Genomic DNA, 57,385 nt, shown 5'->3' on the forward strand with positions numbered 1-57,385 from the left:
AGTTTTGTCATTGAGACTTATATTATAATTTGGGAAGATGGTGAGGACAACACTTCCAACATGGAGTGATGTTAGAGCAGTCCCTATTACAATATTTTCATAATGAAGGTAGTTTGAATCTAAAAGAGCTATTTTACAAAAGACATGTTGATTTTTCCATCCATGAAGGGAGAGGATTAGCCTGACAGCTCCAAAATGTAAAGTTGTGTATCACTCAGATTTCTAGTGGTTTATGAGACCTTTATGAATCTCTAAATCCACTTTTTTTTTGTTGCTCTCAGATTACATTGGTCTAGTCGAGATGACTGAACATATTCTTTCATATGAGGGCGATTTGTAGAGATTAAGTTTCTGATAGATCGGGTGATTGATCTTTGTCTTTTGAAAATATTATAAGGACTTAAATTGGGAGGTATAGTTTTAGTTCTTTGAGCATCTTCTGGGACCACTCTCTATATTATATCCATATCATATGCACCTTATCTTCTAGTTAAAGCTCTGATACCACGATGGTCGGGAGCCTCACATATTATGACACTAGTCTTAACTATACAGTCAAGCGAGACAAACAATAACCTTTCATAGGTATAAAGTCTCAAGCACATACCAACAGCTAAAACTATCATCTCATAATAGAGAGGATCGTAGCATGGATCAATAGTCATATGTTTTCCGATACACAAGATCCTCATTTCTGAGGCGAGTGTAGAGCATAATTACATCTCTTATGGGGGATTTACGATATGAACATAATAATTAGAGTTGAAAGAAGATAAAATTTAGAGGAATATGTTTATACTTAAGCACACTGATGGTTTTATTTCAATTGCTTCTGAGTTCATATGTTATAATACATCTTCTTTTATAGCCAAGGAGTTACACAAAAGGACAAAATACAAACTATTCAAGATCGTGCCATTTTAAGCATTATTAGAATGCTTTACAATTATGGAAGACATATCGACGACACACTTTGACTATTATGCCATATTATTAGCATTCTTTTACACAAGCAGACAAAAGTAGAACTATTCATACAATAATTATACAAGACATATTCATGACTCTTTTGACTCATTAGTCTTTAAAGATAGGCTCGTGACTTGGGGACATATTCTGATCAATCATGTATTCTTATAAAAAGTAGCTAGGGGAATAATGTGACTCATACTGCCAGATATTTTCTAGCATTTATCTCAAAGTTTCTTCATTAGGATTTTCTAAAGTATCAATATCCATTGTATTTTCTTCAAAATTCATTGTTGCTGACTATTGTTCAATTTTCTTTTGAGATTTTTGTTCTGGTTGAGTAGTTTGATCAGAGCTCTCTCCAATTTCTTGTACATTCATTATCTGCCATTGGGATTTTTTAAGAACTTTATGACCTACACATGAAAATTCTTGTGGACTAACCGGCTGCCAGTAGGATGGAAGATTTCCATGACTTATGCAGGTATATCAGCTTGGGTTTTTTCTCGATTAAGGAGATTAATAAAATTGGCATAATCCATTAATTCTTTCATAACTTTTAGAGTTGGAGGATAATCATCAATGGTTTCTCACATATCAACATAATTTGCACAAATGAGGAGTTTAGTCCTGGAATTTATCTGATATGGCTTGTGTAGGATGAAAATTGGGAGCAAATGGGAGTAGTCTGGAAACTTTTTTGTTTTTTTGATAATCTTCACTATAAAATAAAAAAGATTATTTCTTGCGTATTCTTTGAGTCAGGATGGTGAGACAAAAGAATCTATTCCAGGAGGAAAATTCTTGATCGTAGAGGCATGGGGTGGTAATAGTTTGATCATGAGAATCAATGGAAAGGTGTGTGTTTTAGTGATGATCTGGATGGGTTTCATAGGTTTGGAAAGTAAATTAGGAATCAAATTTTGATTTCCTTTGATATATTTTATAGTAAAATCATATTTTGAAAACCAATCTTTGAGCCTAAGAGTTTGGGGATCTTGAGGCATTTTATTTTTAAACTCGAGGATCCTAGGAAAAGAAGAATTATCTATTTGGACTTCAAACTGATAACCCCTCAGGTGGAAATCAAATTTTTGGATACCCAATTTGACTGCAAGTGCTTCCTTGTAAGTGGTGTGCTAATGTTTCTCAGCTTCTTTGAATTGACCACTAGCATGACCGCAATAATGCTTTACTCCATTAATTTTTTCTATCAGGACTACACCCTAATAATGATCACTGGCATCAGTTTGTAGAATTTTTTTTCCATTTCCATGAATTTTCAGGGCGGGTGGAGTTTGTGTATCCCTTTTAAGGGCTTTGACGGCTTCAGTATGCTTCATTTCCCATGGTGGAGGATTTTTTCTGAGTAACTGCGATAGTGGACTTGTGTATTTTGCAAGCTTTGAAATGAAATTCCTGATATAATTGATTATACCAAGAAATTGTTGGATTTGTTTAATGGTGAGTTTTTCATCAGGAAAATTTCACAATTTTTGAGCAATATGAGGTTGAGGTTGATATTTCCCTGGAGAGATGAGCAAATTAGAATCAGATTCTTCCCCGATTGCATAGTTTGGACAAAGGTCATTGGTAGTAGCCTCCCAAATAAAGATATTGTTGTGGGTATGAATGTTTATTCAACAGCAAATAGGCTTCAAATTCTCCCTTCAGGAATCAAATTTCAACGAGAATTTAAACTTATTCAGGAATATTAAAGTTGTATTCCCTTTTTGAAGTTTCTACTGAATATGAAGAAATTAAGTCCAAAATGCTCAAAATTTGTGCAGACAGTCATGAAAAATTCTCTCATCCAAAACCTTTATGGAAAAACAAAGACTTTTTTGTCCAACTTCCTTTCAATCTCAATGAGGATATCAATCCAACCAAAGCTACTCATCCAGGAATGAGTCCATCAGATTTAGCTTTGGCCCGGGAAGAATGAAACCAGTTACACAAACAAGGTCTGATAGAAGCCATAAATTCTGAATTAGCTTGCCAAGCATTTTATGTTGAAAAGAGATATGAAAAAATAAGAGGGAAAAAGAGGTTAGTAATTGATTATAAACCTCTTAATCATTTTCTGAATGATGATAAATTTCCCATTCCGAAAACCCTCTTCATTAAATATCTTCCTCAAAGATGCTCAGATCTATTCCAAGTTTGATATGACGTCAGGATTTTGGCAATTAGGTGTTGATCCTAAGGACCGTTGCAAAACAGCGTTCTGCATTCCTAATACCCAATACCAATGGACAGTATTACCATTTGAGATCGAGGTAGCTCCCTCACTATTTCAAGAGGTCTTGACTAGAATTTTTGAGCTCATTCTTAATAGTATCCTCATCTATATCGATGATGTGTTGTTACTCTCAAAAGATGAAAATGCTCATAAACAGTTATTGGACCAATTTTCCCAAACAAAAGTCAATTAGCCCAAACATAAATCGATCTTTTAGGAATGCATTTCTCTCAAGAGAAATATGAACCTCAACCTCATATTGCTCAAGAATTGTTAAATTTTCCTGATGAAAATCTCACCATTAAACAAATCCAGCAATTTCTTGGTATAATCCATTATATCAGAAATTTCATCCCAAAGCTTGCAAAAAACACAAGTCCACTGTCACAATTACTCAGGAAAAATCATCCATCATGGGAAATGAAGCATAATGAAGTCGTTAAAGCCTTGAAAAGGGTTGCACAAACTCCACATGCCCTGAAAATTCCTGGAAATATAAAAAGAATTCTACAAACTAATGCCAATGATCTTTATTGGGGTGCAGTCCTGATAGAACAAATTAATGGAGAAAAAAATTAATGTGGTCATGCTAGGGGTCAATTCAAAGAAGCTGAGAAACATTACCATACCACTTACAAGGAAGCACTTGCAGTCAAATTGATTATCCAAAAATTTGATTTCCACCTGAGGGGTTATCAGTTTGAAGTCCAAATGGATAATTCTTCTTTTCCTAGCATCCTCGAGTTTAAAAATAAAATGCCTCCAGATCCCCAAACTCTTAGGCTCAAAGATTGGTTTTCAAGATATGATTTTACTGTAAAACATATCAAAGAAAATCAAAATTTGATTTCTGATTTACTTTCAAGACCTATGAAACCCATTTAGATCATCACTAAAACACACACATTTCCATTGATTCTCATGATCAAACTACTAATAGCCCATGCCTCTACGATCAAGAATTTTCCTCCTGAAATAGATTCATCTTTCTCACCATCCCGACTCAAAGAATACGCCAGAAATAATCTTTTTTATTTTATGGCGAAGGTTATAAAAAAGACCAAAAAAAATTCCAGATCACTCCCCTTTTCTTCTAGATATACCCTTCTATTTACCATTCATGATAGACCTAAATTTTAAGTTTACTATAAATCATTTATGGTATATTTCGTGTGCAACTAGTTTATACGTTATGCCTATCTTTGTCCCAACTGAAGCAATGTACAAACACCTAACAGATCTAAAGAATCACAACTCTTTGATTTGGACTACACTTGGATGGTACTCTCCACTGGAATGGTGGAGAAAACAACTAAAACCATTCTTAGATGAGGTCAAAGGAAGAAGATTAACACAAGAACCTATTAGCAAACTTAAGACGGGTTTCAACCTACATAGGCCATATCAGATAGATTCTAGGACTAAACTCCTCATTTGCGCAAATTATGCTAATCGATGGGAAACCAATGATGATTATCCTCCAAATCTAAAATTTATGAAATAATTAATGGATTATGTCAATTTTATTAATCTCCATAATCGAGAAAAAACCAAGTTGATACGACCTGCATAAGTCATGGAAATCTTTCATCCAAGTGGCAGCCGGTTAGTCCACAAGAATTTTCATGTGTAGGTCATAGAGTTCTTAAAAAAATCTCAATGGCAAATAATGAGAGTACAAGAAATTGGAAAGAGCTCTGATCAAACTACTCATCCAGAACAAAACTCTCAAATGAAAATTGAACAACAGTTGCAATAATGAATATTGAAGAAAATTCAATGGATATTGATACTTCAGAAAATCCTAATGAAGAAACTTTGATCAGAAAAATACTTGTCTGATCAGAATTTGTCTCCATGTCACGAGCCTATCTTTAAAGACTAATAGTCAAAAGAGTCATGAATATGTCTTGTATAATTATTGTATGAATAGTTGTACTTTTGTTTGTTTGTGTAAAAGAATGCTAATAATATGGCATAATAGTAAAAATATGTCGAAGATATATCTTCTATAATTGTAAAGCATTCTAATAATGCTTATAATGGCATGATCATGAATAGTTTGTATTTTGTCCTTTTGTTTAACTCCTTAACTATAAAAGGAGATGTATTGTAACTTATGAACTCATAAGCAATTGAAATAAAACCATCAGTGTGCTTAAGTATAAACATGTTCTTCTAAATTTTCTCTTTCTAAAAACTCTAATTATTATGTCAATATCGTAAATCCCCCATAAAAGATGCAATTGTGCTCTACAATCTCTTTCCTCACAACCATTTTCCTCATTTTATTCCTTTATATATATATATATATATACATTTTTTTTTCTTTTTCTTTTATTGTCTTTTTTTAAAATAAACCTCAAATTTAATCAATCAAGTTGAGCACCCCACACTTATTTAAGGAGAGAATCATTTATTCCAAAATTGAGTCAATTCATTGTTTTTCACTTTTAGGTTTCTAATGAGCTATATAACAAAGAATGAGATAATTAGGCTCAAAGGGGCTTAAACAAATGAATAATTGTAAGGTAAGCTTATTTGGCTAGTATCTTAACAAGAAACAAATGCCTAGATCATTTCAATATATGCATGCGGACAAGAGTCAAATCAAGTTTTAGTATAACTAGCAATCATGAGTGAGATAACACATAAGAAAAAATAAGTTGGAAAAATGTATTTCATTCATAATAAGGCTCAAAATCTAACAAAGGTTAATGACTTATCACAAATGATACACAATTTAACATTTTAATCCAAATTATTTTACCAAGAATGCAACGATACTATTCAATCATGTCAATCCAAACAAACTCACAACATTTACAACAACAAAATCTGATGAAAAACCATGCAGTGAAATGCACATTTTTAATTATTTATTTCTTTTAAATTTTAGTTTTATTTTTATTTTTATTTTTTGAAATTCCATAACAAATAAAATCCCTGTTTAAAATCCCTATTTACACATTGCCCTCAATGAAAGTAACAAGTATAAAATAAGAGTAAAGAAAAGGAGTTCCCTGTTTAAACTTCAGTGTAGGTGGGTTTTTCCAATGTGAGTTCTTCTATGGTAGCATTTTCAACCACAGAGCTCTCATGGAGTAGCTTGAGGCGTTTTCCATTTACTTTAAACATTTTGTCGGTGTTCTCACGTTTTATTTCCACTGCACCATGAGGAAGAATGTTAGTAACAACAAAAGGGTCAATCCATTTGGATTGAAGTTTCACAGTCATAATTTTCAGACGGGAGTTGAATAGTAAACTTTTGGCCAATCAAAAATTCTTCCTAGATCACATGGTTGTAGAATGATTTATTGGTGGAGTATGAGAAATCATTGTCAGCGGGTGAATCCAAATAGAGCATGTTTGCCGCTACAAGGTTATCAAAATGGATAACAATTTTAGGTATGCAAAAAAATATTACTAAAATTAAATGAAATTGATTTTTCTAATTACCTTTGTTCCATCTATAGTTGTTTTTAGACAAACATTAGTCAGTTGGTTTAAAAGTACCATGCTCTTAAAAAGCACCAAGTCATTCCGAAAAACAACCGGCCCTTCAAAACCCACAACATGTTGTTAGATACATTAAATTTTAAAGTAAATCTTTAATTGTAGTGGATGAATTCATATTATCTCCAAGTAGTCACATAACTATTGGTTTTAAATTTGACTGAACTTCTACTTTAACAAAATAATAAAATAAATTTTTTTTATGTATCTCATCAACAGTGATATAACAGTATTAGTTGAATTTGACATCCAGTTGTTGAGGTAAGTTGTTTATTCTATCACTATTAGATGAATAAGAAAAGAGAGATGAAAGAAACAAAATACATGATGAAAGTTGTGAATGAGAGTTGCGAGTGAAAGGGATATTGATGAGAGTTGTCAGTGATAGGGGGAGCGATGAGAGTTGTGAATGAGAGATGTGAGTGAGAGGAAGAGTGATCAGAGTTGTTAGTTAAAGGGAGAGTGATTAGAGTGAGAGAGATGAGAGTTGTGAGTGCGAGGGAGAGTGGTTAGAGCAGGAGTGATGAGAGTTGAGAGTGAGAGTGATAGTGAGAAGGAGAGAAAGTTGAGGGAAATAATGATTTTGGTTGGGAATGAGTGATTTTGGTTACAAAAGAATAGAATTAGAAATCCACCCACACTAAAAATTTAAATTAGAAAATTCTTTTGAAGAATAGAATTAAAGACAAAACTATATCTCATGATATGGAAGGCTCCCGGCCAGCGTGGTATTAGAGCCTTGTTCTAAAAGAGGGGGTGCATATGGTATGAATATGATAAAGAGAATGAGTAAGGAAGGAACCACTAAATCATGGAAACAACCGAGTCTAACCAACCTATCGAATATACTTATGTTCCTGATGATGTACAAATTGCTGAAATCGTACCACGTCTTTTAAGTCCATATAACATCTTTAAAAGACAAAGATCTTTCACCAGATCTATCAGAAACCTGATCACAACCAGCCGTCCTCATATGAAAGAGTACGTACAATCTTCACGACTTGACCAGTGCATCCTCAGAGCGACAAACCAAGAGTAGTATGTTAATTTAGAGATTCCGCTGAATCTTATAAATCATTGGAAAAGTGAAGGATACACAGCCTTGCACTTTGGAGCTGTTAGATTGATCATTTCTCTTCATGGAAGGAAAAATCTCCTTATTTTCTGTAAGATAGCGTTGTTAGACTCTAGCTATCTTCACTATGAAAACGCAGTCATCGGGACTGTTCTAACTTCACTACATGCAGGAAGCGTAGTCCTCACTATCTTCCCGAATTACAACGTAAGTCTTAATGACAGTACCTTGTCAACACGGCTTAAGGTCCAAGTTCAGATCACCGGAACTGATCAGATTCTAGAAGCCTTGTCTGCAACTCTTCATCACCAGATAATCTATCGACTCCAAAATCATTCGATAGATTTACCACTCACAGGATGTTCTTCAGATTCGTTATTGGTAGTCACCAATAAAGAAGAAGAAACACCCTCTATTGTCCAAATCCCTAGGAAAATATCGAGAGAAGAATTAACACAACTGATTCCTCTTGAATGGATCACTAACTATGAAAAGATGCAACAAGACAGAAGGCCGATCCAATCTCAAGAAGCAACTTTTAGGAGATCATCTGTTGACAAAACAATCAAAATGATCTTCAAAAACCCAGATGAAGGAAGTAGCTCATCCTCTCAGATCTTCCAAACTCTGATGATTCAACCAGTGCTCGAGGAAGACTGGTGTCCTATCCATGCGGTTACGACAAATGGAAAACCCGTCTATACAGATAAAATAGACAAACATTTTATTTGGGATGTAGATCCTACCAAGTGTGACCCAGACTGTGACTGTTGGATGCATGATGATGAAATGGATGAGTATATCATCCGCCCTAGAAGGAAAAATAAAGGTAGGTGTAAACCACCACCACCTCCACAAAGAAGGACTGATCCGTACAATGGTCCTTGGGTAGGAATCCGAAAAAGAGCTCATCCTCTCCAGATTTATGAAGAAGCTCTTAGGATCCTCAGAGAAGAAAACCTTATTCCACCAGATGATCCTGATCTTATTTCATGGTCTCCCTCAGACCATTATAAACCTTTAGAACCTCCAAAAAATATCAATCCAATCCCTTGCTTCATGTACACAGCTTTTACCCCAGAATATGACCAACAATTCCCTACTCTAGAAAGAAAGGTAGACCCAATCACAAACAGGTCATCCAAACCTTTCATACAACCCACTGAAGTCCAACCTGATGGAAAACTCAAACCTTTAACCCAGGAAGAAGAAGTTCTAAATTGGCAATCTGAGAACATGATTGCTCAAAATGACACTCTCCAGAATTTAAATAGAAAGGTGAATAAGATTACAGAAAAGATAGAAGAAACATATGAAGATCTCAAGTTTCTGTCACAAAAGATGCAAAAACATTACAGAACCTTGAAAGCTCAAGTTTCTAAGTTGGATCATGACTTAAGAAGGATGTTGGAAGAACGAACTTTTGGTCAAGAGTTTGATCAAAAAGAAAGAGAAATCAGAATGTTACAAGGCCAATTGAAAGAGATTGATGATTTCTTGAGAGCCTCAAAAAAGGAAGAATCTAAACACGTTGAAGATCCTTTCTTTAATCCTCCTAACTTTCCTTCTTATTTCTCACGACCAAATAGACCATCTCCTTTATATCCAACATATGCTTCTTCACCACCAGATTACGCTAAATACATACCCACAACCTATAGACCAAAATCTGCCAGAACTGAGAAAGCCTCAACCTCCAGGTCCAAAGAAAAAATCACTTGCTTAAGTGTATCATCCTCTGATTCCCAGGATGTCCCTGAAACACCTTCTCCAAAATTTCAGAAAGAAAAGATCCCTGAAAAAAGTTTCCAAGCCATGACAATCACGGAGAACGAAAAATTCCCACAAGAAAGTAATTCTCTTCCACAATCCTCAAAGGGTGAATATTCCTCTACCTTTGAAGAAAATGATTCTTCTAAAGATACGTCAACTGATAAAAGATCTGAATCCTTTTCATCAGCATCGGAACAAGAATTAGAATCTGAAAGGAATTATGCGAATATCTCCAAACTTTTTAGGGTGAATGTAAAGGAGGAAGGATCCATTTATGAAGACTCATTCGAAGAAAATCCAGTCTCGGGGAAAACAAAAATAAACAATGGACCATGGTTCACGCTTGATGATATACCACCCAGTCTTTGGAGAAAAATACTCCTTGAATTTGGCGCTTGGCTTGACACTCAAATGATGAAAACAGGTGCAGACACTTACAAGATTATTGAAGAATTTTGCTGCCGAATGACGGGTACGTTGAAAGAATGGTACCATAATCTTGGTAGCTTCAAACAAGACGAATTACACAGATTGGTGAATACTGTTGCGGTCCTTGGAATTCTCCACAATGAATTCATTGGTGATATGGAGATATTTGACAGGAAAAGCAGACAAGAGTTCTTTGAGGTGAGATGTTCCCTTAAAGTCAAAGACCTTTAAAGACATTATCAAAGAATGATCTAGAGGTATTATGTCCTCAATGGTTTCAATGATCATACTCTAAAAAATACATATATCTCATCGCTACCTCAAGAACTCCAGCCAGAAATTCATAGGATGATAGCAGCTGCTCAAAAGGGTGTTAAAACCTTGAGTCTCGGTCAGATATACCAAATAGCATTAGAAGCACTTGAAAAGCTTTGTAGATTGCACCAGCATTTCTTAGAAATTGTACAACAAAAATCTAAATTTACCAAGGCATGCAAGAAGCCTTATCTGGAAATTAAGTGCAAAGATAAAATATGCAGTTGTGCAACAGGAAAGAAACATCATCGGCAAAAATACATCAAGCCTTCTAGAATCTTCAAGAAGGTAAGGAAAAGGAAAGCTTTGAAGTTCTTCAAAAAGAAACCGTTTAGGGGAAAAAAGGAAAATCAAAGGTGTTTTGTCTGTGGAGAAAAAGGACATTTTTCTAAGAGATGTCCTAACAAAACCAACAAAGCCGCCAAGTTGATCAACTCCCTCCAACCTCTAGAAGGTGATCTAGAATCATTGTATTCAGAACAAAGCTTTGCCGATGAAGAAACAATTTTCGCTCTTCAAAATTCTTCCTCAGATAACTCTTCTTCAGACGAAACGTCGTTCTCTGAATCATAAGATGATAGATGTTTTCCTATTTACTCATTCAAGGAAATAGGAAGCACTTTACCTACTCCTCATCTCCCTTGTGTGGAGATCCATGTCCTCGCCTCAAAATTTTCTCATCACAAGAAAGTTATAGTCTATATGGATACCGGTGCACAGATCACAGTGATGAACCCAAGCATTCTCCCTACAGAAGCATGGGTGAAACATGCTACATACTTTGTAGCAGCAGATGGAAACACTTTCAGGACAAATTTGATGACAAAAGAAAGAATTGGAATCAGATTCTTCCCCGAATGCTATCCAAGTGCAGTCCAAATTAGGGAGTTGTGATTTTTTGGATATGTCAGGTGCTTATACATTGCTTTAGTTGGGACATAGATAGGCATAACATACAAACTAGTTGCCCACCAAATATACCATAAATGATTTTCAGTAAACTTAAACTTTGGGTCTATCATAAATGGTAAGTAGAACGGTGTGTCTATACGGAAAAGGGAATGATTTGGAAATCTTTTCATCTCTTTCATGATTTTCACCATAAAATAAAAAAGATTATTTTTGGCGTACTCTTTGAGTCTAGATGGTGAAAAAGACGGTTCCACTCCAGGAGGAAAATCTTTGATGGTAGAGCCATGGGCTGGTAGTGATTTGAGCATAACGATCAACGGAAAGGTGTGTTTTTTGGTGACAATCTAGATAGGCTTCATAGGTCTTGAAAGCAAATAAGGAATCAAGTTTTGATTTCCTTTGATATGTTTTACCGTAAAATCGTATCTCAAAAACCAATCTTTTAGCCTAAGAGTTTGGGGATCCGGAGGCATTTTATTCTTAAATTCAAGGATCCTAGGGAAAAAAGAATTGTCCATTTGGACCTCGAACTGATAACCCCTCAGGTGGAAGTCAAATTTTTGTATTCCCAACTTAACTACAAGTGCTTCTTTGTAGGTGGTGTGATAATGTTTTTCGGCTTCCTTGAATTGTCCACTAGCATGACCACAATAGTGTTTTACTCCATCGATCTCTTCTATCAAGACTGTGCCCCAATAATGATCACTGGCATCAGTTTGTAAAATTCTTTTCCCATTTCCAGGAATTTTTAGGGCAGGTGGAGTTTGTGCAATCCTTTTCAAAGTTTTGATAGCTTCAGTATGCTTTGGTCCCACGGCGGAGAGTTTTTCCTAAGCAACTGTGATAGTGGACTTGTATATCTAGCCAACTTTGGGATGAAATTCCGGATATAATTAATTATTCCAAGAAATTGCTGGATTTGTTTGACTGTGAGGTTTTCATCTGGAAAATTTAACAGTTCTTGGGCTATGTGAGGCTGAGGTTGATATTTCCCTTGAGAGAAATGCATTCCCAAAAAATCGATCTCCGTTTGGACTATCTGGCTCTTCTTTTCGGATAACATTATTCTATGATCTTGGGCTATTTGGGAAAATTGGCCCAATAACTGTTTATGAGCCTTTTCATCTTTTGAAAATAACAACACATCATCGATGTAAATGAGAATACTATCGATAATGGGCTAAAAAAATTTAGTCATGGCCTTTTGAAATAGTAAGGGAGCTACTTTAAGCCCAAATGGCAATACTGTCCATTGGTATTGAGCGTTAGGGATGCAGAACGCCGTTTTGTAACGATCCTTAGGATCAATACCCAATTGCCAAAATCCCAACTTCATATCAAACTTGGAATAGATCTGAGCATCTTTGAGGAAGATGCTTATGGAAGAGGTTTTAGGAATGAGAAATTTGTCATCTTTCAGAAAATGGTTAAGAGGTTTATAATCAATGACCAACCTCTTTTTTCCCATTATTTTTTCAGATCTCTTTTCCACATAAAATGCTTGGCAAGCCCATTCGGATTTTGTGGGTTATATCAGACCTTGTTGGAGTAACTTATTGCATTCTTCCCGAGCCAAAGCTAAATCTGAGGGGCTCATTCCTGGATGAGTAGCTTTGGGTGGATTGATATCTTCGTTAAGCTTGAAGGGAAGTTGGACAAAAAATTCTTTGTTTGTCCATAGAGGTTTTGGATGAGAGAATTGTCCATGATTGTCTGCACAAAGTTTGAGTAGTTTGGATTTGATTTCTTCGTATCCAGCAGGAACTTCAGAAAGGGAATACAACTTTAATATTCCTGAGTAAGGTTTAAATTCTCGCTTAAATTTGATTCCTGTAGGGAGAATTTGAAGCCTATTTGTTGTTGAATAAACATCCATTCCCACAACAATATCTTTGTTTGGGAGGCTACTACCAATGACCTTCGTCCAAACTATGCATTCGGGGAAGAATCTGATTCCAATTCTTTCTTTTGTCATCAAATCTGTCCTGAAAGTGTTTCCATCTGCTGCTACAAAGTATGTAGCATGTTTCACCCATGCTTCTGTAGGGAGAATGCTTGGGTTCATCACTGTGATCTGTGCACCGGTATCCATATAAACTATAACTTTCTTGGGATGAGAAAATTTTGAGGCGAGAACATGGATCTCCACACAAGGGAGATGAGGAGTAGGTAAAGTGCTTCCTATTTCCTTGAATGAGTAAATAGGAAAACATATATCATCTTATGATTCAGAGAACGACGTTTCGTCTGAAGAAGAGTTATCTGAGGAGGAATTTTGAAGAGCGAAAATTGTTTCTTCATCGGCAAAGCTTTGTTCTGAATACAATGATTCTAGGTCACCTTCTAGAGGTTGGAGGGAGTTGATCAACTTGGCGGCTTTGTTGGTTTTGTTAGGACATCTCTTAGAAAAATGTCCTTTTTCTCCACAGACAAAACACCTTTGATTTTCCTTTTTTCCCCTAAACGGTTTCTTTTTGAAGAACTTCAAAGCTTTCCTTTTCCTTACCTTCTTGAAGATTCTAGAAGGCTTGATGTATTTTTGCCGATGATGTTTCTTTCCTGTTGCACAACTGCATATTTTATCTTTGCACTTAATTTCCAGATAAGGCTCCTTGCATGCCTTGGTAAATTTAGATTTTTGTTGTACAATTTCTAAGAAATGCTGGTGCAATCTACAAAGCTTTTCAAGTGCTTCTAATGCTATTTGGTGTATCTGGCTGAGACTCAAGGTTTTAACACCCTTTTGAGCAGCTGATATCATCATATGAATTTCTGGCTGGAGTTCTTGAGGTAGCGATGAGATATATGTATTTTTTAGAGTATGATCATTGAAACCATTAAGGACATAATACCTCTAGGTCATTCTTTGATAATGTCTTTAAAGATCTTTGACTTTAAGGGAACATCTCATCTCAAAGAACTCTTGTCTGCTTTTCCTGTCAAATATCTCCATATCACCAATGAATTCATTGTGGAGAATTCCAAGGACCGCAACAGTATTCACCAATCTGTGTAATTCGTCTTGTTTGAAGCTACCAAGATTATGGTACCATTCTTTCAACGTACCCGTCATTCGGCAGCAAAATTCTTCAATAATCTTGTAAGTGTCTGCACCTGTTTTCATCATTTGAGTGTCAAGCCAGGCGCCAAATTCAAGGAGTATTTTTCTCCAAAGACTGGGTGGTATATCATCAAGCGTGAACCATGGTCCATTGTTTATTTTTGTTTTCCCCGAGACTGGATTTTCTTCGAATGAGTCTTCATAAATGGATCCTTCCTCCTTTACATTCACCCTGAAAAGTTTGGAGATATTCGCATAATTCCTTTCAGATTCTAATTCTTGTTCTGATGCTGATGAAAAGGATTCAGATCTTTCATCAGTTGACGTATCTTTAGAAGAATCGTTTTCTTCAAAGGTAGAGGAATATTCACCCTTTGAGGATTGTGGAAGAGAATTACTTTTCTTGTGGGAATTTTTGGTTCTCCGTGATTGTCATGGCTTGGAAACTTTTTTCAGGGATCTTTTCTTTCTGAAATTTTGGAGAAGGTGTTTCAGGGACATCCTGGGAATCAGAGGATGATACACTTAAGCAAGTGATTTTTTCTTTGGACCTGGAGGTTGAGGCTTTCTCAGTTCTGGCAGATTTTGGTCTATAGGTTGTGGGTATGTATTTAGCGTAATCTGGTGGTGAAGAAGCATATGTTGGATATAAAGGAGATGGTCTATTTGGTCGTGAGAAATAAGAAGGAAAGTTAGGAGGATTAAAGAAAGGATCTTCAACGTGTTTATATTCTTCCTTTTTTGAGGCTCTCAAGAAATCATCAATCTCTTTCAATTGGCCTTGTAACATTCTGATTTCTCTTTCTTTTTGATCAAACTCTTGACCAAAAGTTCGTTCTTCCAACATCCTTCTTAAGTCATGATCCAACTTAGAAACTTGAGCTTTCAAGGTTCTGTAATGTTTTTGCATCTTTTGTGACAGAAACTTGAGATCTTCATATGTTTCTTCTATCTTTTCTGTAATCTTATTCACCTTTCTATTTAAATTCTGGAGAGTGTCATTTTGAGCAATCATGTTCTCAGATTGCCAATTTAGAACTTCTTCTGCCTGGGTTAAAGGTTTGAGTTTTCCATCAGGTTGGACTTTAGTGGGTTGTATGAAAGGTTTGGATGACCTGTTTGTGATTGGGTCTACCTTTCTTTCTAGAGTAGGGAATTGTTGGTCATATTTTAGGGTAAAAGCTGTGTACATGACGCAAGGGATTGGATTGATATTTTTTGGAGGTTCTAAAGGTTTATAATGGTCTAAGGGAGACCATGAAATAAGGTCAGGATCATCTGGTGGAATAAGGTTTTCTTCTCTGAGGATCCTAAGTGCTTCTTCATAAATCTGGGGAAGAGGAGCTCTTTTTCGGATTCCTACCCAAGGACCATTGTCCGAATCAGTCCTTCTTTGTGGAGGTGGTGGTGGTTTACACCTACCTTTATTTTTCCTTCTAGGGCGGATGATATACTCATTCATTTCATCATCATGCATCCAACAGTCACAGTTTGGATCACACTTGGTAGGATCTACATCCCAAATGAATTGTCCGTCTATTTTATCTATATAGATGGGTTTTCCATTTGTCGTAACCGCATGGATAGGACACCAGTCTTCCTTGAGCACTGGTTGAATCATCAAAGTTTGGAAGATCTGAGAGGATGAGCTACTTCCTTCATCTGGGTTTTTGAAGATCGTCTTGACTGTTTTGTCAACAGATGATCTCCTAAAAGTTGCTTCATGAGATTAGTCATGGCCTTTTGAAATAGTGAGGGAGCTACTTTAAGCCCAAATGACAATATTGTCCATTGGTATTGAGCGTTAGGGATGCAGAACGCCGTTTTGTAACGATCCTTAGGATCAATACCCAATTGCCAAAATCCCGACTTCATATCAAACTTGGAATAGATCTGAGCATCTTTGAGGAAGATGTTTAGTGAAGAGGTTTTAGGAATGGGAAATTTGTCATCTTTCAGAAAATGGTTAAGAGGTTTATAATCAATGACCAACCTCTTTTTTCCCCTTATTTTTTCAGATCTCTTTTCCACATAGAATGATTGGCAAGCCCATTCGGATTTTGTGGGTTATATCAGACCTTGTTGGAGTAACTGATTGCATTATTCCCGGGCCAAAGCTAAATCTGAGGGACGCATTCCTGGATGAGTAGCTTTGGTTGGATTGATATGTTCGTTAAGCTTGAAGGGAAGTTGGACAAAAAAGTCTTTGTTTGTCCATAGAGGTTTTGGATGAGAGAATTGTCCATGATTGTCTGCACAAAGTTTGAGTAGTTTGGATTTGATTTCTTCGTATCCAGCAGGAACTTCAGAAAGGGAATACAACTTTAATATTCTTGAGTAAGGTTTAAATTCTCGTTTAAATTTGATTCCTATAGGGAGAATTTGAAGCCTATTTGCTGCTGAATAAACATTCATTCCCACAACAATATCTTTGTTTGGGAGGCTACTACCAATGACCTTCGTCCAAACTATGCATTCGGGGAAGAATCTGATTCCAATTCTTTCTTTTGTCATCAAATATGTCCTGAAAGTCGTCTTAAGTTTATGAAAATCGTCAGATATGGTCTCTGTATTATGAAAATCGTCTTAAGTTTACCAACAGCTTCCTGTGTTAATTTCGTTCCTTTGACCTCGTCTAAGACTGGTTCTAATTGTTTTCTCCACCATTCTAATGGAGAATACCATCCAAGTGCAGTCCAAATTAGGGAGTTGTGATTTTTTGGATCTGTCAGGTGCTTATACATTGCTTCAGTTGGGACATAGATAGACATAACATACAAATTAGTTGCACACCAAATATACTATAAATGATTTTCAGTAAACTTAAACTTTGGGTCTATCATAAATGGCAAGTAGAATGGTGTGTCTACACGGAAAGGGGAATGATCTAGAAATCTTTTCATCTCTTTCATGATTTTAACCATAAAATAAAAAAGATTATTTTTTACGTACTCTTTGAGTCTAGATGGTGATAAAGACGGTTCCACTCCAGGAGGAAAATCTTTGATTGTTTTTTAGAATTTCGTTTTTCTATCTGTAACTTTCAATTATAATTATATATATTATTTCTAAAAAAATTTTTTATTTTATATTTATTGATACTTAAAAATACATCAATAATAAATATAAATAATTAGTTAAAAATATAAATAATTTAGCAAAATAATTAATATAAACTTATGATTAATAATAGAAAAAAATAACAATTAATACTTATGATTATAAATAATTTTATTTTTAATCATTATAAAAAATTATCATTTATTTAGTTCTTAAAAAAATATTATTTGCCTTTTATTTTATTTTGAAAAAGTATTTTTGTAAAAAAATGATATTTTTAAAAAATATTTTTATATAATTAAATTAAAGACTAAAAATAAATTAAAAAAGTTTAAAAATTAATTAAAAAGTCAAAATTCTATACAACCTAAAAATATATTTAACCAAATAAAACACTTTCATTTTATTAAATTATAAAAAAAATAAAAAAAAATCGAAACTTTAACTAATTGGCCGATCCTGATTGGAGATAACATGATTTTGGAGATAATATGGTTTTGGTTTGTAAAATGAGTTCTGCAAATTGAAATTGTGGTGCATAGTGACCTGAAACACAAAAGAATATATTATCATCCATCATAACCTCCAAAATAAACATTATATTCATATAACACATAACCTCTAAAATAATGCTAGGTTGGAGTGGAATGGGGCATAGGATGGAAGTGTTTAGCCTTTACTATGCTATGTCACAATCATTTCTTTAGCAGCCCATTTAGTTTCCAATCAAGCATAGCCTAAGCATGCAGTTCTCCAAGAGTATTTATATATAATGATGTTATGGTGTTTGTAGTAGTATCAAAAGGTTAGGCTTATAATAGATTCACAATTGAACCAACCTTTTTCCTAGTTTACCCTATTTTACATATATAAACAAAAACGACATCATATAACTGAATTTCAACATCAACAGAAACCACATAAGGCTTTAAATTAGAACCCTTCATAACTCACAAGCCATGTGAGAAGTTCCAAATACAAAATCACAACAATAGATAATAACACCAAAGGAAGTAAAACAGTTACACACCCATAAAAAAGCAGACACTTTTTCATCTTCAAGTTCTTCATATTCATTAGTTCCAACAAACAAACCTACTTCACAATCTCACTTTCTCTAACATTTACCAGAAGTTGTTTTATCACCCAGTGATCCATCTATACATAAAATTCAATGACCGAAACATATAAAAATGCAAACTTTCACAGTTTTCAGACACCCAACAACCCAATTCAAGTCCTGTCTATAATTACGGATAAACAATATAAATTAAAATTACAATAAAATAAAAAATCCAAAAAAGGAGCAAAAATGAAACTGACCCAGAAGAAGAGAATGAAGCAGCAGGAAGAGAACAGTAGAAAAATTGCTTCATTGGGGTTGGGAAGGTTTGTCCTTGTTATCACCATGAGAAGAAGAAGGGTTGTTATTGTTGGAGTTGAAAGAGGGTATCGGGTTTTCACCTTTGATAAACCAACCAAGGGCAAAGAAAGCAGTTCAAGCAAGAATGGAAGTTCCCCAAGCGTGGCAGTACCAATTACTATACTGTCTAATTGCGTATTTCCATTCATATGGCTCTTGTGGGTTGAATATTTGGTTGAGCCATGATCGCCATGGGAGGAGGAAGAAGAAGAAGGTGGAAGAGGGATTTTGGTTTTGGTTTTGGTTTTGGGGTTAGTCTCACTCTCACTGATGCTGGAAATAGAAATGGAAGCAACCGACTCTTTGCTTTTCCTGTGAGACTCACTTCATATGCAAATTACAATCACAACCTTATCAAAGATTGAAAATAATATATAGTTTTGAAAATAAAACTTTTAAAATTATTATAGTCATGGATAATGTAGGAGAGAGAAAGAACACTGACAGATTCGTTCGTGAAGGGGCTTCTCACTAGAAACATAACACGTTTTCCTCTACTAATTTTGGGGCCCTCATGAATTATTATCACCACGCCAGTGCCCCAATTTAATATAAAATTGCGTGAATTCTGGGGATAAGAGGGGACCACATGGAAGAAGGGTCAAATCAGTGGGAGAAGGTGGAGCAGTTGCACTCTATACTCTCTGCTCATATTCTTGTGTAGTACTCTCTTGCCTTTTATGAACACTATACAATAATAACTTTGAACGAAGCCTAATCATAGATTTTCCACAAGACAAGTTTTAATTAGAATTGATAAAATAATTAAATAATAAATATTTTTTAAATAGTTACAAATATGATATATTTTAAAAAATTAATAATGCAATTAATGTATATGACTGTTATTAAATTACTCTTTATAAATTTTGTCTATAGGAGGGAGAGGATTAGAAATCAATGGATTCTTATTTTCTATGAACGAGAAAATAGTTAACACTTAACTTTTCATTTTTTTATTAAAGTTGTTGATTCCTTTTTCTATCTTTATTTATATTTTCTATATACTCTAAAATAGCCATAATCTTAAACAGGTTCTGCACTTTTGCAGCGTTGCGTCCTTTTGTTACACAACAGTGTGCTCCATATAGTGTTTTTTTTTTTTTTTTTTAATTTGGTTTGAATTTGTCACTTCTTTCCAAAATAATCACACTACATCCAACTCAACTTTTCCATCCTTTAGAAATATTTACCTGAAGAATGTTTTAAATATTTTAGAAATTTTGTTATAAAATAAAAATAAATTATAATTTAATAACTAAAAAAGATAAATAAATTTAAATTTATAAAAATATTATCATTTATATAATTCTTAAAAAACATTATTTGCTTTGAATTTTATTTTGAAAAGTATTTTCATAAAAAAAAATGATATTTTAAAAAAATATTCTTATATAATTAAATCAAAGACTAAACATAAGTAAATAAATTTAAAAATTAATTCAAAATTCAAAATTCAAAATTTTATACAAATTAAAAATATATTTAACCAAATAAAACACTTTCATTTTATTATATTATAAAATAATAAAAAAATAAAATGAAACTAATTCATCTGGCGATATGATTGAAGATAACATCCGACAAGACAATTCTCCAAACTCACCCTTATCCTCCAATTCTCCACCCACTAAATATTTGTGCCACAGTAGTTGTTTTATTCTCCACTAGATCAACATAAGGAAAACACTCACACAACTTACCACCTCCACCCACTTATCACACAAAAATAATGTAAGACTTCCATCACCAATATATATATTTAATTTTTTAAGTAATTTTTAATTTTTAATTTTCTTTTAACTTTTTTATTAAATTATAAAAATTAAATATTTTAATTCCTCATATTTTTTCATTTTATTTTAATATTTTAATGACAAATATTACACTTTGATCATTTCTAATAATATGTAATATTGTATTTTAAGTAATTAAAATATTTATTTTTTATAAATTAAAAGATAAAAAAGTTTAATAACTTAAAGAACTAAAATATACATAGATATATATCAACAAATTAAACTCCTTAATGCCATGCGAATACCTCGTAATCTTTCAAACTTATACTTTTTAGACAACTTTATACACATAACTTTATACGACAATCTATTTTGGTTTGTTTTCAAATCTCACTACATTTTACAATTAATTATACATTTTGTTTACTCAATATTTTTCAAGCAACTAGTTTTACAGAAATCGAATACTGAGCAAAGTAAACATATATATAATTACTTTTTATAGTTTAAATATGTATTTAATTCTATAAAAAAGTAGATATATATTTACTTATTAATATTTTTAAAATTTCTGAAAAATTGTGGATTTTTAAGCAATAAATAATTTGAATAGCTTTATATTACATACAAAACAGCAGTATATAAAAAAATAATTTTTCTTTTTAAATTAAAGAGGATCTCAATCTAAAGAAAACAAAAATAGAAAGATATTAAAAACATAAATATAACTTCAATATCATCAACTAGAATCAACCTTTTAAGGATGTTTAAACTTTAGTTTAATAAAAATGAATATCAATATTATTATATTGAACATTATATTTTAAATTTGAATATAAAATCTTATAATAATGTATAAATTTTTATGATAATTATATTATCTGATATATAACACAAAAATAAACAACATTTAATATATAAAAAATAAAATTTAAGTGTTAAAAGTTTCACCCAAAAAATTCAACGTTGAACAAATTTTAATGTATTTTTTAATGAAAAACCTAAATTGAAGAAGAAATTAATGAAAAATATTTTACTAAAATAAAAATACATTTGATATCAATATTTTGAACAAACGGACACCAAGAAAAAACAACTTGTGAAAGCCGGCAGATTAACAATGCGCACGCGGCGTGATGATTTCTAAAAAATGTACTCTCACTCCCAATTTTCATACGTCATGGTCATTACATAATTTTGTAAGAAAAAAAAAGAAAAAAGTAAACGTGCTGGTCCCATTCTCGTTCTATGAAAAATTGGAGTCTAATATTTAGCTAATTGTGCTACTTATCCAAAACACGAAAGGCTAAAAAAAACATTAAAAATCAGTAAAGCACACCGTGTTAGCTAGGTTCATTTCCACGGACACATGTACATGTACTACATGTGAATAATATTTATTTTAAAACAATTTTTTATTTTTTAAAATGACATAAATTGTAAGATGAAAGAAATAATTTACACTTTATACATCAGTTTTGTGGAGAAACCTGTGTGATGTAGTTGTGTAGAGTTTAACTTAAATTTTAAGAGCTGTAAATCCGACAAATTCATTCTAATTCAAATATGTATTTATAAAATTGATTGATAAAACATAAAATGAGATGAATGTATGAGGCTATTGAGTTGAGTGTGATTCAGAAAAAAAATGACGCGCTTAGGAGGGCGAGTGGGTCTAAAAGTGGACGAAAATATACGTTGTCAAAACAATAAGAATTAGATCTTTTGACTAGAAAAAGAATGTTATCATGCTAATACTCAAACGCTCGCATCGCAATTTCCACTCCTAAAAGAAATCAGACCCACTCGCTTTTAAATCGCACGTAAAACCACACACTCAACGCCGTTGTTTTACTATAATTTTGCAGTAGCATCAAACGGGTGTCAATTCTTCATTAGTTGTCTACCATGTCGCCCAACACACCAAAACCGTAAAACACTACATATACTACTAGTTCTAACAAATATTGGATAAGATGTCCATCACAACCATTCTGACCAAAATGTCCTAATATAACATCTTGATGTGAACCCTTAAAATTAATTTTAACTTGAAATTAAATTATAGCTTAACAACGGCTCACGTACATTTTCCTTATCTATATAAGGTCTCTAGATTTTGTTTTTATTAATAAGACATCTAAGTAAATTGAAGAGTAAAGGGTTATTTTACAAACTACTTTAAATCTCAACTAATGAGACTAGTTTAGTGTAGGAAAACAATAGTTATACATATTAATTAGTTAATATGGAAAATAAATAAATACATACAGTACAATTAATATCATACTAGTTCATAGTTTACTCTTTTTCATTTTTTCTAAAATGTTAGATAGCCTTACATAAATTACAAAGATAGATAGATACTCCACAAATGATAACTCTACCAAACTAATGAGAGGAAAAAAGACAAGGAAGCCTAATTAATTAATTAGATATTAATTACTAGATAATAATATATATTCTAAAAGAGAGTGCAAAACGACGCTGTTTAAAATCTACAATAAATGATCTCATTTACGCTTCTTGTTTTCTAGGGGTTTTATAGCCACAACGGTGGAGGTTCATTAAAATTAATCAGAATCCCACGTCGAGCTCTAAATAAGACGCCTAAGTCCAGCCACCACAACAATAGGCGGAGGCAAAGAGCATCTCCAACAGTGAACTCAACATAGGTTCATTAAGTAGGGTTCATTGTGGCACATCATCTTGAAGGAACTCATTTATTTTTTACTCCAACGGTGAATTCAACATGGGTTCATTAAATAAGGTCTACGAATCGCATAAATTTATTATTATTAATAAATTAATAAAAAAAATATAATAGTTATAATTTTATTATTACTAAATGATCAAAGTATGGTTCCTTCCTGAGAGCACCCATGTTGACACAACTCCAACAGTGAACTCGCAAAAAAACAGAATTTTACGTAACTATATGCTGGTAGACGAACTCATTTGACTATCATTGAAAATGCTCTAAGAAGAGTTAAAATCCTTGAGAACACGATGCGCCGAACCCGTCTTTCCCACGTGTCACATGGGCCCCATCATTGAAATGTATGTTTCACGTGATCTCCAACGATCCTCCTTCCACGATCACACCATCTCTTTCCCCCTCTTTTTCTTTTCATTCCATTCCCATTCCTATTATTCCACCCTCTCCTTTTCATTAATACCTCATTCTTAATTATAAAATCTTTTATTTTTCGTCTTTTCACTTTTCACACAATTTAATATCTATTTAACAAAATTTTATAATTTAAAAAAATTAAATATTGTTTTTTTTTAATTTTAACTTTTAAAAAATTATAAACCTTTTGGAGGAGAGAGATTGATATTAATTCATACTTAATTGATTGTTATTTATGTTCAACATAGATGGTAAAAAAAGTGTCACATGCTTTAGTCAATAAAATAAATCGGCATTAGCACATTTTCTACTATTAAAGTGTTTTTAGTAACTTTTTATCGACGTGTGTATTAATCAGACCGTCATTGATAAATTTATGTAATGGACATCATCTTGATTCCTCTCTTTTGATAGTAAAAAACAAGACATTAAATATTTCTTGGCTTAATTACCAACACAATGAATCATTTCAAATAAGTGAGCATTGAATTCTATTATTTAAAAAAGACAAAAATTTTAATATGTAAACCCAAATTAAAATAGTCCATAAAAAAGAAACACTAGATTTTCTTAGTGAAGGTTAACATGGTCTCAAAGATAAAAACTTGAATAAACAAATAGTTGAAGGTTAACAATTGACATGGTCCTAACATATATGTCAAAATAGAAATAAAAATTTGAGTAAACAAATATTTGAAATTAAAATAATATTTCTCTGACATATATTAATTAAAATAATTTTAAAATTAAGTTAAGTTAATTGAAAATATAATCTAATTTTATCACTGTCGACTATAAATTATCAGCTACCAACTAATTTTTTCAAGTAGAACCTTGAAATATAAAATTGGTGCAGACGTCCTTTATCTTGTCTTGTTATGTTCATGTAATTTCTTTTTTTGTAATGGGTTGAACTACTCTTTGTACTCCTTTTCATTATATAATTTTGTATATGTATATAAAAAGGGCACTTTGAGTTTGAATTAAAGATACTAACATCACTTGTAACTGACATGAGGTAGGGGTGGACATTGGGCTAGTTCGGGTCTAAAACGCCCAATCGGCCCAAACCACGGTGTAATATACATACCGCCAAATTCTTGTGTTCCGTTTTGTCAGGTAATGGGTTTTTTGGGTTTCAATGTTTAACTCTTAAAATGGTAAATGTAAACAGTTGTTAAAAAATAAATAGTGATAGTTGCAGAAAAGTTAAATCCCTGGTGAAAGATAGAACAAGTGTTCTTGATAACTTTTTTTTTTAAAAGAAAGTGCTGTTACTCATAATATTTTATCAACTGAATCTAAAAAGAAAGTTGACATAACAAAAAATATTTGATGAAAGATGAATTCTAAAAGTATGGTTCTCAAAATTTAAAAAAAAAAAAAACAGTAAAAGGTTGAAGGCCCAAAACTAGACTGGGTTTTGTTCAATATTGACCAAAAGAATTACACATCCTTATAATACGTGATTTTGTAAAAAAAATTCCTTGGTCAATTATTTTTAAGGCTCCAAATATTGGTTTTTTATTCAATAAAAAATTGTATTTTAAAATGAGTGTCATTTTTGTACATTTAGTAAAAATTCAATTATTATTAGAAAAAATATTTACTTTATCAAATTATTCTTGTTAGCTAATTGTATTATTTCCATTATGTAAAGTAAAATTAATACTTTAGAATTAGTGTACAAAGTAATAATTGAAAGAAAAATTGGAAAAAAATTGTTGGATCGTCGAAACTAGAATTCTTAAGTCGTAGTTAATATATTTAGGTTAGATTGTACAGTTGGATCTTCGATATTTTGATTCTTAAATTATATTTAGTCTATTTAAGTTAGAATGTAGGATCGGATTGTTGAAATTAAGTTTTTAAATCGTAGTTAGTCTATTTAGTTTATACTGAACTGTTGAATCTTCAATATTAAGATTCATTAGTTGTAGTTGGTCTATTAAGGTTAGAATTGATGCTCGAATTATAGAAATTAGGAATTGTAAGTCGAAGTTAGTGTATTTAGATAGATTGAACTCTTGGATCATCAAAATTAAGATTCCAAAATCATACTTAGTTCATTTAGGTTATATTGTATGGTTAGATCTTCAAAATTAGGATTCGTAAGTCGTGGTTAGTGTATTTAGGTTAGAATGTGTAAGACCCTTAGTTTTAAATTCTAATTTTTGTAATTTTAGTATTTCTCTGTGTTGAATTGCTGAGGCATTTAGCCCAATTTTAATTCATTTTGTGAATTAAGTACCAAAAGCTTATTTTATTAGAGTTTGTAATATGTTTAATATATGCGTCTATTTATTTATATATTTTGAGACCCATTTAAAATTATTTGTCAGAGAATAATTTAGTTATGTTGCAAAAAAATTAATACCGGGAAGTTTTGTTAAAAATATCACTTGTTGCTGAAAAATTTATCTGTCAATTGAGTTACGACGAGAGTAGATATTTTTATTAAATTAGTTTGAGATGTTAGTGAGGTGATGTGTGTAAGAGTTTTGAGATGTTAGTGAGGTGACTTAAAATCGCCATTAGAGCCTATGAATGTGTATTCATTGGGTATGCAATAAACAACAAAGCGTATATGTTTTATAACCTTAATGCGAAAGTGATCATAAAGTCAAATGACGTTGACTTCTATGAAAATAGATTCCCTTTCAAATTATGAAATAGTGAACCAAGTCATATTCATGTGACGAGGAGCACCAAAAGCAACAAATAAAGCGAAACATAACCTTGAAGAAGTAAGAGAGCCATAATTGCTTAAGATTATGAATCCGATTATACAACTTATACCATAGAAGAGGATCCTTCAAATATTTAAGAATTTTTGTCATCTTTTGATGCATATTTATGGCAAAAAGCTATAAATGATGATATGGATTCTCTAAGTCTAACAACACACGTCATTTACTAGACTTGCCTCCTGGTTGCAAACCGGTAAGTTTTAAATGGATATTGAAAAAGAAACTAAAACCCGATGGAACTGTTGATAAATACAAGGCTCGCCTTGTAACCAAAGATTTTAGACAGAGAAAATATAGATTTCTTCGACACATCTTCACCGATCACTAGAATTATATCCATTAGGATATTCATATAACTAGCTGCAATTCATAACTTTGTGATACACTAAATGGATGTCAAAACAACTTTTTTAAATGGTGACTTGGAAAACAAATCTATATGGAACAACATGAAGATTTTGTGATTCATGGACAAGAAAACAAGGTATGTAAGTAAGATAAATATTTGAATGGTCTTAAACAAACTCCTAAGCTATGGCGTGAAAAGTTTGATAACTTAATTATATCGAATGAGTTTAAAGTGAATGAAAGTGACAAATGTATTTATTACAAGTTTGAAAATGACATTTGAACTATCATATATCTCTATGTAGATGACCTACTCATATTTGTTTCAAACATTCATGCTGTAAATATTGTGAATCATTGGAATCAAGATTACTAGGTAACAAAAGGGAATTTCTTTAGATCAATCTCACTACGTTGAAAAAATCCTAAAGAAATACAAATATTTTGATTATAAACCTGTTTGCACACCATATGATCCAAGTTAGAAACTTTTCAAGAACACCAGTGAGGGTGTTAGACAAACTGAATATGCGAGCATCATTGACAACCTCAGGTATGTCATTGATTGTACTTGACCTGACATTACCTACGTCGTGAGACTATTGTGTAGGTTTACGAGTAGACCTAGTATGGAGCATTGGGATGCTGTCAAAAGAGTCATGAGTTACCTTAAAAGGACCATGTGTCTCAGATTACATTATCAAAGATTTCATGTCGTCTTTAAAGGATAGAATGATGTTGATTGGAACACTATCAGATAACTCCAAAGCAATCAGTGACTATATTTTTAGTATAACTGGTGGTGTTGTATATTGAAAATTGAAGAACATATGATATTGGCTCAGTCTACTATGGAGTCTGAAATGATAACACTAGTTACTGCTAGTGAAGAAGTGAGTTGGTTAAGATGTTTGCTAGCTGATATCCCTTTATGGGAAAAACATATGTCAGTTGTGTGGATCCACTACGATAGTACCGCAACTATAGAAAATATTGAGAATAGTTATTACAACGGTAAGAGATGACAAATATATCGTAAGCACAACACTTTTAGAGAGTTACTTTTTAAAGAAGTTGTTATAGATGATCATGTACGCATTGATGAAAATTTAGTAGATCGTTTGACGAATGAGTTAGTTAGAGAGAAAATCATAAATATATCAAAAACAATGAGACTAATGCCTATATAGTCATTCATGATGGTAACCCGACCTAAAAGACTATAGATCCCAAGAATTATGTTCAATGAGTAATAACAAGTCGTGAAGTGATACTAGATGAACATGTTATTATATATATAAGATAAGAATGATTCATGAAGCGATGATAGGATGATATAATATAAACTCTTAATGAGATCTATACTCTATGTGGAGTGGAGTACCTAGCTACAAGAGTACTCTTGATAGACTCACCTATGTGAATGTGGAAGTGGGGTCGCTTCCTATGGAATTTTGAGGTAGAATTGCTAGAATGTTCACTATACTGGGATATACAAGTATGGCTATAAATGCACAGACTTTTGAGAATACTCCCTATGAAAATGTTGTGTGTAGGTTTGATGTCAGAGATATAGTTCAAGGCTACAAATTTTGTTGAATCTGGATCTTACTTACTAAGCAAAAGTTCAAGTCATAAGACGTCTTTGTTTATGCACAATCTTATAGAAGCGTTTGACGTTACTTCAAAAACACTTTTTTAATTTAAGTGGGGGATTGTTGGAACATAGAGTATGTTAGTGGGTGAATTTAAAAATTGTTGAAGTCCCACACTGGAAAACTCTCATACATTGAGTAGTTTTCAACTCTACAAATACTAAAGTCCTACATATTGGATAATTAACATATGTGGGTTTGCTTCCATCACTATATAAAGAGTGTCAAACTCTTATGATAAGTACACCAAAGTTGGATGCATTTCTCAATTTTATTTTTTCTCACTCTTCTGTTCTATGCATTTTCGAGTAACTTCTCCCATTTCTTTATGTCCCTTCGATCTTTGAGTGGTTCTAATACCATTTTCGTTTTAGAATGATGTTTCTGTCGTAGTCCTTTTGATTTTTGAGTGGTCCTAATACTACTTTCCTTTTAGAACGATTTTTTCGGTAGACCATTCAACTTTTTAGAACAGTTTTTGTGTCGTAGTTCCTTCGATTTTTTAGTAGTCTTAATACCAGTCTTATTTTAGAGAGGTTTTTATGTTGTAATCATTTCAATTTTAGAGTGATAATAGTATCATATTACGAGTGACTTTAATTGTCATATTAATGGTGTAACTCTAGAACGATTTTCTATGGTGTAACAGAACTCCGTTACAGTTAATTGTTCGAGTTGTTTTATCTTAGAGACTTCGTGGTTGATAGTCTGTCTTACACAATTTAAGCAATGTTGCAAAACATCTTAAAAATAGTGATCTAATTCGCGACTCAATCTATTAATATTTTCGGTGGCTGAAAATTATTTTAATAATAGTTTTTCAAAATTATAAAACTATAAGTTATATTATTGGTTTGAATGTTAAGAACAAACAACATCCAAAAGGATTTAATTTGGATTTTGTTTTTTATTCTAATCACTTGTTATTTTTAGTGTTGAATATGTTGTGAAGCGAAGATACATGAATATGTTGTGAAGCGAAGATACATCGTAAGAAGGGAGAAAAATATACAATTAAAATTTTTTGCTATCCACTTATTACCGCGTACATGGAATAAGAAAATTATTTTAAATTTATTTAAATTAAAAATATAAAATCGCTTAAATCATCAATCATAATTAATTTGACTCTCTTTTATACTTTTTCTAGGCACAAAGAAAAGAAAACCCATGTTATAACAAAATACAGAACAAGAATCAACAACAAAGATAGTGCACAAATTAGAAGTTAGAATAATATTCAACAAATATTATAGAAAAAGTATTATAATATATATAAATAATAATATCTATATAAATATTAAAAAAATATTATGATATATTAAAATATTGAGATATGTGTTTGTGTAGATATTTTTAAAATATTATGAGATATTTAAATAATGTGATTAAAAAAATTGTGTAGAATTTTTAAAACAATTTTTGTATACAAATTTTTAGACCTTTAAAAAAAAGGTCACATTGCCTAAAAAAGAAGGCTGCTTGTTAGAACCGTAAAAAAATGTGTACTTGTAGTAGAAAGGAAAAAAAAAATCCAACATAAAATATGAAACATGAATTTGCTTAAACAATTTAATATGTAGCAATAATTAAAAAAAAAATATATGTAACGATAGTTGAATCACAATCTACAGAGATTTCAATGTAGTATTTGTCTAAAAAAAAGATTTGAATAATGCTGTCTATTATATTTTTTAGGCTAAATTACATTTGTGGTCCTTTAACTTAATCTCAGGTAACGTTTTAGTCCTTTATCTTTTTTTTTCTTCCCGATTTAGTCCTTTATTCCTAACAATATCAAATAAAGTATGAAAATATAAGTTTATTTAAAGATTTGCGTTACGAATTTGATGAAATTTGTATTATATTGAAGAATATAATTAATTTTATGAGTTTTGATTGAATTTTTTTTTTGAATTTTTGTATAAAAAAGGATAACATTGTTGAAATTTTAAAACATAAAATATCAAATTGTCACTTAAAATTAAAATAAAGGACCAAGTCGGGAAAAAAAAAAGATAAAGGACTAAAACGTTACCTGAGATTAAGTTAAAGGACCACAAATGTAATTTAGCCTATTTTTTATTTTGAGTAAATGGTAATTATAGTTTATTAATCTATAATTTACTAAAAAGAAAATAGTAATGAACAATATTATTTAAATCTTCTTATAAGTTATCACTATGGACTAAAAAAATTATAAGTTATCACTTACCACATGACAATTGTGTATATAAAGATATTAAAAAAAATATTTCCACTTTTAAATAAATTATATCTTCCCTAAAAATAAAAAAAATTAATTCTATGATTCTCCGCTTGCAAGCAGACATTATATACCCCATCTCTGATAGTCAATGGGTGAGTCTGGTGCAAGTAATCCCTAAGAAAACTGGACTCACAATGGTTAAAAACTGAAAATAATGAACTTATCCCCACACGAGTGCAGAACAGCTGCAGAGTATGCATCGATTACAGGAGACTAAACCAGAAAACTAGAAAGGATCGTTTTCCTTTACCATTCATTGATTAGATTCTTGAACGGTTTGCTGGTAAGTCACATTATTGTTTTCTTGATAGTTTTTCTGATTATTTTCATATCCATATTGCACCAAAAGACCAAGAAAAGACCACGTTCACTTGCTCTTTCGGCACATTTTCCTACAGGAGGATGCCATTTGGCCTATGTAATGATCCTGACACTTTCCAACGCTGCATGATTAGTATTTTCTCTGACTTGATAGAAAATTGTATTGAAGTTTTCATGGATGATTTTACTGTGTATGGTTCCTCATTTGATGCATGCTTGAACAATTTAGATAGAGTTTTGCATAGATATTTTTACTGACCATGCAACTTTGAAGTTTTTGCTGAAGAAACCAGAAGCAAAACCGAGATTGATCCAGTGGATGTTGTTACTCCAAGAATTTAATTTATAGATTAAAAATAAGAGTGAAGCTGAAAATTTGGTGGCAGATCATTTGAGCAGAATAGAAATGGATGAGGACCCCATCCCCATTCAAGATGACTTCCCTGATGAGTAATTCCTACAATTGCATGAGGTAACTCGTTGATTTGTTGATTTAGTTAATTATCTAGTTGTTGGAGTCTTTCCTGCAGATGCATTCCGAACACAAATACACAAACTTAAAAGTGATTACAAATACACAAATCTTTTGGTTATGTCTATATTTTACTATCTGTTGATTATGTTTCAGAGTGGGTGGAAGCAATATCTATTATGACTAATGATTCTAAAGTTGTTGCAGGTTTTATCATATCAAATATTTTTTCCAGGTTTTGAATACCCTGAGCCATCATAAGTGATAAAGGCACTCATTTTTGCAACCGCACCATGGACGCTTTGCTTCGGAAGTATGGGGATGTGCACAGAGTTTCTACACCTTATCATCCCCAGACTAATGGGCAAGCTGATGTCTAAAATAGGGAAATCAAACAGATCTTAGAAAAGATGGTGCAGCCAAACAGGAAAGACTGGAGCCACTGACTTGAAGAAGCTCTTTGAGCTCATAGAACAACCTACAAAACACCAATAGGGATATCCCTTTATCGACTTGTGTTTTGTATGGCATGCCACCTCCTTGTGGAAATAGAGCACCGTGCTTATTGGGAAGTCAGGAGTTGTAACCTTGAGATGGAGAAAGCAGGTTTGGAGAGAAAGCTTCAATTGCAACAACTTGAAGAGCTTAGACTTGAAGCTTACGAGAACTTTCACATCTATAAAGAGAAAACTAAGTACTTTCATGATAAGATGATTTCTAGGAAGAAATTTTTCATTGGCCAAAAAGTTTTATTATTCAACTCCCGTTTGAAAATTATGGTTGGGAAACTTTGATCGAAGTGGATTGGCCCTTTTGTTGTTACTAATATTTTTCCTCATGGTGCAGTGGAAATAAAATGTGAAAACACCGAGAAAATGTTGAAAGTAAATGGACAACGTTTGGAGAGAAAGCTTCAATTGCAACAACTTGAAGAGCTTAGACTTGAAGCTTACGAGAACTTTCACATCTATAAAGAGAAAACTAAGTACTTTCATGATAAGATGATTTCTAGGAAGAAATTTTTCATTGGCCAAAAAGTTTTATTATTCAACTCCCGTTTGAAAATTATGGTTGGGAAACTTTGATCGAAGTGGATTGGCCCTTTTGTTGTTACTAATATTTTTCCTCATGGTGCAGTGGAAATAAAATGTGAAAACACCGAGAAAATGTTGAAAGTAAATGGACAACGTCTCAAGCTATTCCATGAGAGCTCTGTGCTTGAAGATGCTACCATAGAAGAACTCTCATTGGAAAAGCCCACATACATTGAAGTTTAAACAGGGAGCTCCATTTCCTTACTTTTATTTTATACTTGTTACTTTCATTGAGGACAATGTGTAATTTAAGTGTGGGGGTATTATTTAGGATTTTATTTGTTATATTTCAAAAATAAAAATAAAAAAATAAAAAAATAAAAAAATAAAATAAAAAAATAAATAAAAATGGACATTGCATTGCATGCTTTTTCATCAAATTTTATGGTTGTAAATGTTGAGAGTTTGTTTGGACTGACATGATTGGATAATATTTTTGCATTCTTGGTAAAATAAATTGGATTAAAATGCTAAATTGTGTATCATTTATGATAAGTCATTAACCTTTGTAAGATTTTTTAGCCTTATTAAGAATGGAATACATTTTTCCATCTATTTTTTTTGTGTGTTATCTCACTCATGATTGCTAGTTACACTAGAACTTGATTTGACTCTTGTTCGCATGCATATATTGAAATGATCTAGGCATTTGTTTTTGATTAAGTACTAGCCAAATAAGCCTACTCTACAATTATCCATTTGTTTAAGCCCTTTGAGCCTAATTACCCCATTCTTTGTTATATAGTTCACTACAAGCCTAAAAGTGAAAAACAATAAATTGACTCAATCTTGGGGGATAAATGAGTCTTTCCTTACATAAGTGTAGGGGTGCTCAACTTATTTGTTTAAATTTGAGGGTTATAAAATATATATATATATATATATATATATGAGGAAAAATGGTTGTGTTGTAAGCAAAGAGAGTGTGAAAATAAAAGTCAATGATGTTTTGTTGAGTTACTTCTTAATGTTGTTTTTCTCTCTTAATCATTACTCCTTTATCCTCTTTGATTTTCAGCCCTAGTCTCCTTAGGATTATATCATGACCCTTACATTGGCCACATTACAACCTAAATAAAAACCTTTTGATAATTATATGCATGTGTTTCAAATATAGATTATAGAGGCTTGTCAAGCCTATGGTAGTGTTAGCTTTCATGATATGCTTTGAGTGTAAACAGTAGCCCAAATATTTTGAGTGTAAACACTTTTAGAGAATTTTATAACCTATGAGGACTCTATCACTTATGATGCATTCTTTAGTTAACTTGTCCTCTTGTTTGCCTTGGTTTTGATAACAAAACTATTCATGATTGTCTTAAGCTAGAAATATATTTTTTTTCTCTCACCACTATGCATTCATAAGAATATTTGGAATCGCATGTATTGTTTTGTTCAAAGTGCAAAAGTTTAAGTGTGGGGGAATTTGATCATAGCATTTGGACACATGTTTCTATCTTTTTAGTTTGGTATTTTGAAAACTCTTTATAGCTTAGATTAATATTTTTAGCTTGTTTCTAAACTTCAAGTCGAATTTGAATTATAATTTTATTTGTATTATTTGTATTTTGACTCTTTCTCGCTCTGTAGGTCATAACTTGAGCTCTGGATATCGGATTGACGCATATGAGCAGGCGTTGGAAAGCTAAAAATCCGAGCTACAACTTTTGTGTTGGAAGAAAAGACCAATTCCGAACTTTACTGGGCCTAAATTGCAGACTTCATAATCTGGACTTTTATAATAATTTTAATTAGCGGGTCACTTGTTTTTAAACCCTAAACCCTAAAGCCCAATATGAAGTACTATATATTGGCAGTTTTGTTTCTTTTCTAAAAGCAGAAAAGTTAGGATTCAAATTGCTACAAAAAATAAATAGTTTTTATTTTAATTTCATGGAAGACTAATTTTATAAGATTAATCCACGAGTTCAGAGTTTCATCAACACCTTGAGATTTAGGTTACACTGTAAATTTCGATTCATGATTCTATTATTGTTTATTTGATTATATTGATATTTTGATTGCTTAAATTGAATTTCAATAGGATTGATTAAATTTATTTGACAGAATTTGATTTCGGTTTCTAATTTAATTGAATTATAATTTTGCGATGCATGATCGTTAATTATAATATTTTGATGATTGTGATGCTTAATCCAATCAAAGAAATTAAATTCACATATTATTGATTACACTTGTTTGATCAATTCTAAAGTCAAATAAGAATAGAATCACAAATTAGAAATTAAACTCATTGATAGAATCTGTTATAGGTCTGAAACTCGAATAAGTGGATTAATCGTTTTGCTCATCTATTAAATAAAAAATCTAAAAAACCCTTTTTAATTTCAATTTTCAATTCGGTTATTATTATATCATAAGTCCTTGTGAAACGATTCGAGTTAATACCTCTATTTACATTTTACCAATTGTATTTACCCCATGTGCAACAACAGATCAGAAATACAAGATGATTTGATAAATGATGGATCATTGTGTTCCCAATTACGTGCTGCATAAGCTATTTCCCATGTTTTTGCACACTCACTACAAAAGTCTTTCCATTTTTGCGAGGTAGGTGACAAAGGACAATCAGACTTCAATTTGATATGAACAAGAAAATATTAAACATTAATTTAATAAACAACACTAATCATAAATTTTATCTGCACCCAATGATTTTCATTGACAAATTCAATTGCTAGTAAAGAGTGAAGAAAATACTCTTTTGATGGTGCTTTGTTTAGCGGAAAGAATGTCATATTTAGATTACGAGACAATGACACCAATATGACATTATATAGTGTTTCTATCACGTAACTCGAATCTGGTATAGACATCCACTTATCTTTTGCTTGAGCACCAAATCCTGAGATTTTCAATGAGTTTCGCACTGATTCAACATTGTCATAAAAAACATTAAAATAAAGATCTTGATGTAGACGAATCTCTTTATCCAATTGTGATCGAACTAAAGGCCAAGATTCTTATGTCCAACCTAACAATGCTGCAATTGCGTGAAATCCACAATTTCCATCAGGCACAACATCTATTATCTCCTCAATATACGGATGTATAAAAGTAGGAAAATGTATGTTAAATAGTTGCCTTACAGAATACTGTGATGATTGATTTGCAGAATGTTGAGATGGTTGCCTTGTAGAATGTTGAAATGGTTGTTTTGCAGATTCTTGATAGGCATCAACATACTCCCAATATGAAGGATCACGAGAAGTATCAAATTCTTTTTTCCTTTTACCAGCTCCCTTGGTTCTCACCTTCTCTGGTGGTGCAAGTATTGATGTTGTATGTGGAAATACAACTTCACACACTTTTTCCTTGAATATCATTTGACCAACAATATCGTGTTTCTTCATGTACGCTTTCATTGCTTCCAACTCTTCTGAAAAGTCATAATCTGATAAAGATTCTTCATCCTCCAATTCATGCTCAACGCTTAACTTTCTTCAAAAAATATGAATGCTATCTAAAGGGATAACATTATCAGATATCTGCAACTTTACCAACTCACAAGCATATGGTAATCCATGAGTTGTTCTGATTGAGCAACCGCATTTTATTTTGTCAGTACCTACATTCTTCACCCTATGCAACTGTTTGTCAAATTTTTTAAACATTTCCTTGATACACAGTGATGTAGACTTTGAAATAATAGTGAATTATACCTGTGTTCAACATCCTTGATGGTTTTCTGAAAAGAAGATTGAATGATACATATTTGGTTCTTCAACATCATATTCGCAACATCCCAACTTTTACAAAAATCACCAAAACTAGTTTGCAGCATGTTTTTTAATCTCCAATGAGCAGACTCAACTCTACAAATAAATTAAATAACACAAATTAAAATAAATCACATAAACTAGTAAATCACATTTTCTCAAACAACAAACAAAACAAATCATAATTTAAAAATACCTATTAGATGTTGTGTTCCCCAAATGCATCACTCTATTGGTCCAAACCTTGACAAATCTTTCTTTGTAAGGTGTTAACCATGAATCTTTCACATAATCAACAAAAAGAATAATATCGGCACACACTAGCTCAAAGTGTTGCAAGTGATGATCATACTCCTCCACACTAGTCGAATATACAATTTTTTTCATAACTCCATTACTTCTTCTTGTCTATCCTTTTTCACATATTGCTTGCATCTTGCCCCAACATTTTTTTCAATATGAAAATGACGTAGCAAATGTATTGAAGTAGGAAACACAACACTAATCGCGTCCGTCATGACAAGATCTCTATCAGTCACAATAACTTTAGAAATTAAAGTCTCAGATTTGAACAACTGTCGTACATTTTCATGTGCCCAGATGAAGTTATCTTGTCGCTCTTGTTCCAAATAAGCAAACCCGACCGAAAATGTCAAACTAGTAGATGTGACACCAACAATTTCAAGTAATGGTAACCAAAATCTATTTGTTTTGTATGTGCTATCACATATCAAAACAAAATGAAACAAAATGCGTCTAAAATATATCTCTCAAAACATCTGAAATCTCCCGTCTTCTTGTCCAATGCCCATGATTTTCTTGTTGTATTAACTTCAACAAATGCTGCATTTCTGTGTACGAACCTGCCAATGATGATCGATAAGTACTCATTGCTTTATATATTTGACTGGGAATTGTGAGATTAACTTTATTTCTCTCTTTCAAAGCATTTAAAATGAATCTGGGTGCAAGCTTATACTTTGTCATGTCATTGACAAATTTCCTTTCTTCTTTGTTTAAATGCACCAAATAAGAATGACCGGTTACAGTAACAAGTAAATCATGATTGTGTGTTCCACAACGAACACTAATTTTTCATCATTCATCGACACTTAACGGTATACATCTGAGAGTAAACGAAAAGTTTTCTTTATTAGAACAAGTTACTTTTGATTTTGATTTATATCTTCCACCTCTTTCGCCTCCTAAAATTAATTTTTCTTTTCTTCCCCTCTTTCCGGTCGCTTTATCTGATCGAATGGTAACAATTAAAATTTCATTTTTCCTTCCAATGGTTTTTGCCAATTCAAATACAACTTCTCGAGAGGAAAATACTTACAAAATATGTTTCAAATAAAACATCAAATATATCGCTATAATAAAAATTTGATCGGTGATGGATTATCAGTAATAGTAATACATGATCGGTGATGATATTTTTTGTAGAATCTATAACCGTTCTTGAAGTAGGAACCTCAACTCTACTCATACCTAATTTCAAAAATAGTAATAAATTTAATTAATAATAATATTATAATTTTTTTTTTCAAAATATATTTTTACTTATAACATTCATCAGTAATTTAAAAAAAATTGAAAATTTCAAAAGTTTTGAATGTTTTGAAACTTTCGATATTGACTTACTTCGAATGTTTGAAAGTTTCGAAGGATATGTGTTTCAGAAGTTTCAAATTCATCCAAACTTTCGAAATTTTCTAGAAATTTCCACTTCAGAACTTTCACATTCATCGAAAGTTTCAAAAGTTTCACATGTTGCTGGAAAATATCATTTCGAAAGTTTGGTATTTTTCAAAATTTTCGAAATTGGTAATTATTTCTGTAAAAAATACATTTCGAAAGTTTCCAATTTAACAAAAGTTTCGAATAAATCATAAAACTCACTTTGTTATTATTCCGAAAGTTTGAAACTTTCGAATATTAAGAAATTTTTTGTAAGTTTCGAAAGTAGGGTGAGAAAATAAAATGGTAAATTTTATTCATGGTTTTATACAAAATAAAAAGGCCAAAATGATCATTAGTAAAAACTGAGGGAGTGAGAGGTAAAACTGGGGGGATGCACGATACAATTCTCTATTTTTAAAAACAATTATCAAGGAACCCATGCATCAATACATCTTGACGCATTGTTGGTATTTTATGTGTTTTATTTAAACATCAAATAAAAAATCTCATTTTATTTATTGGTGATAAATATTTGTTTCATATTTTTATTAATTGCAAAAATTTATCCATATTTTTTTAATAAATATCAATGATAAATACTTGTCATATATTTTTTAAGATAAAAAAAATGTGGTTATATTTTTTTGTGGTACTTATTTCTTTCTTTCTTTGCTTTCTTAGTTTTTTTTTATAGTAGATTTTATGGTGGTTGAAAATGAAGAGGGCAATATTAATTTTATTTTTTTAGTTATTCTTTTGTAAAAAAAATGTAGTTATATATTTTTTGGTAGTTATATTTCTCTCTCTCGTATATTTACATGTTTACCCTCAAATAATAATGAAAATAGATCTTTGTAGATGTTTTATTTTGATTAAATCTTTGTAGATATCTAAAAACAATAATATTATGATCTTTTTTCTTTTTGAAATCGAAAGAAAGGGTCAAACTGTATAATATTATAGTGATCTAATAGTGAGATCTATATGTACAATTTTTTTTTAATGAGATCTATATAGATATTTTATAAAATAAAATTACAATAGTGAATGAGATCTATATAGATATTTTTTAAAATTAAACATTAATTTATATTTATTTATATGTATTGTTTTTATAAATAAAATTTATGGCGAGAATGATGTTCCGGTCTAAGGTAGGAAAAACATTCGATTTCATTGAGCACTTAAAGAAGATATTTACATTAGCCTATGTCCCATGACACTAGCGGGAATCGAACTCATAACATGCATATCTAAAGATAAAAACATTTTTACATATACATCTAATCAAAATCTCATCATAATTTTACTTTATTATGTGTTCCTACAAGATCTCTTCAAATATCAACATGATAAAAATATTCTAAATTATTAACCAAAAAGGCAAATGAGCAAAATATTACTCGATTCAAAGAAAAAGGAGATGAATTATGTTTAGTCACCAAACATTATTTAATTTTTGGTAAATCATACATCAATCCAAAATTGAAGCGAAAAGATAATCTGACTTAACTGCAATTAAATCTCCAATTTTTGTTGGTACTATAGCTCAAGTTAAGACAACATAAAATCTCATACTCAATCACGTGAAGATAGTCGATTAAAGCAGTTAAAGCACAATCTTTATATAGTCATAAGTCATGATTAATAGAATTTAAGTTCTAATATTTAGTATATAAATATCCATTATAGTTATCATTTCAAAATATTATCAATCCATCAGAATCTATCTTTTATTTGTAATTTATTTTTATATTTAACATACTTATACTTTATTTAATTCTTAATTAGTAAAAAAATTTCACCTCTTTGGAATAGTTAAAAGATTTACAGCCGAGAAACAAAATTTCTACCTTAACATAACAGTTTGAAGCATAAGAATAATTTGTTTAATTTGTTGAGTTTTTTAGTCGATTCTGCTGCCAATTTTCAAATTCGCAAACAATTTTTTTTTCTTTCAAATCTCAAAATCATACAAGACTAATACAAGTTTAAATGACAAAATTGTTTGATTGACCACATTAAATAGCGACCACTACATCAAGTTGTAATTCATTTAACTGAATCAAGATTCATTGAAGTGAACCAGGACTTATTTATTATAATAAATTAGGACTAAAGATAAGATTCATCTCCAAGGAAGATACCAAGAGATATTTATATCCATTATTCTTACTTCACACAAGTTGTAAAGAGCAAGAAATAGTCCACTTACTCCTATAACAGATATGTCGTTCAACACTTTAGCTAGTTCAAAAACAAATTAAGTATTTAATGTTAAATCGACTAATTATTATAAAAACTCCAGGGTTTGAGCACCAATGTACTGATCATCCAGCTATTTACATAAGCTCCATGCAGCAAAGAGCAGAAACACATTCATTGTCTTTATAATCCTGCTATTTACATAAACTGCTATCAAATCATGCTCTTCTTAATTGGAAGTAACCATTTTCTCACAGCTGCCTGCTGACTCAACCATAGAGAGGTACTCAGTTATGGCTTCCCCTTCTATAGTAACTTCAATGTCATAATCAGTCAATGCATCGCCTTTAGCTATATCTGCAGATAGCTCATCTTCCATTTCCACGTCCCTTTCTTCTGCTTTTTTGTTATCTTCAACCTCATTCATTAGGTCTAGAATATCAGAACCAACATCGTCCGGTAAAGGGTTAGATGAACTTCCACTGCCATGGGAAGCAGCTATTGAATTCCTTTCCGCAGCTGATGCAGGGTCAGTCTCAGGTTGTGCTGTCAGCTTTTGCAATACTTCTTCTAAAGTGCCGCCTGCCTCAAAAGCAGCAACCACTGCAAATAAGAAGCATATTAGAATACATAGGAACACCCCTATATATATTTAACTAAGTTTCACCTTAGCACATGGTTATTCATTAAATCTAAATAGCTTATGTACCTATTGATCTTTCAAAACCCATTTGCACAACTTTTTCAATTGCAGAATCTGTTGCTTGTTTCTTTCGTTTCCTTTTCCTTGACTCGATCTTAACCTTCATGTCAATTAAAGTAAGTAGAAATATTGTTTAAAGTTACATAGAATTTGGTTAAGACATTTAGAAACCTGTAAATCAGAATTAATTTCTGGATTCGTCAAATCGTCCAATGCCTTTTGAGTATCGTTTTCATTTCTTCTAAGGGCTTCAGCAGCAAGCTCCTTGTCAAACCTGCCAGAATAGGAGTATCGAGTTTCACTAGAACAATAAATGTGAAGTTTTCTGAAGAATTATTAGAAATGCATATAATAAAGATTTGTCTATGTTAGAAATGCATATATGCAATCATGCATGCGACAACATGAATGAATTTAAGTAGCATAAGCCATGACTCATTAATAGACACTAAAAACTTCTTTATGTTATTACATGCCAATATGCTATTTTAAATAACGAAGGAGTAGCCTCTTCACAAATTACAATACCAACACACAACACCAAAATAACACTCACCCAATAGTGACCAATTCCTTCAATCTCTCAAGATCCACGGCCTTCTTTAAAGGGGTCACGCCATACCGCTTTTGCTCCCTGGAAAGAAGCTATTTAGCAACTGAGATGAAGAAATTAAAAAAGTTAATAAACATCAAGTTGCACCAACCTAATTTCCTCTTTTCTTTTTAAATCTTCCTCCATTTTTTGCATTTTCTTTGCCTTCTCCTCAACAAGGAAATCAATGGCACCCCCAACATCTTGATTGTTCATTCGCAATGCTCTCTTTGTATCACGTTGATTGTAGCCCATGCTCATAACAAATGATAAGGCTTCATCTGGCACTTGCAGCTGCAACAAAGCAGAACATTGTATACGAGAGTCAGACCCATTATGAATCAATTTTAGGCAATCTTATCTTGCATTTGCAAAAGACTGAATCCATGATTCAAACTGTTGCATCAAAGCTCCCCTTCATTGCATAGAAGGAGAGTAAGAAATTAAAGTATGTTAATGTTAGTACTTAGATTAATTGAATTAGTTCTAGAAGTTATAAATTAATTAATTGGGTAATTAGTTAGTTAGAAGATATGAGCTTTTATAGCTCTGTTAGTTATTTTAATTTTCTGTTTCAGGTTTGTTAGTACTTTCTGTTTCTATTTTCCTATTTCCTAGCCTAGGGCTCATTGATCCTTATCCCTTTTGTCCTATTGTACAGCGAGCCTCTATGAATAAAGGTTTCATCTCCTTAGAAAGCATATTTCGCTAAATTAGACTTGAAAGTAAAGGCAAAATATTTTCATATCTTATTCTTACAGCCCTAAGTTATTTATATAGGAAAATAAATTACAATAGTAATAATGACAGAATCATAAAATAAAAGTAAATAGAATAATATAAAATAAAAGAGAATCAAATCTGATTTCCCTTGATTCTTCAACACCCCCCTCAAGTTGGTGCATAGATATCTTTCATGCCCCCAACTTGGCTATAAATCGCTCAAAATTGGTTTTTGCCAAACTTTTTGTCAAGATATCAGTAGTTTGCTGATTCGAGTTCACAAATGACAGGCATATAATTCCAGCATCAATTTTTTCTTTTATGAACTGGCAATGTGCTTGGTTCTATCATGTTGCACAGGGTTGTGAGCTATACTTATTGTTGTTTTGCTATCAAAAAACAATTTTAAGGGTGAGTCAACTTTCATTTTCAGTTCTTCCAAGAGTTTACTAATCCACAAAAGTTCATAGATTCCTTGAGTCATTGCTCTGAATTCGACTTTTGCACTGCTTCAAACACCACCATCTTGTTTCTTACTTCACCAAGTGACTAAATTTCCCCAAACACCAGTAGTGGATTTTCTATCAGTAATTGATGCTACCCAATCAACATCTATAAATATAGAGTCTTTTCTGTCATTGATTTTCTTGAAGTACAAATCCTTTCCAAGATTGGATTTCAAGTACCTTAGGATCTGATAAACAACCTCCAATTGTCTTCATAGGGAGGGTGCATGAATTGGCTTACAACACTCACTGAGAAAGCAATGTCAAGTCTAGTGTGGGCTAGATAAATAAGTTTGTCAACCAACCTCTAGTATCTTTCAATATTAACAGGAACACTACCTTTCTCCCATAGTTTAGCATTTAAATCTATAGAAGTATCTACTGGTCTACCCACTTATCCCAATTTCCTCAAAGAGATCTAGGATGTATTTTCTTAACAGGTTTCCTAATAGCAATAGGAAGGTCTATATCAGGATACTCAACATTACTCTTAAGAACAGAAGAAGACTTACATATATCAGGATGATGTGGTGGATTATCTATTGATTCGGAATCTTGGAAGGGTAGGAGAACGAGTCCTTCATTGGTTTCTTCTTTAAAAGACATTTTCCTTCCAAGTAAGGTCAATGGTAATAAACATGTTTTGTGTCTCTTTATCTGAGCCATTATGTTATGGCATTTCAGGTGGCCATTCATTATTATCGAGATCAAGAATTTGTTCATAGTGATTTTGATTTGAAATTGTCACCCCCGTATCTGTCAAAACCTCATTCACAACGAATTTGTCAGAACCTCATTCATAAGTGAATTGAAGTCCAATATGAATTCTTGGACATTTTCTTTTGGTGCATCAATATAAATCTCATAATTGTGACAACACTATATCATGTAAAGTAATGATTTTTTCAAAAGTAAAAGATGAATCTTTCTTAAAATTTTCTCCCGGAAGATGAATGTTAGTAGAAAAGGGTTGATTTTCAACAAAAGTAACATCCATGATTACAAAATTCTTTTTGATATTGATTCAAAACACTTATACTCTTTGAGTTGGAGAGTAACCAGTAAAAGCACACTTTATTGCTCGTGGCTCGAGTTTGACAAGTTATGTATGTTCATGAACAAAAGAAGTGCAACCAAAAATTTTTAGTGGCAAATCAGCAAATACACGAGTCAAAGGAAAACAACTTCGAAAAACATCACGAGGGATTTGAAAATCTAAAATTTAGATTGCATAGGATTAATTAAATATGATGTAGTTAAAACAGCTTCACCCCACAAATATTTTGGAACCTTATTTGTAAAGAGTAAAGCTCTAGCAACTTCAAGAATATGCCTATTCTTTCTCTCTGCAATTCCATTTTGTTGGAGTGTATTAACACAGGAACTTTGATGAACAACCCCATTTTCAAGAAAAAATCTAACAAAAGCATATTAAAATATTCTTTACTATTGTCACTTCTGAAAACTTGAATATTTGTTTGGTATTGAGTTTGTACCATTTTAAAGAATTTTTTTACAATATTTCCAACTTCTGATTTTTCTTTCAATAAATAAATCCAACAAATTCTAGTATGATCATCGATAAAAGTTATAAACCATTTTTTATTAGAAAATATTTTTATTCTATTAGGACCTCAAACATCACTGTGAATGACTGCAAACGGTTTTGATTGTTTATATGGTTGTGTAGAAAAAGAAGAACGGTGATGTTTAGCAAATTCGCAAGTTTCACAATGAAATAAAGACAAATCCATCTTAGAAAATAATTTAGGAAACAAATGTTTCAAATACGGAAAACTATGATGTTCTAACCGTTAATGCCATAACATAATATTATCATTATTAGAAGCAACAAAAGTAGATTCAAAGCAGGTACTTATTTGAGGTTGGTCTTTGAAGTCGAGTCTATTGTCAAGATAATAGATTTATCCACTCTGCTTAGCATTGCCAATCATTTTTCCCATGTTCAAATCCTTAAAAGTGCAATGAGAATGAAAGAAATTGGCTCGACAATTTATATCATTTGTTAATTTAGTAATGGATAATAGATTACATGATAAATTAGGAACATGTAAGACATCATCTAAGGTTAGTACAGGTGACAAAATAACAGAACCTTTCCATGGAATGGCTGAAAGAGATGCATCTACAATTTTAATTGTGGTTACTTGCACAAGGACTATCAGAAGAAAACAAATTTGACTCCTAAGTCGTATGATCAGTAGCACCAAAATCGAAAATCCAAGTATGACTGGTATTGACACTGAATAGAGGAGTATTTGAAAAACTACCTCTTTGAGCAATAGAGCAAGAAGGAATTTGAGACTCAACCTTTAGGGCATTAGAAGTTCCCTCATGGCCAAAAAAATTGAAAAAACCATTGTTGGAGAAACCATTCCAGCCATTGCCGCCTGGGCCGCCATCAGTGCCGACGTTGTTGATCACTTATGGTTTTTCATCAAAACCATTGCCGCCACTGCTACCCATAAGGGCCACCTTCCATGGGGTAGTGTGTGCCATGGAAAAACGGGTCGGGTTGCAAAACGTGTCGTACATAAATTAAAAACAAAATGTTGGTGCCCCTTTAAGTTTGGAGCCCTGAACCCCATTACATTGTGGAACCCTAACTAAGAGCTCTAGATACCATGAAGAAAGTAAAAGACAAAATGTTTTCATATCTTATTACTACAACCCTAAGCTATTTATATAGGAAAATAAATTACAAAATAGTAATAATGACAGAATCATAAAACAAAAGTAAATAAAATAATATAAAATAAAAGATAATCAAATTTGATTTCCCTTGATTCTTAACGAGAATTTTCTTAACTGGTATTCCGGTTGAAGGGTGCATTTTCCCTTGAGGTGCGTATCCTCTCTTGTGTATCTTGTTTGGAGAGATTCTCTCCTATTATTTCTTATTTTTTTCTAAATATTAGTGTTCTTCCTCTAAATCCTTAGAATCTAATTATGGGGTTCCTAACAATTATATGCCATATTCTTCAGCTAGACTACATGTTCCTTTTCTTCTTCATTGAAAGAGAAAATGAGAGGGGGGGCATATAAAAGGAAACAAAACTGAGTATATCAATCACAAATTAAAAAAGAAAAAAGAAAAAAAGACAATCTGAAACCACAGAAATGCTCAATATTTAATGGTACTGTCAAAATTAAAATTCAAAATCAGTAAATGTTAATTTTTTCTGATCTCAAACTTAATCTCATTTAACTTGCATCTTGTAAGATTATGATATATATGACTTCTACCAACTATTGCAGTGATCAAACAAGGAGACTAAAAGCTGGAACATATGTAAATGTTGATTTTTTTGTCACTTAATTTATCACAATAAGCTAATATGCTATGATAATTAGACCTACCTGAACAAACTTTGCTCTTGCAGAAGCTAAAGCTTGTCTTGATTTCTCCAACTGGCCAGTATGAAATGCCACAACCCCTTCAAGCAACTCTAGTCTCAAATGCCTGTTTACAAAATTTTAGTCTACTTAGAAGTCAAGAAATAAATTCTGAAAATTAATATACTTATAATTCCATCCCAGTAATTTGAGAATTTCAAAGGAAAAAAAAATAAACATTGCACTGAAACAACTCACAATGCAAGTTCTGGATAGCGACCACCTTGCAAGAGTCTGAGACGGAGAGAATCCTTTCCATGAGCACGCTCAATTCCTGCCCTAGCCATTTCAAGGCGCTTTCCTGCATCTGATAGCCATCTAATGTCTCGTAGCATAAAGTAGCACCATACCATGTCTATTTGCAGTATTGGAACATTATCAATAAGCTGAATAGACAGAAAGAGAAAATTGTATTAATTTCAAAGATTAGGAAGACTTAAAAAAAGAATTTGGCTCCTCTAATGGGAAGAGAATACTTTGACGATTGAAATATCAAAAACGGAATTAGCGATAGTGATACATACATGCACAAATGATGATGTTAAAACCAATTCCTTTCATTTTTTGATCAAAAGTATTATAACTCCACTCGCAAGTGAACCCTTCATAGCATGAATATCTTGGAAAAGCGAACACCTTAAAAGAGTTTTGCCACAACTTTTGTGCTACATTCCCTTTGAAATATTTTTTTTTTTTTTGAGGTGGGTGATAAGTTAAATTTGTTACTTCAGGTGCTGTCTGTCCTATAACCTTCTCCAATATTTAAGTTTAATGTTTAAACTATTACCTAGGTGATTCAGCAACTTCATTTAAAATGCATGTCTGTATCAGGCTTTGTTTAGGGCCTGGGGGGACTATTTCCGATGTCAATTAGATTTGAAGGAAAACAAAAGGAATGGTGTTAGATAGTTAGTTACAATTATCTAGTTTTAGGTAGTTAGAGAGTAGGATATCCTAGGTTGTCAATAGCGGAAAATAATACAGCTATGACCGCAAATCAGGGGTTTCCACTACTGTGCTTGCCAGTGTGTTGCATATTAATGGTGCATATTAATGGTGCGGCAGCTTCTTTGACACCCCAAAACACGACCAGAGCGCGCTATAATAAAAAAGGATTTTGTTGATGTTCCTGGCCAAATGAAAAGTGTTAGAACCTTTGGGCATTGGCGGGTGTAGACCTCAAAGTCCTGCAGGGTTGTAATCAAGGGGATTTTTCCAATTCTTTGTAATAAAATACCACTGGTAGCTATCAAATAGGCAGCTAATGGCAGTTTAAGTGAAATAAATATATAGCTTGAATATATAATTGGCAGGTAAATTCCATCATATGCCAAAATGAAGATCTAGTCTATAGATTGGACTACTAACCTCAATGACTTTTGGATCACAAATAGAGAATGCCTCCTGCAAAGTAAATTAGGTAATTAATTCTTAGAATAACGGCATGAAAAAAGGCATTTGAATGAATTTAGTTAAAGTTGTAGTATAAAAACATCAAACAGTTCGAGCTTTTGAAATTTATGTGGTCGCCTACATGATTTAGTGGGAGTTATTCGAATTTCAACCAATTTAAGAGTGTGTGTTGATAGCATTCCTCAAATTCTTTTGTGCAAAATTTTTACTCAACTTTAAACGTTATAAAGAGAGATAGGAAATCAATTATGTTTAAAAAATCCTTGAGCTGTACCCCATTGGAAGTGTTATTAAACTAAAATCAGACAATTCTCACAAGTTAAAGTGCTTATTTATCATATCACATTGAGCACAATGGTTTTTATACTGATACATAGCATAACTCTGCTTCTACACCAACTTAAAAAACACATTCGCAGCAAAATATATCCTTTATCGAGATAATTAAATTTATTAGGAACTGGCCTCTCCCATGCTAAGCACTTCTAGTGCATCTTTGTAATTTCCCACTTTGATTAGATGCTTCCCCTTTGCATGAAGCATCAGTCCCATCATTACTGCCCTGCCAAATGATAATTTGAGTATCACTTCAACGGCCAAAACATATAATGTACCTTCATAGTTAAAACCGTTTTCACAAAGAAAAATTAATTGCATCTAGATGCATGAAAATGCCACAAGGGTTTATACCTCTGATCAATCTCTGATCCTAAGCGTACTTTCTGTCCACTTTGATCTTCTACTTCTATGTTAAAGTCTTCAACAGGTAACGAACCATCTGCATGCCTTACAGCTAATGCAGTTGCAGCTGCCCTGTTTGCATGAAATTCAACAGCTTCAGAGAGAGTAGGAATGCTAACATAGTATCTGTCGAGTGTTGAGATATTACTATTTACCCTAATCAGATTTGTTATTATCCATTCCTAATTTGATGTATGAAATACACATTCAGGGTTTAATTCAGCAATCAGACACATATTCATGGGCCATGGATGTAATTTCTATCATTCGGGAACTATTACGATCTATGCTTTATTGTTCAAAATTCAAAGACTAATTTGACTACTTAAAACAAAATTAGATATGAAAGGATGTCTAAAAAATGTAATAACACTTCCTTCATCACTTAATGGTCGTGTATTTCCTAATGAATAAACAAGGAAAATTATATTGCACCATCCTACATTTTCAAAGACTAAAATTCCAATTTCCTAACTAACATGGAGTCTCAACATACATTTCTTTGGTCAAATTATTCCTCATCATGGTTTTAAATTGTGGCAACAATAATTGCAGCCGCAATATTGCGGATTTTAATGTCTCCGCAAATTGACTATTTAAGTCGCATAGGATTCATTTTTCTGCATTTTCCCGCAATATAACATGCTCCCCATATAATTAACTTCAATCACTAACAATTTAATTCGCGAAATTTAACACACATTCAACTACCAATTTGACGAGTAAATACATATGTTACCTGATACGTGCAAGCCTTTGAGAGCTTTGTTCTTCAACAACAAGAGAATGACCTTGTTGAGGAGAAGAGAGAGTAGCGAGGATCTTAGAGTTGTTTTTTATACCCAATTGTGATAACGTTAGGGTTCCATTTTCTTCCTTGAGAATTCTACCAGCACATATGAGGTTGATGAAGTGAGGGTTTTCGCAATTAGATCGTTTAGCAATTTCTTCACGTAGTGAAGATATGATCATACGCTCTAAATCGACTTCTTCTAACACACCTGACCATGTCCCTGCTATCTTCAATTTCGCCATCACTTCCACTCTCAATTCTGTTGATATGATATGTTTCGTTTTCTAGTAACTGATGATCTTTCTTTTCTCTCTTTCTCTGGTAGTACAATTCTTAACTACGAAGTTTTGTATAAAGATAAAACAAAAATTATATTCAAAGAGGAACAGTGCTTTTAAAAAAGTATTAAGAGGAACAGTGTTAAGTATATTTACCATTCTTAATTTAAAATATTCTTTTTGTCATTATTATAAAAATAACTACATTTATAGTTATTAAAAAGTTAATCAAGTATAATTAATTTTTTAGATTTTATGTAAAATATAATTTAAATTTATTAAATTGTATATTTGAATATCAAATTTTCAACTATTAATATTAAATATTTTTTATTAAAATAAAGGTATATTAAAAATATTAGCATTAAGTATAGTAGCCAACATTTAAGGTCAGTTGTTTACTTATAAAAGTAATGATTGTACTATAGTAAACTTTTAAAAAAATTATGAATAATATTAAACTTTAATTTTTTTACATTGTTTTTCTGAAAATGAGTAGCCAAAAGAAGTCTTTCAAATATACAATTTATATGAGAAATGTTATTTAAACACATTTTTAGATACAAATACAAACAAATATATAGTATACGTATACACACTTATATGATAATTGTTATTTAAAAATATTTTTGGACACAAATACAAATACATATACTGTATATAAATGAGAAATAAGAATGATTTTGAAATTAATTTTTATCCTTAATTCCTTACCGTGGTTGGATGTTGAAATCCAAGCCTTTCTAAACATTGTGGACTTAGCTATTGCACATTACATTTTTTGGCATGTTCTTTCATTTTTTGTCCAATTCAAGCTGCATAATGGAATTTCAGTATATTTTATGTGACCTTAAATTCTGAATTGAGTTTGTTTATGGCATGCAATTGGACTTGTTAATAACATACTATTTGTCAACGGGTGAGGTGGAAGTTAGTACCCCTGTTGAAAATGTTGGAGATGAAGTCGCAAAAAAATTTGTTGGTAAGTAATAAATTGTATATGTTGTTGTGTTGTTGTAGTTGTAGTTTTGTTATGATATAATTTTCATACATTTTTCATCAGGTGAGCCTAACGTGAACAATTCAACAAAACCAACGTCAAACATAATTAGTAAATATGTATGGTTAAAACTTAGTGTTGATTAGATGCTCAAGTTTTCAGTTCGAATCCATTAATCATGTTTCTTAAAGTCATTAACCAAATTTATGTTGTCTGATAAGAATGACCAAAAATTTTGTTCAAATCCATTAACACAATTGTGCAAGGAATTAACCATATTTGTTTAAGTCTTTAACCAAGTTTATATCTTGTTTGATTCCCAACAACATGCGTTGTCATGATCATCATCAATGTTGTCAACTCTGACATCTTCATCTTCAATAGCACCATAAAGTAACCAACAATTAGCACCTAATAATATAAAATGTGTTAGACCTGCCACATTTAGACAGAAATAATTCATTAATCACCTATTGTACTTCACTAACCAATTATATTTATACTATTAATTAGAAACAAAAAAATCATAAAGACCTAGAATTAACACACTATTAATCACATAATATGAAATGTGTTAGACCTACCAACAATTTAGATATTGATGAAACATAACAATTCAAATATGATTAACATCATTGATTAACAATGATGAAACTTAATATTTAGACAAAAATAATTAACATGATTGATTAATAGTTCACATACCTAATTTTTAGACAAAATAAGTCATTAACCACCTATTGTACTTGATTAAACAATAATATTTATATTATTAACCAGAAGAAGAAAAATCAGGTATGAACCCAAAAAAACAAAAATTTATATCTAAACAAAATAATGTACCACAAACAATTGCAAATTTTCTCAATAGTAATGTCTAAAAAAATAATACATTCTTAAATGAAAGACAAAATTTGAAACTCAATATTGTGGGAAAGAAGGAAGTGAAAAATTATCTTGCAAGTGAGGAGATAAAGTTGCTCAAGTTAATTTATTAATAATTTAATTAAAATCAGTAAATAAAAGGAAGAAGGAGAAAATATTGAAGAAATGGAAGATGAATGTGTGAGGTTTGTTTTTGTAGAGGAAGACACACAAAAAAAAATGAAAAAAGAGAGATAAATATAGAGGAAAGTAAAAATAAATAAATAAATAAATAAATAAAGATATTAAATGAAGAGAAAAATTGTGTGGGGGCCACATGTATTTGTTTAAAAATGTGTTTAAATATCATTGCTCAATTTATATACATGACAAAATATTTCTCATAAATTAATTAGTCACATGTAATAGTTTTTTATATCTTCTAAAAATTAAGGATAACTATAACATACAAATTTGAGTTAATTATAAAAATCATACACGACACAAATAATTGTCAATAAATAATTTATTAAATTAGTATTTTTTTTTTAACATCAACAATACAAATATGGATACAATAATAATATAATAACTATAATATTTTTATATTTTATTTTTTATGTTATATTTATGGAAATCAGTCACTAAAAAAGTAGTTGAAGTGTACACTTAATACACGAGACAAATATTTGTTATTAACTAGTTAGTTAATTTTTTAAAATACATTCTAAATAAAACTAAAAATAATTATAATATACTAATTCGAGTTTATTTTAAAAATAATATACAGGGTAAATAGTTAAAATTCATATTCTATTTTATCATAGTTAAAATTAGTATTATGTTTTTCATCTTTTTTTTTTTTAAAGAGTCGTTGTATAAACTTTTAAAATGTATAACTCATACATGAGATAAATATTTATTTGTTATTAATCAATTTTTTTGATTTAGTGTATTTTCTTTTATCTTCTAAATAAAAATGAGAATAATTATTATATAGTGATTTGAGTTTATTAATTATAAACACCATAACAGAGTATAAATGTTTGTTACTAAAGAATTAGTTAAATTTGTATTTGTTTAAGATTGTCAGTATAACATCAGAATAATATAATACATTAACTATAATTTTGTCATACTTTATTTTTTTTACGTTGTTTTATATGAAAATGAATCACTAAATAAGCATTTGGAGTGTATAATTCAAATACAAGATAAATATTTGTCACTATACAATTAGTTAAAATTGGTGTTTTCTGATATTTGCTAAACAAAATGAGAATAATTAGAATATACTGATTTGAGATTATCATTTTCACTATACAAGGGATAAATATTCTTCACTATATAATTAATTAAAATAAGTGTTTTTTTAAATATCGTCGACATAAAAATGTGAAAAATTATAATTCAGTGACTATAATTTTTCACAAGAGTTTACAATTTATATAGGAGATAAATATTTATCATTAATCAATTAATTAAAATAAATATTTTTTCATGTTATTATAAACATGAATAAACGTTTTTTTACTAAAGAATTAGTTAAAATTAGTGTTTTTATTTTAATTTTGTCGTGATAAAAATGAGATCATATAATACACGGACTATAATTTTTTTATAGTCATTTAAATAAATAAAGTAGAGGTGTAGTTGTCATTTTAAATTAATTGATGAATTTGATGCTTTTTTTTTTTTTTTTTTTTAATTTGAGGAGAAAGAAAGATTGAGTGGGTTCCACCAAATATACTTATTTCTTTCCATTTTCAATGTGTAACAAAGGAGAAAAAAAAATCCATATAAATGTTTTATTTCCTTATCTAACTTTTTATTTTCCTTTCTTTTGTTTCAAACATAGATTTACTAAACAAATTTCTTGATCATGCAAATGACATTCATCAAACTTTATATTATAAACTATTTGAAATTATGATATAAGAATATGTACAATAATAGTATCCATCATTCACAAAGATTATGATACAATTCTTGAAAAAGTACAGGTGGCATATTAGAAGTACTAGACAATATTTAAAATTAAAATTTATTTTATTAACTCATTTAATTAAATACTAAAAATTAATTAATAAACCTAGTAAATAATAAAAACTCAATAATCTCCATCTTCAACTCCAATTTTTTTAATAAAAACTCAACAATCTTCATCTTCAACTCTAATCTTTTCATCTTCAAATCACAATTCTCATATCTGATCTATACCCTAAATATGCATTATCTCGATTTTGGAAGGGGGCTGGGGTTCGCAACCAAATCTATGCGGGGTAGGAAAATTTACAATAAATGCACTAAATCTATCTTGTGTTACATTTTTTAGTCTTCAATTAATCCTTGAAACACAAATGTCAAACTATTGATCAATCCAAATTATACAAATCCTTACACGAAAAAGTAAAATAAAAAAAAATATATCGAAAGAAATTTTAGGAGGAAATTTGCAACCACTATGATGAAAAAGGGAAAAGAATAAGAGAGACTAAGATCATAATAGGAGGTCATAGCCAAAGCACAAGAAGACAACCATGTCCATAATAGGTACGATGTAAGAAAAATGAGAAATTATAATTTTTAGGGTTTGAATTAGATATGATAATTTGTGATTTGAAGATGAAGAAATTAGGGTTGAAGATGAAGGTTGTTGAGTTTTTATTAAAAAAATTTGGGGTTGAAGATGAAGATTATTGAGTTTTTATTATTTAATTGATTAATTGATTAATTAATTAGTTTTAAGTTTTTAATTAAATGATTAAATGAGTTAATAAAATGAATCTTAATTTTAAATATTAAATATTGCCTAGTCAACAACAATTACACGGTCACCTTGTGACACTTCATCCAAAATTAGTCATGGGAAACTGTTTATTTCTTCAATTTGGGGAATGTATGAAGTCCTTCTTGGGAAACTGTTTATTTATTCTACTCCATAAACGATGAATTCTTTTGAAGATGAGTAACAATTCATCACTATCTGAATCATCACTTTGGTCACCAAATTCACTTTCGTTTGGTTCATTTTCTGCTTGAAAACCTTGAAAGTAGTTTTATTGCTTTTAGATTTGAACGTAATAGATTTTGAATTCCTGTTTGGTTCGTCTTCATTTAGCTCAATCTCATGTGATAGAAGTGAACATGAGTTCCTCTAAAGGAAGTATGTTGAGATCTTTTCCTGAATATTTGTAACTTTAAGTCTTCATTTTCTTGGTCGACTCCTTAAGATCTTTTTAACATGATCAATTGTGGTGTAGCTTTTGTTAAGTAATTTCAACCCAGTAATTAAAGTTTGAAAACTATAGAATATTTTTGCTATGTATTCATCATCCTCTTTCTAGAACAACTCATATTGTCTCAACAATATGTTTGCTCTAGACTCCTTGACTTTTTTGTTTCCTTCATTATTGAGGAAAAAAAGCAACCAAAATACTCTTTGTTGTATTTTTGTTGCTGCATTTATTAAACTCTTTGAAGGTTATAACATTTATCACAATACTTCTGGATTTATGATGCAACTTGAATTGCTTTTGCTGATAAACAACAAATTTCTTTCTACGTATGCCAACACCATTTGGGTCATCTGGAGCTACATAGCCATGGTCAACCATCTCCCATAGTTTAGGACTGTGAGATATGAAGAAGCTTTGCAATTTATCTTTCTAGTATTCAAATTTAGCTCCATCAAAAAATGGAGGTTTGTTAGCATGTCCACCAGATGTGTAAGACCCATAATTTTAAAGTACCGTTTATGTATTTTTGGGGTATTTTGGATTTTGGCTCGGAGGCTTTTTAAGCCAAAGTTAATAATATTTTGGAGTTTTATAATCAAAAAGATATTTCGATGCCAATTAGAATTTCTCGTCGATAAATAAATTGAATTTAACTGCAGAAAATCCTTTACGGAGAATTTAAGGCGTTTCGGGTGAAACGGTAATTTAATAAATATCTAGATTTTGAGATATTTGTTAAGTTATATTTATTATATTTATATATGTTTGTTTGGAGGGAAAAAGAAAGGAAAACTAGAAGGAAGGAAAAGGAAAAGAAAATAGTATATAAACGGAGGAAGGAAAAAGGAAGAAAGGAAAAACAAAGGAAAGAAAAAGAAAGGAAGGAAATTTCCAAATTTCCATCTCCTTCCTCTGAACCTCACGTGAGCAAAACCCAAAATTCCATCCTTCTCCATTTTTCGTTTTCGTTGCTTCCTTTTCTTCAAAGCTAGTGACCCAAGGTTGGGTGAGAGTTAGATCAAGGTTTTCGCAACTCCACTCTTCCTCTTTGATTCGAAAACGAAGAAAAACGGTTTTGAGATCCAAACACAAACCCCTCCGTTTCTTCTAGATCCAAACCTCATTTCTCGAAGAGATAGAAGGGAAAGTTGCTCACCACCACGCTACGGTGCTAGTGAACTAATTTGGAAGCGGCGTTGCGAGCGGAGATTTTACCGGAATTTCTCGCGGTACCGGAAACGCACGATAAAGCTAACGTTGAGGTAAGGGCTCCTTCCAAACTTTTAGTTTGCATTAGGGACTTATCTGTGGTTGTGTGAGAAGGAATTTGTTAGGGTTAAATGTATCGATTTGGGGAAAAACGAAACTAGGGCGTTATGGGTAAAACCTTAGAGTTAGGTTTTGTTTATAGTGATGAATGTTTCGTGGTAAATGAAATTTGATGTATCTGGGTGTTATGTTGCGTGATTTGTGTTCGTTGTATTTGGTGTGTTCGTACTTGATGTTTGTTAATTGGTGTGGTTGTTGTGAATTATGGTTTGAATGTGAAAGTATGTTTGAATTTGTTTCTGTGGAATTTGAAAACCATTAGAGTTAAACGAGTATTAAAAATGGGGAATCTTTTAATACCTCGGTTTACTTAATGTGTATTTGAGGAAAATGTTTAAGTTAACTGGGCGTTGAGAATGGGGAATCTCTTAATGTCTCGGTTACTTAACTATCGTTTTTGAAAATCGTTTCGGTAAATGAGTATTAAGAATGGGGAATCTCTTAATATGACTGTTTGCTTAACGTTTTGTTTTGAAAATCATTAAGTTAAATCGGTATTAAGAACGGGGAATCTCTTAATGACTTATTTAATTAATGTTGTTTGAAAGTCGTTTAAGTTAAATGGGTATTAAAAATGGGGAATCTTTTAATATCTGCATTTGCTTAACGATTGTTGTGAATGGAGTCTGTGTATGCTCATGCATTTCATTTGGTAAATTGTGTCGACCCGTGATAGGTGACACCTTGGTAAACTGTACGGACCCGTGATAGGTTGTACGTTTGCGATTTACATTTTAGTAAATCGTGTTGACCCGTGATAGGTGACACCATGGTAACTGTACTGACCCGTGATAGGTGGTACATTTACGATTTACATTTTTGGTGAATTGTGCTGACCCGTGATAGGTGGCACCTAGGTAAACAGTACTGGTCTGTGATAGGCGGTACGTTTACGATTCCCGCTTTTTCTTTTAGTAAATCGTGTTGACCCGTGATAGGTGACACCATGGTAACTGTACTGACCCGTGATAGGTGGTACATTTACGATTTACATTTTTGGTGAATTGTGCTGACCCGTGATAGGTGGCACCTAGGTAAACAGTACTGGTCTGTGATAGGCGGTACGTTTACGATTCCCGCTTTTTCTTTTAGTAAATCGTGTTGACCCGTGATAGGTGACACCTCGGTAAACTGTACTGACCCGTGATAGGTGGTACGTTTACGAGTTACTATTTAGAAAATCGAGTTGACCCGTGATAGGTGACACCATGGTAACTGTACTGACCCGTGATAGGTGGTACGTTTATGATTTACGCATTTTAGTAAATCGTGCTGACCCGTGATAGGTGGCACCTCGGTAATTGGTACTTTGGCCTGCGATAGGCGGTACAATTATGATTTACGGCCCTTCGAGGAGGGTTTTGGTTTGGAATTCCGAGTCCATGCATTTTGGCATATACGCATTGCATTAGGGTGCCTGGCACGCGAGTCATGTTTGATTTGAGTTTATGATTGAGTGATTCGAATTTTGATTTATCGTGATAACTGAGATGAAGGTGTTAAGTGCTATGTGTTGTGTATTGTGTGTGAGTATGATGGTTATCGAACCTTCGTGTGTCGTAGTAATCGCGTAGGAATTGCTAAGTGTTAAGTTGTG

General features: G+C 31.7%; 3 protein-coding genes across 8 annotated transcripts in view; all 3 read right to left on the bottom strand.

The window, feature by feature from the left end:
* The window catches only part of LOC101490651 (uncharacterized), a 23,813-nt gene extending 6,572 nt beyond the window's left edge, over nt 1-17,241 (bottom strand). For both annotated transcript variants that reach the window (XM_073364568.1, XM_073364571.1), the window contains exon 1: nt 11,454-17,241. In XM_073364568.1, coding sequence (XP_073220669.1) covers nt 14,690-15,916 — 1,227 coding nt within the window. In that variant the 5' untranslated portion in view covers nt 15,917-17,241 and the 3' untranslated portion in view covers nt 11,454-14,689. The remainder of the gene's footprint in view (nt 1-11,453) is intronic.
* LOC140919063 (uncharacterized) lies at nt 1,103-19,256 on the bottom strand. 5 transcript variants are annotated; one of them, XM_073364580.1, is made up of 4 exons: nt 18,679-19,246; nt 17,802-17,901; nt 6,671-6,771; nt 1,103-6,378 (listed from the first exon to the last, which is right to left on the bottom strand). In XM_073364580.1, the coding sequence occupies exons 1-4, from the start codon at nt 18,925-18,927 to the stop codon at nt 6,370-6,372; spliced, it is 459 nt and encodes a 152-aa protein (XP_073220681.1). In that variant the 5' UTR covers nt 18,928-19,246; the 3' UTR covers nt 1,103-6,369. The 5 variants fall into 5 exon arrangements, 3 of the variants coding, with proteins under 3 accessions (XP_073220681.1, XP_073220680.1, XP_073220677.1); XR_012161688.1 differs by lacking the exon at nt 1,103-6,378 and adding an exon at nt 6,385-6,586 and having other exon boundaries at nt 17,796-17,901; nt 18,679-19,256; XM_073364576.1 differs by lacking the exon at nt 1,103-6,378 and adding an exon at nt 6,385-6,586 and having other exon boundaries at nt 18,679-19,255.
* Nucleotides 19,257-40,060: 20,804 nt separating this feature from the next.
* On the bottom strand, nt 40,061-49,428 carry LOC101490332 (uncharacterized). Its single transcript, XM_004488453.4, has 11 exons — nt 49,025-49,428; nt 48,235-48,357; nt 48,010-48,106; nt 47,500-47,535; nt 46,330-46,517; nt 46,096-46,198; nt 41,598-41,779; nt 41,450-41,527; nt 41,065-41,167; nt 40,900-40,993; nt 40,061-40,793 (listed from the first exon to the last, which is right to left on the bottom strand). The coding sequence occupies exons 1-11, from the start codon at nt 49,318-49,320 to the stop codon at nt 40,420-40,422; spliced, it is 1,674 nt and encodes a 557-aa protein (XP_004488510.1). The 5' UTR covers nt 49,321-49,428; the 3' UTR covers nt 40,061-40,419.
* Nucleotides 49,429-57,385: the final 7,957 nt, after the last annotated feature.

The sequence above is a fragment of the Cicer arietinum genome, chromosome 1 (assembly GCF_000331145.2).
Source record: "Cicer arietinum cultivar CDC Frontier isolate Library 1 chromosome 1, Cicar.CDCFrontier_v2.0, whole genome shotgun sequence".
NCBI classification, from domain to species: Eukaryota; Viridiplantae; Streptophyta; class Magnoliopsida; order Fabales; family Fabaceae; genus Cicer; species Cicer arietinum.

Coding starts and splice junctions, on each gene's coding strand:
- LOC101490332 (XM_004488453.4), bottom strand. CDS start 49,320: ATGGCGAAATTGAAGATAGCAGGGACATGGTCAGGTGTGTTAGAAGAA. Junction 41,780..46,095: donor CAAGAGCAAAGTTTGTTCAG/GTAGGTCTAATT, acceptor GCTTTGTTGCAG/CTGCAAGTGCCAGATGAAGC. Junction 41,168..41,449: donor AAGGAATTGGTCACTATTGG/GTGAGTGTTATT, acceptor CTATTCTGGCAG/GTTTGACAAGGAGCTTGCTG.
- LOC140919063 (XM_073364576.1), bottom strand. CDS start 18,927: ATGAATGGAAATACGCAATTAGACAGTATAGTAATTGGTACTGCCACG. Junction 17,902..18,678: donor GCTTCATTCTCTTCTTCTGG/GTCAGTTTCATT, acceptor TTTGTGTTTCAG/GTCACTATGCACCACAATTT. Junction 6,772..17,801: donor CAATCAGGATCGGCCAATTA/GTTAAAGTTTCG, acceptor TGGGTTTTGAAG/GGCCGGTTGTTTTTCGGAAT.